Below are 72,089 nucleotides of genomic sequence, written 5' to 3'. Positions count from 1 at the left end.
ATGTCTGCTCAGACAGGGTGGTTATACCGTAGGAACGGCAAGCTGAACCCATGTGGGAACAGCGGTAACAAGAACCACCTTTTCACGGTAAACTTAAATTTAATCAGATAGCCCTTAAAAGAGAGCGGAGGGGGAGGAGGGGGGGGGAGGGGATCTCGTTGAGCGCAAACCATAAACCCTGCGAGCACCAGCCCAGGGAATGGCACAGACGTTCTCTGATCTCGTAGCCATTTATTTCCAGCAGGAAGTTTCCGAACAACGTTTTTTCAGAGCCGAGAAGGACTACTTAAGACTTTAGGAATCCTTTCGAATTCCACCGGGAGCACGTTATATATTCGACCGTGCACAACACGTGGCTACCATCGCCTTCTTTGGCTTTTTCATTTTGTGTAGGGATATTAATGAACAGCTATCGCAATATCCAAGAATTGTTTAGAGAAAATTATACCAATTCTTGGGTCATATACGAATGAACGTTGGTTTTTGTAACACGCTCCGTCATTATGTTATCGTCTGTGGATAGACATCAGACAAACATTATTGCTCGTTCCATAATAATTTATTTTGTGGGGGTAATTTACTTTCGAAACCAGTTCGAGCATTTAATGCCCGGACTTGTAACCTGTGGAGTAGCACCTGTCGTAGTAATCCTCATGAATTTCTGTGCTGCCGGCTTCAAGCGAGAAGGTTATGGTTCCTCCTGTCGACGGTCACCTGCCAGAGGCCCAGACCTTCATTGTCTATACTGCGCGGTTTCAAACTAACAACGCCGCCGCCATTGAACAGTTTTTCACATTAGAGACATTATTTTATTATTTATTTATTACTCATCAACTACATAAGCATATATCACAGATAAGAGAACAGGAAGTAAAACGAAACAAACAAAATGAAACAGACAGCATTACTATATGCTTTCAGTCATTGTGCCGGCGAATCTGACTCTGGTATGACACGTTGAACCACGTATCATGCCATGTATATTTTCCTTCAGAGCATGAACTCTCGCCTGCGAGTCAACTCATACATCTACGATTTCTTTGAAGACAGAACTGTCAACATCAGCATCGGCACAAAACGAACCAGGAAAGTGAAGATGGGCACGAGAGGCACTCTGCAAGGGGCAGTATTATCCACACTTCTGTTATGCATTGCACTCCAAAATCTCCCACGCCTTCTAAATAAGATAGAGAGCATAGGACACATCCTGTACGGTGGCGATATAACCATCTGGACTACCACAGGAAGTATGAGAATGATTGAAGTATAACTACAAACAGCGAAAACAGCAGTTCAGAATTGCGCTCTATCTTGTGAACTAACCTGCTTTCCCGAATAATTCGAACTCCTAGTCTTCCGTCATCACATAAGTCAGGCCACCATCAGTATCCGCATTGAAAACTCACCACCAAAGAAGTTGAGACCTTCAAGATACTGGGTTTCTGCATAAATAACAAAGGGAACATCCTGCTCACGATCCAGACACTCTGCCTCGTGAGTGAGCAAGTCGCCAGGATGATCGCCTGGATAACCACGTGGAAATTAGTAATGCGAGAAGACATCCTCCGTCTAGTGCAAGCTTTCGTTGTGAGCCGCATTGTTTACGCAGCGCCCTACCTCTGCCTTCGAGCGCTTGACATCAAGAAAATAATCAGACCAGCAAACAAGATGGCCCTGGGCCTCCCTCTTACAGCATCTACGGACTGGCATTTACGACTGGGCATCCACAACACGGTATACGACCTGATAGAGGCTCACCTCACAGCGAAGGTGGTACGGCTCTCCGGGACTAGGACTGGCTGACAGTTGTTGAACGATTTGGACATAAATTTCCCTCGACAGCTAGACCCCAAAAGCGAAATCCCAGTTTCATAGAGGGCAATTCAAGGCAAACCCATTGCCGAGGAATATATACCCATTTCTCACCCGTCAAGACAAGCATGAGCGGAAGCTATAAAAAGGAACTACGACGGGTGCGAGGCTGTGTTTTATGTTGATGCTCAGGGTCCAGAGCAGGGAATGATGGCCATCGCTTTAGTGGACCAAATTAAACCCATGGACGGACTAATATTGCTTAGCCAAGACACACTGGCTGTGGAAGAAGTTGTGGTTGCCCCAGCTGCGACACAGACCTCCTCAGAATACATGCTTTCATATTCAACGACAGCATATTGCAATTACCTTAGGGGCAGGATTGCCCCGCTAGTAGCTAGAATCGTGCAAGGTAGTTACAATAATGGCGGATAATCCATACATAAAAACTTAATAATCCATACATAGACACTTAATATGGGTACCAGGTCACCAGGGCATCCCAAACAATGAGAGCGCACATGCCTCAGCGCAAGTATTTCTCTTCCGGACACCCACTATGAATCTCGTGGAACCTCCTACTCTATTACTAAATTACACTGAAATATTTCAGCACGTAAAATTATCTCGCCGGGTCTACCCTCCACTGGCCCGGACACTAGACAAAGAGGATTAGGTACACCTCCTTAAGCTACAGACAAAGTCGTTTATCAATCCATGAAGACCACACGGAATAGATCCAGAGTCATTTCACTCGCATTGCGAATTGTGCGGGGAGAAGTTGAACCTGTACCATATAGTGTTGGCCTGCCAACAAAATTATGCAGTCACTATTTATAACCAGTCAACGCAGGAGTAGTGGGTGGCAGCTCGGACCAGCTCGGACGCGAGAAGTTAATAAGAACTCGTCTAAAGAGCATGGACAGCAGCCTTCATCCAAAGGGGTTCCGTACTGAGGACTCTAACCACCGCTAAAACCTCATAAACATTTTCCTTAAAATATTTTACCATCACCAAAGGCATCGGCGTTGATGTCGGCGTTGTGCACAAAATATCAAGGCATGTCGTTAGCGGGTAGTAGCTGGCATGACCGAGCACGGAGGTTTCGATGGTTTATGCGACTTAGAAACCACGTGATATCAAAAAAGTTGGGAGGAGCTACCAACTATCCTTCCGCTGCACCTGGATGCCTGGGCTACGCAGTCACTTTCATGGGGCTTGGTTAAAGAGGGGCTTCATACGCTGGGTGGCCGCCTATACTATCGCGTGGTAGCCTTAAAAGCAGAGCTTTAGTGCCCCTAGAACTTTTAATTTCATAATTGTTGCGTTTAATATCATGGCAGGTGGTAATCGTACGCTGTTAACCTCACCAATGTTTTGAGGCAGCCCCTCTCACACACAATTTGTCCTATGTCTCAAAGGTGGTCTCCCTCCTATAAATGAATGACCTTGATCAGAACATTTGGCTGTTACTAAGGCTGAAATACTGGCTTAATTACTTTTGCACTTGCAGTTTGGGGCTGTTTTTGTATCATTTTACCTCAGGATGCCCCTCACGAAGGTTTCGCATTTGTCGGTACCAGGGCATTGTGTCCCTACAGCGAAGTGCAGGATGTGTTTCTCACTTCTGATTGTGTTAAATTTGTATTGTACTGGCTTGTATTGGTTCCTTTTGTATTTGCAGTTTATTTGCTGGTCACTCTTATCACTTTACCTCCCAAACAATTTCTTCTTGCTATCTTGTCTACATCTTAAGCTCACCTTTGATTTCCCTTATCTTATACAAGCGTTCAATGTGCAGAAGACTAAGGTAATGTTCAACAACCTCGGAAAGGAACAGCAGTTTACATTAGGTAGCGAAGTACTGGAAGTAGTAGGCGAATATGTCTACTTAGGACAGGTAGTAACCGCAGATCCGGACCATGAAAAGGAAATAACAAGAAGAATAAGATTGGGATGGAGCGCATTTGGCAAGCACTCGCAGATTATGTCTAGCATTTTACCGCTATCGCTAAAGAGGAAAGTATTTAACAGTTGCATCTTACCTGTACTCACCTATGGGGCTGAAACGTGGAGGCTAATCAAGAGAGTTCTACATTAGTTGAGGACAACCCAGAGGGCTGTGGAACGAAAAATGGTAGGGGTAACATTAAGAGGTAGGAAGTGTGCAGAGTGGGTCAGAGAAATAACTCAAGTTACCGACATTCTAGTGGAAATCAAGAAGAAGAAATGGACATGGGCAGGACATGTAGTGCGAAGAGAGGATAACCGATGGTCACTTAGAGTAACAAACTGGATTCCAAGGGAAGGAAAGCGTGGCAGGGGGTGGCAGAAAGTTAGGTGGGCGGATGAGATTAAGAAGTTCGCAGCGGTCAAGTGGATGCAGCTAGCACAGGACCGGGTTAAGTGAAGAAATATGGGAGAGGCCTTCGCCCTGCAGTGGGTATAGTCAGGCTGATGATGATGATGATGATGATGATACAAGCGTTCTCAGAAGCTGCTTCGTCAGAGCAGCGTGATATACAATAGAGAATGCAAGACGTACCTACAGTTCTTTGTGCCACGTTACCAGGCCGTAGCCACCTTTCAAAATGAACTGTGAATTAGTCTCCAGCAAACCGGCAGCTTGAATCTTCTGTGATTCACAGGTCATAAAAATCTACTACCCTTTATAGACCATCTTCGGTGAACTCATATTCGCTCATTCCGCGTATCGCTACCTACCCTCGCTATTAATCAGCCCTGCTTCTAATTACAGGTTACTAACCAACCCAAGATTAGTCCATAACCATTTTGGAGGCATATTGAGCAACCTAGGTAAACAGAATATTTTTTCCATTGCCGTTCAGGCTCCGTATTAGAAACCGAACAATAGCGTGGGTCTGCTGAACGTTGCATAAAGGCACACCCAGAACCCGCGATACTTCGTTTGTTCGGCACGTGCCGAACGAGGTTCGTGCCTATTTATAACTCGCACTAATCAAAGAAGCATGTAAAAGAAGTGATGCTAGTGAATCTTTGCTGGAACAGAGGCAGTTCGAGAAAAAAAAAAAAAACTTTGTAACAACGCCACTCTCGCTTGAAAACTACCTTTGCAAGACGGGGTTTGCATGGACTATACGTTTTAGGTAAATTCTAATACCATAAGCAAACGGAAAGCCTCAAAGTAACGTAAACAAAAGCTTTTATTCTTTGCCCTGCACTGAAAATCAATACAAGGTGTTTCACAAGACGTATTGCGCTCTTGTCTATTGGGCTGGGGAATATGAATCTGTGTCGAAAGACGCGCTTCTTTTTATAGCAGCAAGAGGAATAAGCGAATCTCCATGCGCGCGACCTGTTTCACTAGTATGGAAGTACAGGGATAGCAATGCCGGGTTGATTTTTATTCCCGCATTTTTCCCCATTGGCAGAACGTGAATCCGAGGGCGTGACCTAGTTTGTCTCACCTCTTGTGTCCCTCAGATGGCTGTAGTGCAGATGTGCGTGTTTTACCTGAACGAGCTAAAAGAAAGATCAAATATCCTTGCATCCATCGAAGCACTTTGGCTGGGTCTGGTTTGGTTTGATTTTGTCTCAAGGAGGTGAGAATAAATTGAATAGCAGCCTAGTATAGTTAGGATATAATAAATAAGAAAAGAGTTCGTCAGAAAGCAAGAAGCAGACACTTACAATTGAAATATATTTTTCATTACATTCACACAAACGTACACACATGAATGAACGAAGAGTATTCGACTAGCATATGTATGCTTGGGACGTTGTCCCGTACTGTGTCGTGCGGGGCACGTAGCTAAGTGACGATGTTTCGGTGCCTGAAAACCCCTTGAAATGTTTTTAACAATGCGTTCTCCATCCTACCGGCCTTTTTCTACCCTATTTATTGTCAAACTGGCGGCGTGAAACGTCTGGCTACTTCATCCGGGGCCTTATGTACTGGATTGTGGTAGGTGGCAACAAGAGGGGGTAAGTTGTAACAACAGCGCCGATTTGTGTGTGCTTCTATATTTCGCATACGTTCAGTGTGGACTCATTCTGAATTCTGCATTCTGCAAACATTTTGGGAAAGTACTATCAAATCGTTTACAATATGCGATGACGGTTCTCATTTGCCGTCATCAGGAGTGTGGCTTGAGGGAACGCTCTCATACATAATAACGTACATATTGCATGTACAATTCTGGAATCTTGTTCTGGCTCTTACGAGAAGCTTGTTCTACTCCAGATTGGCCTTGTGAAGGCATTTGATGGCGCCCGGCATTAGTTTCTGTTTTCTCTTCTCGAACGTTAAAATTTTGGATCAACTGTACTTAAAGGGGTAAACTATGTTATGACAACTGTTCCACTCATTTGATTGTTAATGGTCACCTCTCAAAACCTGTGTCAAATTGATCATCCGTGAAGCAAGGATGTCCTATGTCACCGCTACTATTTGCCCTCTACCTAGAGCCACTTTGTTTGAGTGTAATGCGAAACAACAATAACCGTTGTTATGTAGCCTTTGGTAATAAAGTCAAAGTGCCAGCGTACGCCAATGATTTGGCATTTTTCTGCACTGACGGTCACAGCATTGACAAAATATAATCACCATTGAGCAGTTTGGCATGGTATCTGGCGCTCAAATGAATAGGTCTAAACGTTCGGGTTTCTGGTTTGGCTATGAGGAGCCATGCCGACTCACTATGCTGGAATTGAATGGTCTCGTGTTCCCCCAAATACCTTAGAGTTCCCCTTCATGCATTCACGTCGAGCGGGCGATACTAGAAAGAGCGGGTCTCGGTACTACAAAGCAATGCTCAGACTTTTGTTCTGCACCGCCTATGAATTTTTGGCCAAGCACAGGCATATGTAAGATGTTTCTGGCTACAAAATTTTATTATATTTTACAGATACTCCATTGCGTGAGGTATTACATCCAAAGCTTTCACCGAACGACGCGATAACCTATTCAGGTCTGTTTCTGTTGGCGGACTAGGTTTGACACATCTTTATGTCAGATAGTTAGTTGTTCGTTTGTTTTTTCCGTAATAGCTCTCATCTAATTACCAAAGCATCCCTGCAAACTATCCTTGTGAACCTTCTTCAAAACTTAGTGGTCTCTTTCAATTTTACCGTTTGGCCCTTATTATTCTGTTATGAAATAATTTGATTCAGTGCGTTTACTGGCAGTTCGCTTTTCTTAGACAACTTTTGTTTTTGTTTCACGGAAAATGTTATACGAAGAATTGATATCTATGTTGTTCCCGCCTTCCTTATATCGATCACTCTTTTCTAATTGTATGGGACATATTGTGTTAAAAAGGGTGCGCAAAAGGCCCAGTTCACCTTCTAATAAAACGTTTTTCTTTAAACTTCATGCTGAAGTTTTGCCTGTTAAAATTTGGCTTCACAAAATAAGATATTTTATTTTCTTGTGTTAATTGTCGGCTATGTAATACAACTGAATCCATCGAAGACTGTGGTATTGCCTGCAAAGATGCAATAATATTTTGGGACGTTCAGCAAAGAACCCCAAAGAAAGACTTTATTTTGAATAGCCACAGTATGCGTTACTTAATGGCCACCGAACATGACCATGAACCCTTTGACATGATTTTCCTTCTTGGACTGCACAGCCTGTGGAAAACGCGTATGTTGGATCGGAATGCTGAGCCTCTCGTCTCCCCCGCTACTCATTTCGGCCAGATGGTCGACCAGCTTAGAGACACTTAGGTATATAGTGACTAGTTGGAGAAGCGCGAAACACCCGGCGTGGCTACGAGCCACGCTGCGCTGAAGAGCCGACTTGGTAGCCCATCTTCGCCTCGCTTATGACGTCACACCACCTGTTAGACTACAGCGCACCTAGTGAGAGAAGAGCGAAACGTCTGGCGTGGCTACCAGCCACGCTACGCTGAACAGCCGACTTGGTAGTCCTGCTCTCGCTCTGGTATGACGCCAGTAGTCACGTGGTGTAAAGCCTAACTACCGGACCACGCTACGCTGAAGGCTCGAAACCTGACGTAGTATTGCTTTCGCAATAAAATATGAGGGCAGGCTAGCCCCCGCTGCAAGCGGCAGTGATCTACCAGTCCCAGCCCTGTAGGGCCAGGAGCAACCAGTAACCCAACCACCCAAGCGTAGGATTGCAGATGACAGAAACGCTATACAAGAGAGAGAGAGAGATAAAGAGAAGACTTTATTTACACCGACATGGGCCTCGGGGCAGGGGCTCCGCCAGAGGGAGGGTCTCCTTGCCGGCTCTTCTGCGACGTAGCCGCAGAGAAGGTCTTGGAGTAAGCCTCCTCCGTCAGGCGTAGGAAAATCTTTTGTTCATCCGCATTTGGGCTGCGGATGCAGGACTACCAGGTAATTTCACCAAGGGGATCAGTTTCTTTAGCTCCCGGAAAATCGGGGCATTGCCAGATTGGATGATTTTGACTCAGAGGCACGTTATGAGAATTCTGGTTGTCGTTTCAAATTTGGCGGCTGGTGACGTCACTGCTCTGTCGACCAATCAGGTGCTTCACTCATGCGGCCAGATTTTGTCGACGACAGTAGGCTGCTACTGTCGTGCCTCTCTCCCCCCCCCCCCCCCCCGCACCAGGGCACTGGGTGCGTTTAGGAGAGGAGGGGGTGGGCTAGGAGAGGAATATTGATGATAACAGCGGAAAAAGTTTTGATATGCATGATTTTAGTAGTTGCTGCCTATCAATAAAATGCGGCATCGAAAGCCGTTTCAATTGTCATACACGCTGGGAAAATAAAAAGAAACACACATTAAAATAAACGCCTAATAAAGTGTAAGTCCATTTAACCGCCACTGAAGCAATACTGTTTGCTGTGCTCAAATGGATACTTTTAGCAACATTCTTTGAACAGAAAAAAAGTCTTGATTTTTCGCACCACTGAACGTCACACAATCTACTTTTTTTTTTTTTTAGCTGCGCTGTTAGGGAAAAGAAGTCCTGTCTCTCAATTCTTTTATTGCGACATTAAGTTTATTTTACTCTCAGCGGAATACCTCTCCCTGCACTTAACGTAACAGTCACGGAGGTATTAGCGAACACTGCGAGAACAATGAAGTTAATAAATAAAAATGACTGTGTTTTATCAACATACGAGAAGTTTAACGGGCGAAACCTACAAGCTTTCTCCCACTAGTCGACTGTTATGCCTTTTTGGCTTATTTAAGGATAAAAAAGCTTAAGTAGTCTTTACAAGATGTAATTACGACGGATACTGGTGCATCCAAGAACGTGCTACTGCAATGTAACCTTGCAAACGTTTATGCCTTATAAGAATACTAAGTTTAACAAAACTGAAGGCATAATTACGCCAGGGTCTATTCAGGCATGTTAAGAATACATTTCGTACTATGTGCCTAGTTAGGTCCTATAGGCCTAATTAGCTCTCATCTCGACCTTGACAAGGGTCATGGTATTGATGGTAGTCATAAGGACACCTAACACGTCGAAGCATACTATTTATAGTAAAACTAGGTCTTGTTGTTGCCATAAGAAAGCTCGGTTTGGGACAAAGAAACTGGGATCCGAATATTGGAGGATTCCCTTGTGCTAGGCGATAACTGTATTCGTATTAATATTTAAAAAATAAAAGTGAGCTTGAAAATGACGGTTCTGTATATAATATTGCATATGTCAATGGAGTGCAGCTTGGTATCATTGATGTTAGGCATAAAGCTCATTGCGCGCTAGTAGGAGCTACTTGAAACAATACAAACGCTAGAAGATACTGTAGTGTAATACTGAAGAGTTTTCTGGTAAATCCGGAAATTATTCAGAGTGATACTCTGGTGCCAGGACCATATCGAAATCTATCGATAGGCTGCTGTACACCGAAGATTATATCCGAATGGCGCATAAATTTGCCTAGTCCAGCAATCTTCAAGAGATTACGCGGTCATAAAATAGGCTGGTATATATTCTATGGCGCAGTTACTTAAAAAAGCCTGTTATATAGCAGCGCTTAAAGGATACTTTTAAGGAGCAAGCCTTTAATGGCTCATACTCTCGGAGTTCATTCGTTCGGTTACACTATAGCTGTAAACCAAATGACGTCATTACCTGAAACCGAAACTAACATAAACTGCAAAACAAAGATACTATCTCTATTGTGTGTCGATCCTCCATCCCTCGGTTCGCCAGCCGTGCACATTAACCAACAAAGCGACGACAGGGATTTTTTTTTTCAACATGGTATTTATTATATTCCTTTAAATGCAAGAGCTATATACAATATTTACAAAGCAATCAGCCTGTAGTCAAAAAGCCCAATTAAAACAACATATCACACAATTCTAATACATGTTAGCACAACTTCACTAAAACGGTAGCAAGTAAAGACAGCACATCAATCATGGCAGTCAGTCCGGTTGATATTCACTATTTTCGTGTTTCTCAGCTAGTGCACCACCTGGCAGTAATGAGTAATGGGGGAAACGAGAGGCTAAGCATTCCGTTCCAAAATACGCGGTTTCCAAAGGCTGTCCAGTCTAAGCAGAAAAATCATATCAAAGGGTTCACGGTCATATTGGGTGGCCGTTAGGTAACGCACACTGTGAGAATTCCAAAATAAAGTCTTTCTTCAGTGTTCTTTGCGAAACATTCCAACATAATATCGCATCTTTGAAGGCAATAAACCAGTATTCGGGAGTTTCAGGCGTATCACATAACTGACAAATAAAACAAGAAATCAAAATATATTTTTGTGAACCCACAATTTAACGGGTAGAACTTCGGCATGAAGTGTAACAAAAAAGTTTTAGTAGAAGACGAGATCAGAATTTTGCCTGCTCTTTTTGACACATTATGTCCCATACAATCAGAATCGAGAAGATTATATAATAGAGGCGAGAACAACATAGATATCAATTCTCTGTATAAATGTTTCCGTGAAACAGAGATTAAGAACTCATCAGAAAACCTAAATGCCAGAAAACGCACTGAATCGTAAACTTCTTTCATAAAACCAAATATTAAGGGTCGATTGATAGAATTGGAGAAGACCACTAAGTTGCGAAGAAGGCTCACAAATTTAGTTTACAGGGATGCTCTGATAATTGCATGGGATAAATTACGGAAAAAGAAGAAAGGAGCAACTGACTGTCTTACATACATATGAGTAAAACCTAGTCCGCCAGCAGAAATAGGCCTGAATAGGTTATCATGCCGCATTAGCTCAAAATTGGAGGACCATATGAATTACAATTCTCTTTGTCTACCATGAGGATAATAGTTAATAAATAAATACATCCTGTCTCCACCGGGAATCAAACCTCAATCCCTCGGATCCCCAACCGAGCGCTATAACCAACTAAGCGACGCCCGGGATCGTGAAGCACACATTGTAATTCTCCTTGTCTGCAGTGAGGATGACAGTAGCGATGACAGTGATACTGCAGTCAGTGATAATGATAATGATGTAATTAGCAATAAGGACAGAGTGCTTAGTTGATAATGATAATGATAGCAAACGAGATTCACCGTGTGCACCGGCAACGCTCAGGCTTTCGCATTTCTTCACTGCAGATTCCACAGTGCTCTCGGAATTTGTTTCAATTATTGTTTTTAAATGAAGGCCATGGGAGTCATGTCCCCCGAAGCGTTCGTAAAGAGGGGTTATATTAGTATATTGATTTACGCCTGGTTTTCATTTCAATATTCATGCGTTTCATTCCCTTTATGTCTGATGTCTACATTGCGCCTGCTCCAGTGTCTTAGACTTGATCTTTGGTTTTGGCCGCCAAGGTAGAATGCTATCGAAAACGTCGCATGAGCGGATCAGGACGTAGGACTTAGATGCACGCTTATTCTGTTTTTAGACTCAGTAGCTAGCGTTGGCCATCCTCTGTACAAAACTTTTATTTGAAGCCTGTGCAGGCATTCAGAGCCTAAAAAAATTGAGGAGGGCCAGCTACTGAGCGTTCGAATTCGGTTTCAATATAGCCAGCGTCTTCCACTGCAACAACATGATGGGTAAGCGCAAGAAAACCAAATTGAAATTATTTCGAATGGCAGGTCTTCTGTTTGAACATGTTGGGCGAGCCGCCTGAAAAACCGTTAGCATTTCTTAGCTCTCAGACATTTTTTCCGACTTTTTGTCTTGATCTTTACACAGACAGACTTTAAGATTAATGATTGGTTTCTGCTTGCGCTCATAAAGCCTGGCAACCTCGAGGCTTTCTTTGTCAGTAAAAAGTAAAGCAATCATTCGTCTTTATTAAAAACAGTCTCCTCGACTTTTCCCGAACACTACATGGAATTCTTGCGACTCAGCGCAGGGCTCGAGCGGCCCCGAGGATCAGGATTTCAGCTCGCTTCCATCAGTCAAGGCTTAGGAAGTGTGACAGTGACAAAGCCATGACTAATGCAGGTTTTATCTCGGCCCTCTCCAGATTTGCAGTTTTCGAAGCGTCGTAAATAATACATATATAGCATGTCATCGGAGTAATCCTTGGGAAAACTTAAGCATGTGCTAGCACATCAACATCTGAACTCGCCATTATAAGGATCTTATTGGCCGCTGGGCTAAAATATATATTTTGTTCACTTTACACAAAATAATGTTCACATTAATTCATAGAAGACTCCTTGAGCTTGCACAGAGCTTTAAATAGGAATAGTGTAAAATGTCCCTAAAAGCATGGTCGTTCAGCTGTTTCACCTTGCCATCATCAAAAGTTGGTGCTTTCCGCAGTAGAATGGAAACCCAGAAATTGTTATACAAGCTCTCGTGATAGGGCCCGAATTCGCATTGCAAATATCCTAAGGGGAGCAGCTTAGAAAAAGGGCAATTAGTGGTTTATTTTGAATACATTGAAACGGGCAAGACACAAACAGATGCACTTAAATATAAGGTTGCAAGGCGCTGACTATATTTGAGAGGTTTGTAAAACTTTTAACCACAACACGGAGGCAAGGAAAGAACTGCAGGACTAAAAAATTTCGCCGGCCGAACCACCTCAGAACGTATTGATGGCGATCGGAGGAACCACGTAAAGTGTATTTCAAGCAGCATAATGTTTTCTCCAAAACGTGTTACGGAAAGCACTAAGTCGCCACCGATGCAGCCGCTCCGGGAGGCGCAGCTTCGCAAGCCTAATCAAACCTAATTACTGCGTGATATTCGGTACGTATAGCCTGCTGCTTCCCGTACCTAAATCTAGAAGGCACATAGTCTATTCACTCCACTCACATCCTTCGTAAGAATAGTATCCGTGTGTAAGCCCACCAGGCCGCCTTTTAAGGCATGGAGACGTAAGTGTGATAAGGAATATCTAATTAAGGGTGCATGTGCGCATGAGCTTGTTTTCTGGCCCCTCCACACTTGCGGTGTTCCTTTTCTTTTCTGCATTAATTTTCCAGTGCACTTCAAACTTTTGCTAAATCCACCTTGTATCGAAGCGGAGATCGAGATATGTGTCGCTGTGCGTTTATAACCCAATAAAGTGTTTTTCTCCTAAATTCTTGAAAATTACGCAGTTTTTCTTCAGCTCTAATGGAAGCAGATCTTACTGGGTAAATTTCCACGAAGCCAGAGTACTACTGTAATAAGGAATGCTATTGCCAAAATGAACGACTATTTGTACTTAACTCATCCCGCAGGTGCGGCGCAGTAGCTACGGCGCTCGGCTATTGTTCCCAAGGATGCGGGGTCGAATCCTGGCCTCGGCGGTCGCTTTTCAATGGAGGCGAAAAGCAAGGCGCCGGTGTGCCGTGAGATGGCAGTGCACGTTAAATAACCCCAGGTGGTCGCAATTTCCGGAGTCCTCCACTATCATAGCCTGGTGGTGGGAACCGAACCCATAGATGGTGGGAACCGAACCTACGACCTCCGAATATCGCGATATTCGGAGAAAATAAATCATTTTCACCTTAAATAAAGCTACTTTCTTTACCTGGAAAGGTAGTATCGATCTGTAAGTTCCTGTGTCGGGAAGCTAAAGTGCTGCCTTTAAAGCAGGGAGGCACGTTCCCGCAGTAGCACAAAGGCAGCCTGTGAAGCTGGGAGCGCACCGGAAAAAAAACAACAACTCAAAACTCGACGAGGGATGTCACGATGGACCACTAGGGGCTTGATGTTTTCTTTCTTTTTTTTTTTTACAAAGGAGTTTCAAGCAAGCTCAACCCCGCACGCTATCGCGTTCACATCTCAACGAGGTCTGTAAACACATTCTCAAAGTTCCTCCACACTTCAGCGCTAGACCTGAATGTCGACGCCACTGAGTCTGAGCCTAACTCGAAACTTGCGTGACAGATTGATCCCGCGAACACTTCTAAGAGGCGAGTGAAAACGTGCGCTCGACATTGAAGCCGAGACATTGAATTCAGTTTTATTCGTTCTCTGCAGTCAACTGGGCCCATTAGGAACTTGCGATTGCTTTCAGGCTATAGGCGGCTCGACTAGCAAGATATCAAGAATATCCGAGCGCCAAGGAGGGGGATGTATGGGCACGAAGTTACGAGTGCAGCTACGCGTGTACGGTCGATGAACCATGCATTGTGGCAAAAAATAAAGCGAAGGAGAACACTGTCTGGTATGCGCAAGCTTTATTTTAATTTTTTTTTCGCTTTTGTTTTTCCTGCTTGTAAAAACCGAGCTTATCTTTATTCAAACAATCCCTTGGGTTCTTAAGCTTAGAGGGGTTACTCAGAATCCTCAAAGCCGATGCTCCGCATTAGGCATGTGATGATAAAGCACGCGTTCTGCCACACGCTGATGCGTAAGGTCACTCTGTGTAGCAAGAATTGTGCGCGTGCTGAGACGCCAAAGTAACACCGAACGTTGACATGCATTTTCACATATATGGGTACAATTTGATGTTTATTTAACAGGTGGAAAAACTGTAACGTCCCTAATCGCCAGCTACAAGTTCGGCACGCGATTAGGTAATCGTTGAGCGGCGACAACGATTTCGATGCTTGAGAAAAGTACATGTAAATGAGCGGAGTTGCGCAATGCAAGAAATATGCCAATCCTTTCAACGCTTCCACCTGTCCAACAGCTAGCGTAGTTTGTAGGGCTCTGAAAAACGAAGCTTCATTTCCTGTTCAGTGCTGTTCCTTTAGTGTGTTTCTCTAATAGGCACCTGTGGTATTTTAAAACATTATTTTTTAGCCTTTTCGTCATCTCCCAGGCATGAGGGCCGATTATTAATAGAGGGTCAGCCTGTACAACAGCTCCAGTAAATTTTGTGCAGTTTGATAAAATGTTCTTAAATGCCATGATAAATCCTGTATAAATTTCATGTCAGATTTTTTAAATAGGAGTGCACTCGTCAAAGCATGAAGGTCTTCCAAAGAGAGCTTTTGCGTGCATCTCATTGTGCGCCACAAAAGTGGGCAGGACTACCCTGGCTAAAAAAGAAATCAATCCCGACAGGGGCGCAACCTTTAAGACAGAAATATAGGTGGGAATCAGGAGGTGGTTATACCATCCCCCCTTTACCTAAGCGTATGTGGACGGCAAGAGTAGCCACAAGGAGGGGTAGCTGTGTTGGTAGGTGGCCGCGGTAATGCCGTTACGGCTTCTTGTTCAAGGGTGCACTCCGCTGAAGTGGCGGAAAAGGTTGCGGTAGTATTGCTTTGCGACTGCATTGAAGTATATTTCATCATAAGCAAGAGTACAACTGCCATCCAAAATTTTAGTGCCGGCAGAGACAAATTGCGAAGAAAATTACGTTGATCTGGATACCGGCGCATGCCACCGTCTCAGGCAACGAGGCGGCTCACGAGCTAGCTCGATGTTAATACCGCGGAGCTAGTAATGACCCCCTTTGGCAAGCGAACGTTGAACGCATGGCGAAATAGGGGGAAATCATTCAACATTACATATTGAAACGTATTCTGGTACCATCACCAGACCCGGCCCTAAACAAAACAGAGGTAGTCTTTCGGACACGACTTCAAACACACACGTGCTCACACCCGATTCTGGCGGACGTATAAATTAGATCAGACGAGTGCATACACTGCGAGTTGAGAGGGTCCCTAAGCCATATAATCAGGGAATGCCCAGAATCTCCTGGGAGGGCTCTAATTATCTATTCTAAAGAATCCTGGAAGGCCATGTTGCGTAGTTCGGACCCTGAGATCCAGCTCCAACTAGTACGACCCTCCGAAGAGGCCGCCGGTACACGAGAGCGTCCGGCCAGTATCTGGAGCAGCGCCATGCTGCCTCCTCGAGATAGTAACTAAGGAAGAGAAGGGGGGGGGGGGGGGGGGCTACATGACATATATGAATAAAATTAACGTTCTTTTCTCATCCTCCTTTGTCCCCCTGCGTTTGTGTATTCAGGCACGCGAGAAACAAAACCCCATGTGCATGCATAAAGAATATTTTCGAAGCGCCAAATTCGACACTTGCGGTCTGTGACATCGCCACTGTAAGGTAATTTTTCTTTCGCTAGAGATAATTAGGTTGTCGTTTTGTTGTCGTCTTTGCGGAGTAAATGCACGTCAGCTGTTTTGAAAGAAAATAATTTAATGATTCGGACACACTACCGTTATGAACATTTGTTGGCCTCCGAGATCCCTTCTGCGCTTTGGCGCTCGCACTTGCGTTAATGGGATGTTGGGGTGGTGCCTAAGTTTTTGTGTTTTCGCTTTTCTAACATAAATTCTACTGCTGGGGGTAAAACTTCGCAGTTCACCTCGGTGGGTCCTAGTTATCTTGACCTAGTTAAGTGTAGGCATCCCGTGAAACGTAAGAAAGATGCTGTGCTTTTCTTTTCCAAAAAACAACTTACAAAACTAAAAAGAAGTTGCGCGCTGAAAATGCGGTGTAACATTCACGTAATTAATTAGGTTTCCATCGATACTTGAGACAGATACCTCGCTTCCGTTGCTCCAAAACAGAGAAAAAAAGAAACGTGGAATGAGCAGGTGGTGTTACACGCTTAATCGCGTCTACTCTTAATGCGATCATTGAATATCCCCCCAAATTCAAACAATTCACCGTGTACAGTCTTGCTGAACCATGCAAATCGGGCTTAACATAGCTTTTGCACGTACAAGTATGAGTTCAACCCTTGCTTCAAACCGCACAATTTTTTTTTCTATTCCGCAAAAGTTTTTCTTTTTTTACTAAGGGAGGCATTTTTTTTATTAAAAACACGTATTCGATCGAAATAAGGCAACTTTATTTTCTATGCAATGCTGCTCTCAATTACCATCAGTATATTTGGAAGAGCGGCGCTAAGGACTTTAGGTGAGCGCGAGTGTACGTGAGCAATGATCCGTCAGAGAACCTGCAGTCGGGATTATATATGCTGTCGCGTCATGCCCTTAAAATGACCAGCTTAAGAAAGATTTAAAGTGTAAGCTCTACTGCAAGCATTACTCAAGGTCGCGATGTGTCGCAATTTGACCTTGCGGCGTCGTTCTTCCGTGCGGCGGGAGATTCGAGTAAGCCGACTCCACACACGATGACCACTCGTAGGGCGCCAGCGACCCACGACGCTACGAACGCGTCCACCCGGACTGCTCCACGTTAGTGTTAGTGGATGTCTGTCGGTGCCTACAGGGACGCGATGGATCCCTTTGCTGCTGAGCGCCTCATCTAGCCACGCACACCCATTACATGACCAGTAATAAGTGGTCTTTTGTTTCGAAAATTATTTCAGTGGCATCTTAGTATCAGTACGGAGCCATAATATATTAATTTATTGTACTTTCACAATGTACGCATATATCTTTGAATAGAACATGGTCGCCAAACTACGAGAACTAGTTTTTTTTTTCTTTTTTCTTATTTTCAGACCCACTCCAGCAAAGCTGCTATCGCGCGAGAGAAAATGATGAGAAGAAAGGAGAGGAGAAACTCCCTAAACTCAAAGACTGATCAAGTTCATGCGCACTATAGCAGAAAGAGGCGCAGACGGCAATCAAATTTGCGCGGTAGAAGGCGGGCCCATCATGCTGCTTGTGAAGACTATCTCGTGCGCGAAGGAGCGGCTCCCGGCGTTTCCTGCGTCTGCTATCAATTACCATTTTTTTTGTAAAATGATCCTTCCATAGATGTAGCTGCTACTTGTAGTAATTGCACTGAGCAATTCCATCTGGGAGTTCTCTCTTTTTAGCTGGAAACGAGAGATGGCCTCTATCGGGCACACGCCCACTATTCTTCCATAATATGTAGCTGCCCACGCAGCCAGAGAAACAAGCTTCCCTCTGAGATCATTCAATCTCGGAAGCAGGACTGAAGCAACTTGCCTGACGATTGCCAGGCCGATTGATGCGCTCAATCAAAGACAACGATGGATACGCACTGAATGAAGAACAGCGAATTGAATAAAAAGTTTTCGTCGATTCGATCTAGGCCTGAACAGCAACCACAGAGTCTGTTATTCGCAAGAGGCTGCGATAGGGATTCAGAACACTAAAATGGGTAGATGAGGTTTTGAAAAGAGCATTTAAAATATTCGACTTGTGGGTGTACCAAAGGACATGATGAAAAAACAGCGCTACAGGCGTGGACGGAGGTCAAGAACAAACAAGACGGGCGCTGACTCGCAACTGAAGTTTATTGAAAAAACACAGTATAAATAACCCGGCCAAGCAGCACCAAACCACACATTAAACAAAAAACCAAATCATCATGACCCCACACACACACCCCACACAGTTGCGAGTCAGCGCCCGTCATGTTTGTTCTTGACCTCCGTCCACGTCTGTAGCGCTGTTTTTTCATCATTTCGCCGTAACAATTCGCCCAGATGTCTCTTCTAGTACCAGGGGACTCTATATTAACAGTACATATAGGCACAGTCTTGGTCAAATGTTTTAAGGTCCAAGGATTTCCGTCTAAGCCACAAAATGGAGTCGTCATGCCATCATTTATAGGTAAAAGGGCATTTCTAACGATTAAAATGATTTTATACCAGAACAAGAAACTGTCTCAAAGAATTTCATGGCGTTTTAGCCTTTAATGGCACCCTAAGGGCTTCGTTGTATGGCCAAGACAAAATTCCTTTTGGTTTCAGGACTTTCGACGAAGGCTGTACATCTAAAAAAAAATTGTGAACACAAGTATTAATGTTAAGAGTAACAAGTGACCATGTGCCATAAATTGCTGATGACGGGTCGTATACTCAGCAAAACTCCTCAATTGTAGATTCGAAAACGTAAGGTCTATTTTTCTGAACATTGAAAGAAAATTTAGCTTGATTCGGGTCTTTTCTTTTTTTTTTTTTTTTGCTCGATTTTTTGTCTTTAAAGAAATTGCTCAAATTGTATTGCCACCACAAGAAGCTAAGTATAGAGGAGAGGCAGTGTAATGAGAATGTTATTCTTGACAACACATAATGAACTACAGGATGAAGAGAAACGCCTGTACGCTGCCCACGCAGAAAAAAAAATAGTAATATACTTTAAACCGTGAAAAAGGGCAGGTAGCTTGACGCCACTCAACGGCACCAAGTTAGATACTTTGCCGTGCTGCTTTGTACCTACCAAAATGTATACGTATGCGCGGTTTATTTTCCCACTACAATCTTCAAAAATGGCAGAAGAGGAGCCCTATAACATTGTCGATCGCGTATAAATTTAAATCAGCACATATAACGCAGAGTTGAAGAAAAGAACGTAACTCTTGTCTTCTGTAAAATGTGAAAATACCATACACCGTCTAATAGCAGTGCCTGGGAGGCCTTCACCACAGATGATCGCCGTGGCCAGGGACTTGAAATTTTAATTTCAGTCAATGGGCATCCATTTAGATGCTCCAGCGTCCGGCGCAGACACTGTCTTTCCTCACTGTATATGGGGCACTCACAAAAAATGTGGCCTATAGACTCGTCGCCTCCACAGTTTGTGCATGCAGGGCTGTTTAACATGCCTATCATAAAAAAAAAATACGAGTTTGTGAATGCTACACCAACCCACATGCGGCACAGCAAAGTTTATTCGCGTCGGGATAGGCCAGGTGGAATCTGGAGCTTCAGGTCAGGGTCCAGGGATTTTAAGCGGCAGTTCGCAAACTAGCCAGAATTCCACAAGGAGAGTGTGTGTTCCCGCGCAAGTGCGCGAAGCCTGCCCGCTGCGTCTGCACTGGAAAAGGGAATCAACACACAATCGCCGTCTTGGTGGGCTGTTCGTGAGACCTCGTCCGCCCGAAGATTGCCCGCTATGCCGCTGTGTCCCAGAAGCCATTGGAAGATGATGGCATGTCCTCCATTAATTGCACAGTGATGAATGTGTCGTATTTCCGCAAAGATGTTTCATGGACTCCACGGCGAAGAGCCGCTTTTAAAGCTTGCAGGGCTGCTTTTGAATCTGTGAAAATAGACCACCGTTGAGGGCGCTGCTGACTGATATGCCTAATTGCGACACGAAGAGGGGTTAGCTCTGCAGCTGTTGAAGAAGGCTGGTGAATTGTCCTAACTTTTATTTCTGTATTAATTTAGGGTATGACCATGGAGCCTGAAGAACTCAGGGCATTCAGTAAACCATCGGTGTAGATGTGTAGTGTAGTGTCTGCAGTAACGGTACTGATAAATGATCTGGGGCTGATTTAAAGGGCGACGTAGTGGCAATAATTTGAATTAAGCCGGTAAATGCTTCAACACGTTTGTTTTTTCAAACTCCGCAATGCTTTAGAATCAGGAGATTGTACATGGCATATAATGCACGGTGCTAGCGTTTAACTCACATGACTAGGTATTCTGACTGCCTGTCCAGCTTACCAGGCAGAAAAAAAAAAAGTTCGTTTGTTTTAGTTTGCAAATTCAACAACCATTTTGGGGCTATATTTATTCCGAAATTGGATCTGGGGTTTTTGAGGTTTTGTGGTGATCGTCAAGTTGTCATGCTTAGCGTTTTGCCGGTAATCAAGCCAAAGTTTTTCTAGAAAATAAATCAGTTCAAATATATGCGAATTTTAAATTTAGATATGACCAATAAGCAAATTTCGCGAACTCCGGACTGGAAGTCAAAGCAGTCTCTTGAAGTTTACTTTTTTTTTCCATTTCACACATTCACGTCACTACTATTGGCACCATTTTCAAAAGGCTCTCCAGTAATAGCAAGATTACTCAGTACTCTCGATACACAGGGTGACGCTAGCCTTTGTGCGGCCCCTGACATGTCCGAATGGGCACGCAGCGTATACAATGAGAACGGACATTTCATTTCCGGTACTGCCAAACTAGCACTTCCTGGTGGTCCTGCATCATTTGACGCTGCCACTGGAGGCCGCTTCCGCTCGAGTTTCCTCTGAGATTTTCACTTGTTTTCTTTCTTTGCTGGTTTTTCCTTGCGCTTTCGGGTGCGCTCCTGTGGAACGTGGTCGAAATTCAAAGAGTTTCTGCACACCCGTCGCACTAAACTCGAAAAGAACTCAAGACGTTTCCATTGCGTTTACAATTTTAAGGCTGACGGTCTATTCGGTCTGAACATATATTCCTGAAAAAAAGAAAGAAAATTTGACAAAAACAAGAAAGTAATCTGCGGTCTGGCTGTATAAAAGTTCAGAGTAGCACAGGATGGATGACATCCGAAACTATCGGCTATTCAAAGCAAGTTTAAATACTTTCTTCTCTTTGAATGTCAAGCTAATTGACTACTGGTTTTCATTTCAGGAAAGAATCTAGACTTTAAATCAATTCTTCGCGAAAATCCTGCCGGCTACAACTTTACGTCCAAAAAAAAAAAAATGGCACTTCTTTCAATTTTCTTCTAGCTGTTGCAGCGTAATCGAAATCAATTCTTCACGAAAATCCTGCCGACTGCAAATTTGCCCCTTGAAGAAAACTGTACTTTTTAGTACAGTTTTCTTTTAGGTGTTGCAGCGTAATCGAACCCGTTTTTCATAATATAATAAATTATTCGGCTTGCGTTTGCAAATCCCTATTTCTGCATAAACGTCACAAACTCTAGCGCTGTCATTTTTTTCAGTATCAAGACTTTTGCCTTGGCTAGTTAGGTCTTCGCTAAATGATAAAAGAACAGCGCAAAACAAATGAGGACGAAGAAACACGTGAACACAGCGCACGTCCTGCGTTCACGTGTTCACGTGTTCCTTTGCTCTCGTTTGTTTAGCGCTGTTCTTTCCCCATTTTTCCCTATGCTAGTAAAATTAGTAAAATGTACTTCTTATTGCAAATTTTTGGCACGGTCGCCTAATTAGCATAAATTGGAATCGCCAAAAAAACGTCCTTTCGTGTTTTTTAAATTTTCACTAAACGTGTAATGAACATTTCTCGTGTAACTTACACAATAGCAGTATGAAAAAGAACTGAACAAGGGTAAATGGAGTACGCCTCAGTTCGCAGATGAGCCAGCGTTTCGACAAGTGGACTTGTCTTCGTCTGGGCATGTCTGGGCGTACACAATAGCGTGGCTCTTGTGCATGTTATAATTATGTTGCAGTGGCGCGCGATTACGATAAATAACGCATCAAAATGGGCATTACCAGGCATGCCCTTAGTCAATCGTCTTACTTCTCTCTTATTATTTTTGATCATCTCCATATGCTCGGACCTATATAGCTTAGATCATATGCTTATCGAGTACTAAAGAGAAGAAATTCGCCGCATAGCCATTTCTTGTGCCATTTCTCTTTCACTGTGTCCATCCCATCATGCTGCACCAAGTCATAACGATTTCCTATCTGCGTATTTTGGTGAGTAGCTTGTTCTAGGTGGCAATGTCACGACATGCTCGTAGAAAACTGCGGCTTTGTTACAGGTCGTCACACTCCGCAAAGAGCGCTACCTAATGACAACGCGGCCAAAATGCAGATGTGCACGCCTAGGAAAATTATACACAAAAACATAATATGCATCGAACCTTTACAGGCAGGTTTTCATTTTAAAACGCCAGTGAAATTGGATATCACTTAATAAGTTACCGCATGCCACGGTTACTGCGTAATAGGTTACCGCATGCGCAACAGTTCACCTGTAGGCATATAGATAAGCTGTGGAGATGCAGATTGAGGCAACATTTGATGAAAGGAAAGACAGCAGAAAATACCTGAAGGACGCAAATTGCGCTTTATTTAACTGGTGTCATTAATACGTCCTGACTAATTACAGAAGTAGCACGTAGCGAAAATTGGCAATTTTCAAAAATTAAAACTGAATATCGAAACTTATCGTTTCAGATATATCTTGTGCTATATGTTGTGCTCTATGATTTTTTCATGAAATGGCAAGACACGCTTGGTTGTAGGCGCCATTGCAGAAAGACAAACATTGCCATTGCCTAGACAAACAACAATGGCTTAAAAAAGTGCTTAACTGAATTTTATTACTTTTATGTAAATAAGTAAGGTATCCGATACTGTAGATGTATGCTTTCATCATTGATGATTGTTTTGCGCCGTATAGAAACGAATGGTGCATAGTGCTAAAAACACAAGGACACAGCGAGACACACAGGATGGGCGCTAACTTACAACTGAATTTTTATTGCAAGACCAGGCAATATAAGCACTTTCTTGACAAAGAAGAGGGGGAGACATAAAAGCGTTAAAATATAGGAAGCAATCAAACAGCGTTATCGTCAAACACGTTCACAGATTAGCAGACAGGTATTGCATTTCTTTGTCAGATAAAAACACTGAGGCAGCACTGATGCACATATCTTTTTGCAATGAAATATTGAACGCCTCTATGATTTCCCTTGTAAGCTGATCTTTGTGGCAATCGAACCATCACCAACTCGCCCACGCTTCCACTCTAGCAAATTGTATAGAAACGATATTGACAAAAAACTACTTCAGAAAAATGTGCTCCTTGAACAGGCGGCTGCACTTCATTCTTCCCATCTTATCGCTAAGTTGCCTGCCGTATATTTTGCCACATTAAATGAAAGAGCGAGCTGAAATTTGTAAGATGCAAATATCACATATCGTTTGCAGACATTTTCTGGAGAATATATAGTGTAATGGTCTTGAATATCTATGTTGTAAAAGTAATATGCATGCTTTGATGAAACGATCAGTTTTTTGTTTTTTGTTTTCGGGGGTGCTCGCTGCTGAGCACTTAATGGTGTGTTTATTTCTGGCCCGTGATCGTGGATATCGTTTTCTTAACAAGGTATTGAATTCAGTTATAATAATTTATGTTTGCGCGCAGCCGTTGACGTGTCTCAGTGTTTTACATCTCCGAATATCTGCAGAATGTTTTTCTTTTTTTGCTCTGAGCGGCTCTAGAAAACATCTATGAAAGTAACAGGTTGAATCTTTTTTTAACGCCAACCAGCACGCCACATCCTAACGTAACTGAAATAATGAAGTGCTCTGTAAATATTCATCGCTGGGAAGGCTGATTCTACTATTTCCTATGCCGTGAAATTTGAGACTTAACCACAGGACACCAAAGTCGGCACAATCAATGTTGAGAACATTAAGTAGACGTTCTTGCTGCATGCATATTTGACGTCGTATTCATTCAGACGACGTTTTTTACGGAGCTTAGTTGCACTTTTCAAAGAAAAGGATATCTCTGCAGAACTGAGAAAAGTTAGGTTTTTCCAGTATAATTAGCGAGAGTGTGCTAAAACAAAAGCTGTTACGAGCAATATCGATAACGCGCATACTAACTAATGGTACGAAAGGCAGTGATTGAAGAATACACTGCCCAAATCCTCCCCTTCCCCCCCCCCCCCCTCTGTATATAGGCAGCAGAAGATAATTATTATGATGGTGCATGGTATGGTTTCAGCCTTTTCGCGTTAGCCTTAAAACATATCAGCAGAGTGCCCATACACCGTTCCGCTTAGTATTGGCAGTATCTTCTCCAAGTTCATTTAAAGAGCACACATTGCCGAGCCAATTATCCTTTGCGTAACTACAGAATGTGACCCAAGGTTTTCCCGTCTTCTTGTTAGTGTTGTACAGAACGCGCGACATAGTGTTCGCCTGGGTGCAAGAGGTGCCCCTCGGGATGAATGAATCCACCGAGCTGCCGCAGCACAACCTCGCTTCCTCCATCATGGGTGACTAAACAAGGGACATTCAACAGGTAGGTATGTATATCTCCACCTCAGCCTGTTTTCCTTCTGGCAAACTACATCTCCAGACAGTGATCTTTTTTTTTCTCGCGCATGCCGTGGGTTTTGCTAACATCTTTTACTTGATGCGAACGAACGCCGAACAGTCGTAAGCTAAACTCTTGCGGGCCACGCTGCTTCGAGGATTCATTTGTTGTTTTTCCTTCTACCAAAGAGCCGTCATAACCACTGAGGAGCTGTTCACATCTGCACAATAAATTCATTAGTTTTAAGACAGTCACATATATTATTGGTTCTTTTAAAGCGCGGTTTTATAAGTGAAAGTTATATCACATCAAAAGTAGCTGAAACGTTTTACAGGCCACAGGTATTTTAGGAAGTGCGACCGCTTTCTGCCGCCCTTTGTTTTGTAGAAAGTGGCGACCATAACGCTCAAAATTTCAATGTACCGCAAAAAAAATGTAAAATGTGCAATGAGCCGATGGCTGGGCAAAGGAGAAACGTTTTTATCAAAATCGCGCTTGTGTTATGAGAATGGGAGGCCTTGAAGTGAAAGCAAGTATGGCGAAATTTCGAGAAGGCGCCCCATCCATTGCAAGAGCATCACCGCCCCCCCCCCCCCCCCACACCCCTCACCCTTAAACTTCACTGCTATTTGCCCAATTTCGCGCTGTTCTGTTGAAGACGCCGCTCTCGCTGACGTCGCACCTCTCCGCTCTCTAACTTTGGCATGCAACTCACCCAGGCAACACTGCCAGCCTCATCCAATTCAAGTTTGCAAATAAATAGCAACCCTCAGAACTATCACAAAGAAAACCGGCACATCTTAGGTGATTTTGTGCGGAAAGCACAGCTGATGCCTGGTGTCTGATGACCACAGCGAACGAGACATCCGATGCGAGCGATCCAGAACAGATGGCCGCAATCTAGGCAGGAGCCGGGGAAGAAATGAAAAAAGACAATCTCTAACATGTTTAAACAGCACGCTTAGTGAAAACGTCGACTGTGGGCGCCGATTAGTTTGCATAGGCAGCGGCACAGCGTGAACATAATGCGCAGCTGCTCGCCGACGTCTCGACGCACACCTCTCAGCTTGATTGCCCCGAACAGAGATGAAAAACGTTTTAAGCCTTGAGCAGTGCGTTTATTGGTTTTCCGGCGGGACATTTTGTCGTCATCTTAAATTGCTGTCCCTTTCTGAAATCCCCCCTCCACTTTTCCTCTAATTTCAACATCTAAGAGAGCGGGCTGTTGTTTGGAGCTTTACGGCAAATTCTGGTTAAAAAATACACTCTCAAAACGATGAGTGTAAAACCATTTTCCTTTTTTTGTATATCTAGACTAGCAGACAGCAAAATACTTGTCATCTCATTTACATTTCAGGCCGACATCAGCGCTCAAACTATCTAAACGCTAGAAATCATAGACATCTAGGTCGAGGAATCCCTATAAGCCAATGTAGATGCGCGATATTCAGACTTCGAACCGTAAATGTGGGCCCAAAGGATCGGCTCACAAGCGTGATATTATGGCCCCTTTGAATTGCCATTTTTAGATTCAGTGGGCTTTGCGCCTGCTTTGCTTCCTATATTTTAGCAGGTGTCATGCGAGTAGTGGAACAAAATTCATATGCTTTAAGAATTGACGTAGTACACATAAGAATGCCGGGCGCGGTTGAGATGAGCTTCTTCATAGCCTCTTTGGTGACGATGAGGCAAGCGCAAGTTCCCAACGAGCCGGCGATAAATTGCCAGACGGGCTGTGCTGAAAGAGCTATATTGGAGCTCCATGCAGACCGTTGTGAGATTGACGCTCTGAAGAAAGAAACCATGGAGGACAAGAAGCCTTGAAATCAGATAAAAGTGACGAAGCACAAAGAACTTCATTGCCCACTTCAAAGCCTTCAGAACGCGCGGTCATGCGTGGCATGTATTTTCTTTTGGTACCCAATGCCTTTTGAGGGGAATAGGCTAGTGTATTGCATATAGTTGCTTCGCCTATGTTCGGTCATTTATACCGCTGCCCTCTGATTGCGTCAGCATGAACTACATGGGTAGACGGTGTGGCTCCTCATGACAAAAGTGCAAATCAATTTCTTTCGGATCATTCGGCCTGAGCCCCACAAATAAAGTCATGTCATGGCCAGGCATTCATCTTGCTTTAGCCTAAGGGAGGTTTTCGATAAAGCATTCCATGCATACTGCCAATACAGAAAGAGCGAAGTAAGCAGATATGTTTTCGCTCTATGGGTTAACGAGGATATGGATGGATGGAACGCAATGCGAGAGCGAAGATGCTCACTCTCCATACGATAGAAAAGGATGAATTGTATGCAGAATGCACTACTTCTGTTTTGAAAGCATTTCCTCTGAAAAGCGTCCATCGGGTGTTAGGATTAGCCCAATAAGGGAAGCGTCGTCCACTAAAGAGAAGGTTCTCATTTTAAACATATGGGAAGGAAGACTTAAGCATGCTGCACGTGCCTTTTTAAAGCCGACGGCACCACCAGGGGGCGGGCATCGAAATTCTGATGTCGGACACCAGCGTTGACCGCTGTGTGGGGCGGATGTGTGTTCCATCGCTCCTCTGATTGCACGTGGCTACCGGAAACGGACGGACTGGTGACAGCGGGAGCTTCCGAATGCGTTAAATAGATGAGTTCTTTCTTTTATTACTTTTATTTTGTTTTCAGCTAGTTAAGTTAGGTGCAGCCTAAAGAATAAATTTTAGCTCTTAGTCCTAGCGGCCTGGTTTTTCGTGCCGGCAGCTAGGCTTTCTAGGCGTTCATTTGTTAACTATTTTGTTTAGATAAATATTATTTTTTCTAGACTATTGGCATTCGCAGAATTTATTTTAACGCGTCTTTGCTAGTCCCTTTTGTGTCTTTCTTTTGCAGTTTGTATATTCTGAAAATTTGTAGCAGAAATAGTTCAGTTAATACATGCTTAAGAAGTGCAATCAAAAGAAGGTAAAGTGCACTAAGTGTGAGGCGCAGGTTAATCTCAAGGAAACGCGTTTTGACTCTGTAGATGAAGCGGAAGGCAGTGAATTTTTGTGTCGGTGTTGCGTGCTGAGTGCTGAGTGCGCGCCTAGATAGATTTGAAAGAGAAAGGGGCAGTTTAGTGTCTCGTGTGGATGATTTAGAAATTGAAAAATGTTTTTTACGGGCAAAAAATCAGAAACTGCTAGGAGAGCTTCTTTAAATGGAAAAAAACGGCCAACTTTGTCCTTAGAACCAACGACGACGGACATTCCAGTGCGGGCCATGTGGCTGGGACCAGCACTGTCATGGAAGACATAAGCAAATTAGGTCAGGCGGATCCTAACCGACAGAGTTATTTAAAAGCAGCTACTAAGAAGCCGGAAAAAATGAAGAAGGAAGGAAGAATGAAAATCCCAGAGAGAAGGACACAGATAACCGAAAACAGGTGCCAACAGTTGGGAGAGGGAGAGAGAAGGCCTAGGAGCTTATCGCCGGAGATACTAAAATGAGCAGGAACAAGCGAGATATCTTGAAACGTGTAAAGGGTGAAAAGCGAGTGTTAGTTAGAGCCTTCCCAGGGATGACAATGAGGGCAGTGCTGAAAGAGAGTAACAATTGGCTGTTGAAAAATTCCACAAAGCGCAATATGGTAATAATAGCCGCGAGGCTAAACGACATCCTAAATAGTGACGCTGCAGGAGTGGTGGAAAGTTTAGCTAAGGGAGTTGACGATATCAGGGAGATAACACAGCAAGCGCAGATAGTTGTATGCACAGAACCGGAGGTGCTAAGATCGAACGGAAAGCTGGAAAAGGAAGTGGTGGCAGTTAATCAGGACATCAGAAAGTTAAGCCTGGAGAAGCGTTTCAAAGTGGTTGAGGTAAACAGGGAGGTGCATAAAGCAGGTTTTAGCAGGGCTTTTCAGCAAGATGGCATTCATTTTAACAGAGGGGTAGGAGCGGAGATCGGCTGGCGCCTGGCAGGCAGGGCTGTAGCTTTTTTTAGGGGGTCTGCGAGGGCTCCGGGCACAGAGGTACTTAGAAGTGAAGCAGAAGAAAGCGTAATAACAGTGGCTGAGCCCCAAAAAATGGCAAGAAGGAGGTCGAGACAGAAAAGTGCAAAAAGAGATTTAACACTAGGATCAGCTACGTAAACATGCAAGGAGATAGAAAAGGAGCGAAATGGCCAGAGATAGAACAGCAGTTGAAGGATGACAAAATAGGTGTGTACGCTCTATGCGAGACCCATCGCAGAGATCTAGAAGATCGGCCGTTTATAGAAGGCTGCGTCTAGTAAGGGTGCAGCAGAACGAGAACGAAAAAAAAGGGTGGAGTGGAAAGTATGTTGATGCACCAGGGAACAAATTGATAAAGAATAAAATCATCGTGTACCAGGAACCATTGCCGGCATAAGGACATGGCTAGGGGTAGTTTATTTAGGAACAGGACACCAATGCAGGCCAGAAAACAAGGATCTTGTTGAATGTCTCAGTGACGATATAAGCCAGTTTGGAGACGGGGCCAATATTATTCTGCTGCGGGACATGAACGGCCACATCGACGATCTGGATGGATACACGGATTGCAACGGGAAGCTAATGCTAGATTTTTGTGAGCGACACGACCTAGTTATAGTAAAAAGAGGAACAAAATGCGAGAGGACAAATCACATGAGAATTCCGCAACAGGCATACGTACACTGACTACTGTCTAATGTCGCACGGAACTTATAGCAAGGTCACAAAAATGGAAATAGACGAAGAAGGAGAGTGTAGTCTGGGAAGTGATCATAAGCGTAGTAGTCTGCAGATGGGGCCCTTGATGAAAAGAGAAATGGAACTTAGACAAAAGGTAAACGCAAAATTAAACGACGATCAAATAGCGCAAATAGCAGCAGACAAAGAGGAATCAATGGAGAAAAGCCCCATGGAAGACTGGGATTATTAGCAGGTAGAACTACTCATAAGGAGGAAAATTAAGGAGGTTAAAGTAGCAAATCGTTGGAATAGAAAGAGAAAGCCACGGAGCTGGTGAAATAAGAAAATCAGGGAAGCCACTGAACAACGCAGGGGTGCTTCAAGGGAACACCGAGAGGCAAAGAAAGCACAGGTATCTCAGGAGGAAGTCGACCCAAAATGGGAATCATATCGACAAAGAAACTTGATGTACAGGTCATCGTCCAAAGTAAAATAAAGAAATCCACCGATCGCTGTAATTCTGACATACACGATGCCTCTATATGCGTACCAAGAAATTCTGGAACCATATAAACTGGCTAGGTAAAAAGAATCAAAGAAAGCTGGACAAGGGTCAAGATAAGGAGGGAAATTGTTTAAAGGGAGACAACGCAGTAACTACATTACATCAGTTATAGCCGAGTCAATTAAGAGCGATGATAGGGTAATCTCCGCCAATCAGTAAGCAACAGAAGAAAGCCGAATACAAAGCAGCTTAGAACTGACCAATCTAAACTGGCAAAAGGCAGAAAAAATATTCCTAAAAACACATCTACAGGAATAGAGTGAATTCCGATCAAGCTGATTAATGAACTTGGCCCAAGAAGTACGAAAACGTTGTTAAAAGCTTTGGAAACAGCCATAACGAATAAGCAAATTACGGACAGCTGGCGGCAAAGTAAAATGATTTGGATTTATAAAGGGAAAGAAGAAAGGATGTGCATAAAATCACGCAGGGCGATTACCATAACACCTATTATATACAGGTTGGCTATGCAAGCGGTGAAATTAAAGGCGCGAGCATGGGTAGAAAATAACAAGATATTCGGAGAACTTCAGAACGGCTTTAGAAACGGTAGACGCTTATATGATAGCCTTTTCGTGCTTAGCCAATGCATCGAAATATCTAGAGTGGAAAATAGACCTTTGTATTTGGCCTTCCTGGACGTAAACGGGGCGTACGACGACGTAAACAGGGAACTCCAGTGGAACATATTAAAGGAAGAAGGTATCGGTTATGAGATAATAGAGTTACTACAGGAAATACCGGTATAACAAAGTAGAAATTACATGGGAAGGGATAAGAAGTACGGAAGCTGTCAAGGTATGTAAAGGATTAAGACAAGGTTGTCCTCTATCACCGCTGCTGTTCACGCTTTATATGATAAACCTGAAATGAAGGATACAAGAAAGTAACCTAGGCTTTAACCTTTCATATAGATTAGGTGGAAGGCGGTAGAGCAGCGCCTCCCCGGTTTGATGTATGCAGACGATATTGTGCTGCTCGCTGATAGCCTGGAAGAATTGCAAACTCTAATTAGGTATATGGGACGCTCTAGGCTTCAGGTTTAGCGCAGTTAAGTCGGGTCTGGTGATTTTCAACGGCTCAGCTGGTCTGGGTCTTAAATTACAAGGCCATGAAATACCCCCAAATAGGAAAATATAAATATCTCGGGGTATAGGTAAACAAAGTATTGGCATACATTGGAAAGCATGAGCAATCACTTAAAGCCGAAGGCTGAATAAATGCGGGATAATGAAGCATAGGGCATTTTGGGAATACAACAGGTTTTGAGGGGTATTTGGAAAGGAATTATGGTGCTCGAGCTTACTTTCGGAATACTGTTTTCTGCCTAAATGCCTAAAATTAGAGGTACCGTCGACATTTGAAATTAATCAGAGAGCCGTCGGACGATTAGCACTGGGTGCCCACGGAGAACCACAAATGAGGTGGTACAGGCAGATATGGGCTGGGCTTCGTTCGAAGTACGGGAAGCTCAGAGTAAAATATTATGTGAGGAACGCCTGAGGAAATTGGACAGTAACAGATGGGCAGCTAAAATATTTAAATACCTATACCTAAAACGCGTTGACTCACAATGGAGGAAAAGAACTAGGAAACTAATCAGTAAGCATGCTGCACAGGGACGAATAAATAAGAGCGTTAAGCAACAGGTGAAGAGCACAGAAGGCAAAAATTGGATAAATTCGATGGAAAAGAAACAGAGTGTGGAATTTACCGAAAGTAGAAAAGACAGATCAGGAAGGAAGCTTTCTTTGATAACTCAAGAGGCAGTTCCCTACTTTTTGAATCTAGATCAGGGTGCCTTAGAACACGCAGCTACAAAAAGAAATTTATTGATGAAGATGATGCATGTGCTGTATGTGGTAACTCCAGTGAAATAATTGACTATATTATACTAGAATGTAATGGTATCCATCCGGAAGTCGATGCAGGTGCAGACACTCTTCCTCAAGCTCTGGAGTTTAGAGATACCAGTGGCCGGGTGAATAAACTGGCGGTGGAAGCTAGCAAAAAATGACTGGAAAATTGGTGACTTAAGAGCAGAAACGTGACATAAAGTTAGTAATGTAGAAAAAAAATATCAATAATAAGAAGGATAGTATATTTAAACAATCTAAAACAATAATTAGGTATAGGGAGAAAAATGAGCATGATACCTACTGCTGCCACCCCGCATCAAAGAGGACGTTCCTATATTCCATCTATCCAACCCATGTTAGTATTTGGTGATAAGAATGGAGCATCATTGAGAATTGGCGCTATACTCTCTTGCAAGGCAAATAGAAGGATATTAGCCCGATACGAATATTTCGATCACAAATTCCGATTAAGGTCTAAGGGATAATCCACGCACATACCTCATAATCAGGAGGCAGCAAGCGTTAATACATTGCCTACATAAGAGAAAAAGGTAAATGATGGTCCCCGCAAGATGTAAGTATTGAAGTCTAGTGAAAGTAGCACAGGGTTCGAGAATTGAACTTAGCGCTGCACTTCGCGAGCGGGTGTGCCACCTAAAGCAAAAGCAGCCAAATGTGCCCAGAACAACATGGTAAAATCTGGAAACTGATGTGTGTGGCTGCAATCCTTCCAGATATATCTCAACGCATCGGCAACGAGCAAAAAAGACGAGATTCTTCTGCATGTTAAAACCGAAGTGAACGAAGTGGAAAGCTCGAATGCAACCATTAAAGATTAGAATGTCTCACGGTAATACTTTACAAGAGCTGTGCTCCTAAAAAAATCTCCCTCAATATAATGAAACTTGGATGAGGCCCTCATGTTGCGAGAGCAGAGACAATTGTCGGGTTACGTAGATTGTCATCCGTATTTCAATAGAAGGTTTATAAAGGGGCGGGTTTAGGAGACTACTGACGAACTAAACACATTATGCAACCTAGTCGGCCTTATTACAGAACCACATTCCAAGTCCTCTTCTTATAGATTGCTCGCCTTTTGAATTAGGTACATTGGACAGTGCCTCTTAAAAAAGAGAGATGGGTAGAGGCTGTCTCGTCTCGGCCATTACGTGGTTATGAATCGACATAAGCCGGATAAGAAAAATCCATATAAGAGGCCTACAAAATCGATGTTCGAGCAGCTCTGTAGCACAAGAGAAGACCGTACACAGGCTTGTGAGTAATGTCACTGAAGGTAGGCGCAGATCATTACAAGGATTTTAATATAGCGCCCATATTTTATGTATGCACTATACGTTGTGAAAGTATTTTCTCCAGCAGCTAACTAGATCCCAGAAACATTCGATCCTTTGCTTATCTCCTATCATTTCCTACATCTTCACTCATTTACCACTGGAACCGCCGGCCATGATGTTCAAGAGCACGCTGTCGAGTGGGTAAGGCTACCTACCGGCGAACTCACTTGGGGGCACCAGCTCACTTCATCCTCCTCTTCAGAATTACCACGCATACTGCAAAGCTTTTTGTTTTTTACAGTTAAACTCAAAACGACTTTTGCTAACTTGATGATTGTTTGGAAATCGACAATCTCCAGAGGAAATCAAATGCGCACGCGGCTTAGACCAAGCAAAAGTCCCGTACGCGTAAGAGTGCGCCTAACTACATAATCAGAGTTTTTGTTTATCCTAGGCTGAGTGGCCTAGATTACGTTTTGCTCGCGCACATTCCTGTTGTTGCTACGAATCCCCAAAACTATGCTGAATGACAGTGACAGAATGGCAGTGCCGGAATGGCGCATACAAGCATGGCAAAGAAGTCGCCAAACTTACGGCGCACATCCTTGCAACAGTTTCAATTGAGGGTCTATATGCTGTCTCTTGATTTTCGTTGGACGTTGTCAAACCACTTCTGCGAGCAACCTGAATAGATCCCATTTGCTTTGTTTTCAACTTAGCAAGCCACTTATATATTTTCTCTCAGCGCCTACTGGAACCATGTGCTCTTAGGTAGAAGAGTGCACCGTCAAATGGGTTAGACTGTCCGCCGGCGAATTCAATTACAGGCACCAGTTGGTCGTCTCATCTGTCTCTCCTTGATTAGCATATATACCGGGGAACTGCTTTTTTCGCAGTTGGACTCAAAACAAATTTCATTCGCTTATACATGCTAGCAAGCGGTCAGTATTCAGTGAGAAATGTAATAAGCGCGTGTTTTAGTCGAACGTGAAAGTGATGAAATTATCCTGCGGCACTGTTTAGTAGTACTACTTGTAGTAGCGCGCCTTAATGCTCAAGTAAAGGCGTTATTCTTCACTGCCTGAGAACCCAGGTGACGTCACGCAAGCATATGAGTCAGCTGTTACTGCAAAACACACTGAATGCAGTGCGCTGACACACCAGCCCTTTGTTCAAAAGAAACAACTTGAGTTAAAATTCTTCCAGACAAAATTGATATCCATTGTTCTCAGTTGCCTCTCTATATAAATTTTTCTTGTCATTTCTCCTTCAGGACAGGTTTTCTTCATGAGGGTTTCTTCTTGTTTATATAAGGCAATTGACAATGTGGTCAAGTCAGCTTGCGTTAGCGGTTCTGTACTCGTGGAAGCAAATAACAACTTAATATGTACATTCGTTACGGCACTAGGGGTGATAAGAGATTTCGTATACCTTGACGAAGTGACAGTCAAAGACCGAAGCAGTGCACGAAAACTAACCAGGACAATTAGTGAAAGAGGTGAGGGGTGGGGTGTGGAGGGGGGTGTCAACGTCTTGGTAGTAGGCTTTCGATGTTTTTCAGGAGAGTCATGTATGACAGTTGTAGCCCTTTGCAAACAAGCTGTGATGAAAAAGGTTAGCTTAAACACATTAAGTCAAGTTGAAGACAGTGCAGTGAGCTATATGAAAGCGAAAATATCTGGAACAACTTTCCGCTATTAACCAAAGCTCTCAGGCTGCATACTATACTTCTCAGTAATATAGTTGTGTCATTACGGCTCTCCTAAGTATAGGTAAAAGGGAGGACAAGAGTCCCCTCTGCCTCATAAATATTTTCAGCTTTAGGATTGAGATAAGCGCCTCACTATTCAGCACAGTAATAAACTACTTTGCATTGTTGCTTTTGGCAAAGATGGTACGCTGAGCGAAAAAAGGCATCGTGCGTCGAATAAATAGAGTTCCTTAAAAAATGATGCCAGAGAAGCGAACGTATTTGCCAAAAAAGGTCTTTGATGGCCTTTAGAACCTCCTTTTGCGATTACAATGCCGAACCTCCCTGAATCAAGCCAATATCTCACTGTTTGGCTTCGCCTTGTGAATTGAATTTTCTCCCCTATAAACTGCCTTTTCGGGTCCCAAAAGTGTAGCGTGAAGAATAATATTGACATCTGACAGGAAATGTTTCCTGGAGCTTTCCTTGCCTTCGCCTCCCATTTCGGCTATTTATCTTTCTCTAGTCTTCCTCTTTTCTTTCTTTAATATCATCTTCGTCTTCCTTCGCATCTTTTCTCCTGTTCTTTGTCTTCATTTTCGCATTCATTTTGGCTTTTCTTCCTCATTATCTTGTTCTCACTTCTTATTCTATTTTTGGCCCTGTTTTTCCCTCTTGGTTTTCTTTGTCTCGCTTTCTTTTCCTTCTCTGTAATGACCTCGCTTGTCTGTGGGCGCTCTTAGTATTTACTTCCAGATTTCTACAGTGAGTGCCCTATTAAGATGCGCTTATATTTTGTGAGAGCAATCATGCTGCAGGTAGCTTACCTCATGCCGGAAAAACGCTGTTGATCAGAAAGGTAGACAATCGGATAAATGTTTTTAAGACAGCAATAAGGAATGAATGCTGGTGCAGGTACCACCCTCAGAAAAATGAAGCTAAATGCTGTATAAACATTCGTACCTGTAGCTGAAATGAAATGGGCTATAATGACGATAATGAAAACTGCGAAATACGTTTCCAATTGACAAAAAAAGTGTTCGATAGGTAAGTGTGCGAAGAGAGTTTGCTTCTTCAGTAATGCGCTGATTTGGAGTACTACGAATGATGGGTGGAAAGAGTGCAACGTGTACATGCTTCTCGCGAGAGCTGTTCTTATTTTCTGGAATTATAAACGTCAGCGCGTTTGAAAGCAACACATCACATCTATGCACTAACTGCATTTTCGAAAGCATAATAAACGTGAGGCGCTTCTGGTGGCCTCTAAACAAATCCGATGCAATGTAATCTACAGAGAGTGAAGCCGAGAAAAGTTGCAAATTCACGGTCTTGTTAATAAATACTTATGAAGGAAATAAAACAAACAAACAGTGGAAGCATTAAGAGAGTGATTTCTGAAGTTCTAATCGAAGAGAACCCACTGCCAAGAATGCAGTTCAGCAGAAGGGGCACGAAAAAATGGCACCAACAATGAATGCGATTGCTGCCGCAGAGTGGATAAAGAGCCCGTCATCAAATACTGTTGGGAAGCGCGCAATCAAAATGATTGCAAGAGAGCAAAGCCGCAAAGAATGTTATCAGATCGAATTGAACAAGCATGAGAAAAAAACCAGATCATCCAAGCAAAACTCAAACGGCCACAATTTATCTCTCCTCTACGATAACCGTCTTCTCTACCTGCATTGCGAAAGACCAGAGAGGATACCAGATCACCTTTCAGCTTTTTTCTCTGCAGAGAGGCGGCGGAGCTCTGGCGGTTATCTAATCAATGGCCGAATAGAGACAGATTTCCTATTATCCAAAAAGGTGATAAGATTGAAGATATTTTGTATTTTGGTCATCAAAACAGCATCTGTGTTATTCCTTTTCGGACCTACGAGAGAAGCGCTATCTTCTTTTGAAGCGTTCTTATAAACTCTATTAACACCTTATCAGCCTTCTTTTTAGGCGAGATTTAAGGGCCCCGTCGACACCCGCGTCGTCCGGCGTTGGCCGTGAGCGAAAAATCCCAGAAGCCTTAATAAAGAAAACCGAGTAGGAAAAATTGCCGACCTGAGGAATCGAATGTGGGCCTCCGGGGTACGAGACGAGCACGCTGACAACTCCACCGTGCCAGCTAGATGGTTTGAAATGGACAAAGGCGCGTCTATTGATTGCGGTGTTGTCTGAGAAATGTCCCTAAGAGACGTGTATTGTGGCCTATAATAATATTTATGAGCATGTAAATTACAGAAATACAGAACACGCAGTTAAGCGAGTGGCAAATTACTTTTCCGCTGTACTTCCTCTTCGCTTGGTGTGCACGTAGCGCCATCATGCGTGTGGCGCATGGAATAAGATAGACAGGGCATTGCCTCCGAGATCTTCATCGTGCCGGCTCGGATCTGCAACGATGTTGCCGACGAGCTACGACTGCAACTTGAGGCCCGCGCGTTTCGGCAAGGTGGCTGGCATCGCGTATAGCAAGTTGCTCGATAACGCTATCACGTTCCATTCTTAAAGGCGAAGCTTAAGCATCCTACAAAATTTTTACTACACCAGGCTCGCGAACAGTATTTCCTAATCACTAAAATACCTCTGACCAAGGAGAACTCTGCGAGCCTAATGCAAACAGGATGCTTGTTCTTCGAAAAATCACATTTCTATTTGTGACGAAACAACGAAAAAAAAAAAACGTTCTCCCGAATTAGATACCTAATTTTCTGGCTAAGGCTGAGGTTTAAACTGGCTGAGGTTTAAACTTGCTAAACCAAGTTGGGCGAAGCGAAAGCGGGAGTTAGATTTAGTTAAGCTTAGGTTTAGACATTGGCAGACATGGTTTTCAGCGATTAAATTGTCGAGACTCTGGAGAGGATGACGCCCTTAACTACAATTTGGAACACGTGAAGCTGTACTTGCCTTAAAAGATTAAGGTTAAAGGTCAGGTGCGTGGTGGAACGTAGTGCGTGGTGGAACGCCAGCAAGAGAAACACTGCAGATTCTCTTGCATAGATTCAAAATAGATGGTTGACGTGCTCTTGCAATTGTAATCAGTTATAAAACTTTTTGTGTGTGGAAAATGCTATGCGATAGAAGAATCTGAAGATGGCATCATTTACAGAGGGGGTGATATGCCAGGCACGAGCGCTACCTGCAGTGAAAGAGTTGGACACAGCTCTAGATAGAAGCCGCAAACTCTACTTAAAGTATTCCTCTAGAGTCCAGACGGTCGATGCTTGCGCTGAATTTGAATCACGATCGAGAAAAAAGAAATCTAAAATTTTCCGCGAGAAAGCGATCTCACCGCTCAGCACAAGTGTAGTAGGTGAGCTGGAAAAAGCTTACCTATTTCAAATACTGCTATATTTATCACTAGTTTGCCGATCAAAGTGGAGAGCATACCGCATGTTGAGTGGTTATCTTTTCCTCTCGTAAAAAGGCCGCTGAATGAGTCTTTTTCGCAACGTTGAATAACGAAATAGCTTACTGTACCAAAGATGTGAGAAAAGCGTCTACGTACAAATTGCTAAAAAATTTCGCACCATTATAAAATTTTGTAACCGTGAAATCACAAGTGACAAATGAAGTGCTGAAGCTTTTGTCAAAAAGTTTTAGAATTCTCCATGCAGTAGTTTAATGGCCAATTTGTTTTTCAAAGAGACGATGTCCACATTCCGCCTAGCACTGAGCGACAAAGTAGCAGTGGCGAGGCACGTTTTTCAATGCAAAAGAAGTTCCACCGAGACTTTTAAGGGAAATTTTTTGTCTCAGCCGGCAGAGCTCTAGAAGTCTGCGAAAAACAGAAAAAATAACGAGAGAGACGACCAGCTAAACCGCGCCTGCTTATTCTGAGCACTCACGTGGAAGCTGTAGCATAATATTCAACACACGGAGAATTCGGCGAATCAGACAGAAGCCAGAAGTAAAGCTTTGAGATGTTCTGTTAGGCACGCGCTTTTATTCGGGTGCATCCCAGTGCACACATACTTCATTGTATTACTCTGTGCGCATTACCCAGTAAGTCCTTAGTCAGAGAATGTAGTCGTTTATAACATTTTAATGCCCACTAGATGAAACTCTGTTATCCTCATCGTGAGAATAACGTTTTGCTTTCTGCGGTTAAAATGCCTAAACAGCATAATTAAAAAGCAAAAATTAAAACAGCTTCAGTGAGCATAGACATACATGCAAAAGTATTATTTAGTATTTGTTCAGCTACGTTACGCTTCGTTTGGCTTTTTTTTCCCACTTCTTGAAATTTTTATCGAATTCTTTAACGAGAGCTCCATGATTTTATTAGCGTGAAGTATACCGAACTAAGATATTTAGGCTAATTTTGCCACAAGCGATTGAAGAGACAGCTTGCCAGTTGTAGCGTGAAAGACTGGCAGCTTAGTGCGTAAAGCTGTCGGCTGCCGAGCTGGCACAATGGTCTAACGCAGTGGCCAAAGAGGCTTACCTTATCGCCTCAGCCTGGGAACGAATCCCCCTGCCAAAGAGTATTTTTCGAGCTTTTGTCGTACGAGGCTTCAAAGCCCCTTAAAAAGAAAGTCGAGTCTTCCGGCAGAAGTGTTTCTCCATTACAAAAAAAAAAGGGTTATTGTTTTTAAAGCCAGAACTGCAATTCATTAGCCCTTCATTGGCTATTTCGTGCAGTATAGTTTGTGTACTTAGAACATGTCAGAGCTGAATTTGAGTTTTGGCGTCTAGTCTTGTGAAAATGCTGGGAAACGCAGTAGATAGGAAGCTTCGGCATCAAATGCGTTCAACCTTTCCGGACGTTTTTCTCCCATAGGTATCCTTGTCCCACTGTAAAGTGCTCCTAGATGTCTCCTATGTGCACGAAACGTTCCCACGACCGGCGGTCATAATCTGACATCACTGACATAAGTGTTCAAGTAGACTTTCAGCAACAAGCGGGGGGTCAACGCATTTTACTCTTTTCGCGAGATTCCAGAACTATACAATACTTCTGGACATGCGATTTTATCAGCGGCTGAGAATGGTTGCTTGAACGTTGACACACACAATGCCGGGCGATCTCATATAAACAGGAAGACGTGACTAGTCCTTATTTGTCGACATATGGAAGAACTTTTTTTCTAGAATATTATTTATTTAGACGCGAAAGATTACCGCAATCATATATTTTACCTAACTTCTGGTGCATAGTCAAATAAGGACTGATACGTGCCCCTTAACGTTTTATTTGCCAGGTTAATGCGCACTATTCTGTGCACAAAGAGGACACTTGAGTCACTGCTACTTCGCCTATGCACAGTGCTGCAGGCATTAGCGATGCTTCCAGCAAGCACCTTTTCTTATCTTCCTTGATATGCTGGCTACATTATTGGTCCTGGGTGTGTAAATGTAGCTTGAAAAACATTGTGCACGTGGTATTGCTTTTTTGCAAGCGTGACGTTAAATGTTCATTTTTCATTAAGTGCGTGCATCGCTCCGAACGACATTAGTGCAGGGGGCTGCACACGGTAAATGTAATCTCGTATACAAATTACTGAAACTTGTTCGACAATAAAAGCGAAGCAATTTCCAGCCCAGCGCTAGGTAGTAAAGGAATAGAAAAGTTGAAATTTCCTGCTGGCGTTTAGATCTCATTGTTTTCTAGCAATAACCCTGAAGTGCTTGCTCTTTTCTTTCAAGCAAAACAGGTCCGGAAACAATTGAAATGCCAGAATGCGCTTACTGCACGCGAATCACGTAGCTAAGAGTCCAAAGTTGAGCACGCCTGGGTAGAGCTTTCGCGATGGCATGGCCTGTCGTCATGGTAACGCTCTAAGAACACGCAAGTTTCGAAGGCGAACGAAAATTAGCACGGCACTGCGGAGTATTGTTATTCTCGCTTCCTTTCGTCTATTCTGCCGTGTACTCCAAGAAACATACGCTTGCGTGACTCACACGCCTACTTCTGACAAAACGCTGAACCCTTTGTGACACCCAGCACTGCAGGCTCTGCTCTGTTATTTTTGTTACCCGCCCACACTATCACCTGTCAAAACGGTAGGAGACGGAGTAGGTTTTGAGAAGTAGGTCGTCGCAACTTGTTAGCGTGAGTACTCCTCGTTTAACAGTGTTCTAAAAAGGGGATTACATAGGAAGCGACACAGATTGTAATGCGTGGAAGTTAGCGTTCTCAACTACACTTGGGCAACTAGGGACGGTGGTCTCGAGTATTTGGAATTATTTATTTCCCAGAGAATGTTTCATGTCCGATGAAGTAAAGTGGCAAAGTTTGTGCTATTTGGCCTCTATTAAAATCCGGCTAGAGGGACCGGGAAGGAAGTAATATTCCTTAAAATAGCGGTCGAACGCATAAGGCAAACAGCCACTACTAGCCACGTGAATGACATGCGTAGAAAGAACCGGTACGAAGGTCTTTCATTTTACAGGCGCAACCATAGCTTCGAGACAAGAGATAAAAGTGTGCTATCTAAATTAGCAGTCCCCAGTGTTCTTGCATGAAAGGCATTGTAAGTGAAATGAATACAAAGCGCTTATTGTCTGCAGGTGTCCACAGAGAGTAGTTAAACGAGAACGCCACAGAGGCGCTACTTTCGCTTACTATTGATTCCTTCTCCTCCACTTTAAGACATAACAAATGAATCAGAACATTTGCTTTCCACACAAATTCAATGTTTATAACTTCGCTTATATGAAAAAAAGGCAGCTGCAGAAATTACAAATATCTTTCATACGCGTAAATGGTTTTGCTACAGCAAAAGGAAATTATTTTGTACGATATACACTTTGGCGATCAAGCTGTGCATTGAATGCTTAGCAAAATTCGAGCGCGCATATTTTCAAATTTCTACCTTTATAGTTCCTTTCAACCAAATCAGGAACCTGGCTGCTATTAATAACAGCAATACCGGTAGAAAAAGAAAGGAACGATACTCTAAACTGCCCAACAAGTTTTGAGGGTATTCATACATTACATTGTGCTGCCTTAGCTCGGAGATGTGAAAACGCATTTATTTCCTGTGCGCATAGCGTTGGAAATGTGTCAGGTCTCAGGTATATTCCGCGATAGTGGGACCTGTTAAAATTGTACTGCAACTAATGCGTAGCAGTTGCCGGAAGAATCCGTAATGGTTATCCCATCTGAAGAGGACAAGCTGTCGGGCTAGTTGGTTTTCGATCAGGTTTCGCAGCGTTTAACAGGACGATGACAGAGCATGCGTTGCAAAAACCGATAACCCCACCTGTAACCGGCAGCCACCTTAACCTTAGCAGCGAGTTATCAGGTGTAAATGTTAAGTTTTTCTGAAGAATTATTGTTGCTCAAATACACTTGTAACAACGGTTGCATTCCCAAAAGCAATCACTTTATTGCAATGACACGGAGCGCGCCGTCTTTATATTGGCGCCTTCTTCACGATCTTCATATTGGGTTTGCGTCGACGACAAACCGATTTGCGTATTTTTTTAACGCATCTTTGTGATATAATGATATAAGAACTGTTTTCTGAAAAGAACAGTTATGTTGTAGGTGTTGACGATTTTTTTATGCTTTCCTGCATAAAATTGTTTGTTTACGTGTTTGCCAATACCAAGCTTTTCTTTGTGGCTGTTAGCGCAGACCTTAAGATATGAACGACTGCTGAATAGCAGTCACTGCTCTTCTGGTAATAACTAAGGCCCCTATTTATGTGTATTAAGCACTGTGTGCAAGCGAGTTGATTTTATAAAATATCCAAAAGAGAGCCTTACATGCAAAGGCACATCAGAGGAAACAGTCCTGTACTATCGTTTAACATTTGCAGTTTTCTAGCATTCAGGCTTTTCCCGATATAATGATAGATGTATTGTTTAGTGAAGGCATGAATGCCAGGCACCATTGATCAGTTCGGCTTGTGGCATGCATAAAATGTTTCTAGCGGTATTTTTATAAGGTTCCCATTGCCAAGAAGAAAAGTAAAATGATAAATAATTGGACCAGTCTGTGTGAGATCTGAATTCCAATTCATGATCATATTACACACATCATGGGAAGTGCAAGATTCAGAGTTTTTTAGCATTAGGGGGCCATGAATTTTTTGCGATATCGGCTTGAAGCACTAGGTGTTTTAAAATGTCGTGCGTGTTCCAAATGTGAAAAACGGTGTAGTACTCTCCATCACCTTCCCAGTCAAACACCTTATGAACGATAATAAAGAAGTGAGTGATAATTTTATTTCAGACGCGGTATTTCTATATGTTCATATAACTACTCTAGTAGGGTGATGGATTTGTAAAATCAATAAGGCGTTCCTGGAAAGTACTGAGGAAATGCATTTCTAATTTGCATAAATGTTTATGGTAAACGCTAGACTGAATGCAAAAAAAACCTGAACACGTCCGAATTTATTATCCTATCCACTCCGTTAATAGCTTCTTCCGCGTAAGATGCGGTTTCTTCACAAATGTGCAGAATTGTTACATCCTTGCATTGTTAATTAAACGTCGGAAATAAGTCATTCGGAGAACGTCTGTTGATAAAAAGGAGCGTAGCCGTGAAACAATCGAGAAACTTTGTTATGTGCTAGGGAGCAGGAGGAAGAGGAAGATGAGGAGAAAAAACAGAGGGGTTAACCCTGCGTTGGTGGAAAGGGGCCAGTGGATATAAAAGCTGTGGGAGAGGGATGGGTGAAGTTAGTACAGTTACATCAGTTATGTGCATAGATCCTTGAAATCAAATTGGACCTAGAAGTATCTAAAAATACGCAGCCAGATACTAAAGCATTAGGCGCCGTTACACCGAACACTTTAAAGAATGCTTACATGTTTGACGGAGGTGTGAAGCACAATTTCATCAATACATGTTCAACGTTAATGCGAGAATATCAAGGTCGTAAGCGCAATAACCGCTTAAACTGGGGCAGGCTCTCATCACTGTTTAGTTCCCTTCTTACTCCGATGGCTGCTTCCCTGTCGCTCACGGGCGTGCTTACGTGCTTGTAAATGCTCCCGAACGTCATCATTTTGAGCTGCTTTCGTTGCATAGCAGTGTGGAGTGGAGCGGAATTTCTTTTAAAGTGTCCAACGTAAAGCCAGAGATTTCCGCTATGGTAATCACTCGACCGTACTAGAGAAGTGTTCAAGGGGAGTTAAGAAAGAAGCCAGCCGCTCTGCGCAGGATTCTCACAATTCCGAGCTCAACAGTTTTTTGTACGAGTAAGGGCGAAACCTCTCAAACCTGCAGATGTAAGCGAGGCATTAATACTCGATCGAAATTCCTGCAAAATATAATTTATTTCTGTATGTATGCTCTGTGCTGCACTTCAAAGTCTGCGTAAAAAAATTTTTCTTCTTTAATTTTGTTTTACTGCTGTGAAAACAACAGGCTTACAATTTTACACGCATGACAGTGTAGGAGCAAGATGTTTTTAACGTCTTTCTTCGCCCGTCGATGCCGTCGATACCTATGCATCGAGGAACGTCAGCGCGTGCCACGTTTCGTACGTTATGTTTTAATCTGCGCGAGCGCAAGAGCATGACGAGATACTTCCATTTGCGCAATGGAACATCTTTGAGGATCTCCAATATTCCTCCGCTCTTGAACTGCAATAGCCTCTATCCGAAGAGTGTATGGCTGAGCTGATAGAGTGCAATGACGATTGATTTATGTTGCAATAAAAGCGCAACAACATTTCTAAACACTGCTATGCAGTCGGTTGTGAGCAGCTCTGCCCACTGCTCTTTTTCCCGGCCTAATACACTACAAGAGCGGCACGTCCTTCAGTGCAATCCCACATTTAGCAGGCCTGATGTTTAGACATTTCTTAATAAAAATGTGCTATCAGCCAATAAATGGTACTCTCTCCGGCACCTGTACTTTTGAATTACTGCCTGGAAGACTTCAAATCACCGGTTTATGTGCTACTTTGGCACTGGGCCTATTTCTCAGTACCTCAGCAAGCATAAAACAGCGTCCTATAGCGAAGCAATCACAGATAATCCACTTTCATTTATTGAGATCATATCTGGCGGGGATTAAATAGCGATGCTGCATGGCACTCCGTATCTACTGTAGTAATGCGAAAGCATTTCTTGACTCATGCGTAGCGTGAATTCAATGTGTGACCACGAGTTGTACGTACAACTACCCTCTTAATCTGGTTCCACATAGTGGAACCTATGTGGAACGAGATTAAGAGTGTAGAGGAGGTAACGAGAACACGAACGACGAAAACTAACAATAAACAAGTAATTTGGATACCATCGGTGCCCAGTCTAGTCCCATTATAGCGAAATTGACAAACTTCTGAAATTTGCTGCAATTCACCTCCAAAATATTACTTCATCAGGATTTGATCAGAATTGTATTTTACATAATTTGATCTTAGCCAACTGAGTGGCGGCTTTCACATTTTGGTAACAACAAAAACTTGGCTCCTGGACCACCCCCAAATTTGAATTAGTCCGCGTTTGACCAATGCAAGCAGCACCGAAGCAACGGTACTAAGCAAAGAAACGCAGAACTCATAACAAAAGTAGGCGCAGAATTTGCAATTGTGTCGCATTTCGGCGTGCAACGAGACTTTAAAGCAACGCTGTAATTTTAGTTTGACGTTAAAACAGCTGGAGCCAACGACATGTTAAAGAGATAATGAATTACCGAAAACAGCGCCGTAACGTTGTTTTCAACTCATTTCACATATGTTGGCTGGACGCCTTTCTATTTTTGGCAAGATTTCCAAAGTGCACGCATCGATACAAACTGTAATTATTAATATCTGATCGGAAGAGAACTTAAAATGCTACGCAATAGCGCCAACGGTGACTAAGTGCGAATTTTTCAAATCAGTTTAGCGTCTTGAATATGCATGGATTCATGGGGGGGGGGGGGGGGGGGGAGTCTGGGGGAAAGTCTTCTCTTTTGGGACGTGACTCCATTTGCCCTGTAGGCACTGTTGTAATAATTTTTAAACTTAGTCGCTTAAATGTCCTATTCCAAAGTTTATTTTTCATTGTTACCTGTTTTAATTTCCTTTTAGCCTATTTTTAGGCAATCTAGAATGCAGCATACCGGATTCTTTACGAAGGCCTAAATTTGTGCTCTGTGGAATCTTTCAGCGCTGTTTGCATTTACTGGCCCGCTCTTACACCTAACTTGAATGTCGTAAGATTGGTATCTATAGGCCTTTCAGTTTAGCGTTGCCGTAGTCGCGTTTTCACAAAATCGTACAAAAAAGTGTTCTTTATATACGCTTACAATCTACCTATTGCAAACGCTGAAAAGCCTACCGGCACACAGTGATGCCATTGAGCTCAATTACTTTCTGCGGCGATCTGGTCTGCCTAATGCTCCCCCTCGGTAATTAGCGAATGAGGCGCAACCAGTTCCATTGGCTGAGTGCCACAAAAACGCGCCGCATTGATCCACTTAGGTTTTCTCTCAGATCCAGGGGTGTTTCTAAATCAGCAAACCTCTGCATATTCTCGTGTTTGTGTGCAGTTCATGCATGATCATTAGCCTTACATAGGGCTTGCACAACTGCGAAAAAATTACCTTTTCCGCCAATAATTGATTAAACACGATGCTAAGGAAGGAGAATAAGCAGCCCCAGAAACTTTGCTTTCTGAGCAACACGCAGCCTCTTTAATTAAAGACAACATATATTGTTTCGAAACACTGGAATGTGTTCATTATATTCGCCACAGTAATAAATAGACAAAAATATATTTATTAATGTATTGAAAACCTTCCCTTATTTTCCTCTCATATAGGACAGCTAAGATGTTTCACAAGGTCGATTGCTAGTTTCAATAACAGGAACTGCACAGAATACATTCTTTCTTAGCGTTTATGTCAGCCAGCCACAGGCGCTTGGAAGAGTGTTTTGCTCACAAAGCTAAATTTACTTTTTTTCTTTGGCCTAACTTTGCGCATACTAGTAGAGAGAATTTCACTGCATGCAATCATTTTGAGCTAGCAGTCTGCCGTTGAAACTTTTAATTAGTGTAACTGCAGCGAAAATACAGGCAGCTGATAGTACAAGCTATGCATGAAGCAAAATTTGAGATCCATTGAATCAACTCGGTTCTTGATGCATAAACTGTTCCTCAGAAGTTCAAGTTCATGTTTTCAAATTCCGTGTTGGAGAACAACAACAATTTCTAACATTCCTAGGGTAATAAAAGGAATATTAAACGCATTAGGAATTGAAAACTATCGGTAAAATGACTATCGATATTATCGATAGGTTTTTTTACTATCGTTGGAATAAAAGCTACCGAAAGTACTATTATCGATAAGCTATCAACAGTACAATGGAGAGTGCAATTGATAGTACAGTTTGAAGTGAAATTGATAGTACTATTGATAGGGTTACTATCGATATTATAATTCATAATATAATTACTGGTAATGGGTCGTACAATTATGCAGTTTTTGTCCAGTGATATCGCAAAACCATTTGCGGTAGCCTACATTGTGTAAATTCGTTTAATTTATGAACCTTTTTGCGAAAGATTAAAATTATTTGTTACCGCAATGAAACTTTTCTTCTCGTGAAGGACGATTATGGTGTGGCATTGAAATATGTATATTCTTCGCATGACGTTTCTTACACAAGGGCAACGCATAATCAGTAAGAGAGGTCCCTACTGCACGACCTATTTATCGGTGGACATACAGTGTACTGAGGATCGAAAAAGAAATAATGAGATATAATAGCCTGTCACTCACCACTACTGTGTCGTACCAAATGTTGCTATAAATATATTTAGTATTATGTTGTAACTTCTCTAGAATCTAAATAACATGCGTTAGCTTGCCGCTTGCCTAAGCAAGCGAACAATATTACTCGAAATCTCATTCGACATATCAACTACATCTTTTTGCAGAATCTCGTAGGTTTAAACGCCTCAACACAAAGACTAAAACGTCAGCTAAGAAACTAGAACCTGTTTTGAAGAATGCTGCTGTTAATAGTTCAGAAGAGTTGACAATTATTAGACTACGTAATCTACATCGTCCGCGGCAAAACGCTTAATATTATGTACCAGCCTGCCTGGCATAACCGGCCGTTGTTACGTTTTTGAAAGCAGGTGTTTTACTACAGAGAGCTTGGATCTTGTCAGTCATACACACTGAAGTGTTATTTCGTCTCGGGTCGGTGTTGCCAGCATAAATAGGACATTTTGGACACTTAACATTTTATCCGACAACTACCAAGGGCCCAGCTGTGATGGAAAAAGATTAAAACAATATCCCCACCAAAGCGGCGAAAATTGCACCCCGCGGCTTGCGTGGCGCTTTACTTTGCGAGCAGTATTGACATTTTTGTTATCGGCGCATTAGTACCCGCTTCACCGAGGGTTGTCAGTTGCTCCTGAAACATGTCACTAGTGCTATTTTTTTTTCAACACTAGTATGCATCTACAGGTCTCGGTGACATTTAGAATGTGATAACGGAACACTGTCATAGTTTCTACCACCGCTATACCGCGCATTCAGGATACCACGTTTATTATTCAATGAGTTCGAGCGAGTCACTCTATACTATCATAGCCCTGTTATTATTATTACTAATAGTGCTTGCGATCGCGCTATCAATAAACTGTAGAAATTACTATCAATAGTCTCGATAGCGTAACCGATAGGCTATAGAAATTACTATCGATAGTATTATTGATAGCTTTTTTAACCATCGATTGGTCAATAGTGACCCAACAATTGATAGTCTGGATGATGCTATTGATAGTTTCGCATCACTGAAGTTCATGGTTGTGCCATCGATTCCAAAACCCAGTTTATCTTGCTGAAAAACATCCTGTACATCCGACGAACAAACGTACTGATATAGGTAGTTTGTTTAGATCTCGGGATAGTGTGCTTACTTAAGCTCATACATTGCTAGGTTAAAATCAGCTTATTTCAAAAGAGAAGGCTGCAGATCTTTCGTGAGTGTTTTGGGGTTATGACGTAATTGCATATTATAAACACAAGACTCGTACTTGGCTGTCCATGAGGAGGTGATCTCGGTATCTGCGCACTCCGATAATCCTAGCAAAGAAGCTGCCAATGACTACGCCCCAGGCATTCTAACAGGGTCGGCGGTGGGTTCCGAGCCGGGCTGTTCTGGCGAAAGCGTGTGAGCTGACGCAGGCCTCCAAGTCAGCGCTCAAACTCGCATCTCTTCCCAGCCTTAATGATTACCTTCAGATCCTTTGGAGATGGCTTACGACACACATCTCATATCCTTACATCTCCTTCTAAATACTTCCCGCCACATATAGCCTCATCTGCACTCCCTGCCCCCACCGTCTCGCCGACCTCTCCCACTTCATTATGAATGCCCCACAGATCAATCCTTATATCAGCCTGGAGAATTTTACCTCTTGTGAGGTTTGGGAGACCCTACTGGTCTTAGCAGACCTCAACACGAAAAGATCGCGAGACTGGCCTGCCTACATCACCGAGCGTCACTGACTCATGTACGCTTGAGTGCAGCAGGGTTGTGCAAACGATTAAAGGCCTGCGGATGACAAGCGCCCCTGAGCTAATAATGTTTTTATAACGTTCTTTATTGTCGCAGGGCATAAATTAACTTGTAAAAAAGCAAAAAGTTATTAAATGAATAACCCTATTGCACTTACGACCCCTTAAGAGCGATAAGACGAAAGCCTTTGAGGTTGATTCTACTGTACTGTTTATATTTAAAAGAACCCCACGGATAACGCAGTGCAGGACAGCGGCTTCTTACGTGCCGAATTTGAGATGAGTAGCTCCACTCGGCGGAGATATCGCGCGCTCGTTGCGGTGCTTGGTCTTAGCTGGCGGCAGAAGTCATGCGCGACGCTCCCACCTGGATACCGGGTTGAAAGCACCGTCGTTGCGTCCCTACGTTGCCTTGGAGACGGCAGGAACGCTAGACAAGAAGAACTAAGATCTGTTTCTCACGTGCCCGGCGCGGCGTAGTCGGTTAATATACTCGGCTTGTGATCGGAGGTATAAAGTGTTCAATTTCGGTTAACGGTGATTTTATTTTTTAGAGCTTAGAAAGGAACCCCATCGATATTTGGGGGAATCTCGCGGTCACGTCTTGCGGACAGAACTAACCCACGAGAGATTCTAACCGTAAGCCAAGTAAGGCTTTCACTTTAAAAAAAGTTCCGAGAGCATTGCAAAATTCGCAGCCGAGAAATGCGAAAGGCTGAACATTGCTGCAGCACATGGTACATCGCGTGCTCTTTGTCGAACACAACCATTGTTCCGTTGAAGGCATCACAGTTTATTGGCGTTCTATGATTTGCTTACAGGAAAGGAAAAGCGAAGTATCCTTCACTCGCGGAATTTCGCTCACACATGTCGCGGATAGATCTCGCCGACGCGAGATTTTCACCATTATCCTAGAGAGGCTTTCACCTTGAAAGGTTGGCCGGTCTAACAAAGTCGAAGAGGAAACTCTGATGTGGTCACTGCTTTCAAGCATGAGAAGACGGGTTGTTCGACTAGCGACCCACTTCTGAAGGGCCGCATTCTCGTCGGCTTCAGTGCTGGTGAACACAAACGATGTGATGAATGTCTGGCTGAGGTTTCTGAGAGTTGAGAGTGGAAGTAAGTAATGAAGTGAAATTTCTATTTATTTCGATGTAACTTGCTTCTAACAAAGCAAACTGGCCTTGATTTATTTTTAGATTGTTCTACAGGCGTCAATAAAGTCATATCCTTAATGGATATTACGAGCGTAACCTTATTTTTTGTGTCTGAACGGCCCCAGAACGGTCCGGCAAGCTTTTTTGGTGCTTATATTAGAAAAGTATCCTAAAATTTCCAAGCCTATCTGTTCCCTTTCGACCAATTTTGTCATGCCCTTTTTTAGCCATTCGTGCAAAAATGCACGGTCATATTTGGTTCACTGTTCCAAACATTTTGAATATTAGGGCATCTCTGGAAAACGAACATACCACGCGGCTCTGGATAAAGCAGGAAATCCCATTAAAGAGGATTCAAGCTACATGCTTCCTTGGCCTTGCCTTCTTCGCGTTACAACTTTTTTCTTTTTTGCCGCCCCGGTAACTCTGAGTAGCTTCAAGGCATTGGTCCTGGGCTCTCTCACCGCAGATGAGCTAAAATTCGTTTCTGGTAAAAAAAAAACACATTTTAATGCTGTAGCAATGGTGTGAACTGATACTTTTGGCGCACCGTATACAGGAAACAATAGAGTATCTTGCTCCTATTATTGTGCATTTATCGAATGCTCTTTTGTCTTCACTGACCTCGCACAATTTTTTCCGTTTCATTCTAATGTGATCTGTTAAAGGTGAGTACCATATAGGAAACAACTCAGGAAATGTGGAATATTAGTAGCTGCACGCCGGAACTCCTTTCCGTTCGTAGCTTTTGGATCCCATTTCCATCAAAATAATGCTGTTTCTTTTTAAAATCAGTTTCCATATCTGAAATGATGCAAAGGTCGATTACCATTCATTTCATTTGCTATCATCTTGATATTCTTTATTGAACTTGGCCACACTACGCCCCCGATATTGGTGTAAAATAGTGAGGTCAGGGCAGAAATAATATAGGAGTATCGGTTTATGTTTATCGATGTTCTGTTACTCTCTTCTGCCTCTCTAGCAAAAATGATGTTTTCAGCAAGAACGAAGTACGGTTACTGGGTTGCGATCGAGAAAAAAAAAGGCAGCATCTCGCTTTGATCCTCAGGTCCCGACAGTGCAAGCTGCCATACTTTAGCTCACGACCACTGCCAGGCCGCAGTTCAAGCTAGAGTGGTAAAAACATAACTGAGCCGTAGACATTTTTCTGGCTTTCATTGCTCTGTAGGCTGTATCGAGGGCTTAGGAAAAGCCTACAATCCAAATTTTCTTTGAAGTGTGGGTACTTTTGGCAAAGGCAACTATTTTCCTAGAGTACGCCTCTTATCGTGTATTTCTGCTACCGCCCTTCTATTGCAGCTGCATTTTATTTTATAACGCTATTATGAGGAATATACTTTTGAAAGCTTTCTTCCGTACGGGTCCTCACGCCTGGCGCCTTTCTCCGAGCTTTCTATTATTGATCCATCCACCTAAGTTACATCCGAGCCCTCTATCGAAGTTAATGGCCTGGGAGGAAGGCTCAGTAAAGGGCTGAAGAATGTTTCGTTGGCACACTGGCGCGTTTGAATTTCGAGATATATCTCTGTCAAAGAGAGAAAACAGCAACTTTTCGAAGTCTAAACTTCTGAAAGTATAGTGGGCCTCCACGAGCCACGCTAGCCTACGCCTAATTCGCTTCTTAATTTTGATATCCTAGTTTAATTTTATTCATGGTAATGATGCCATTATATTTCGCACCGGCTTTCCGATTTCTTGAACGCGAAAACAAAAAAGCGAAATTAATCCACTCGCTTGAACAGACTCTTGCTTGTGCTATTGCTTTAATTGTAGCGTTACTTGACGTTTTTGTTATCTTCTCGTCATTCAACGCCGTAGTCAGTATCGCTAGGTCGCTACGCTGAACACACTCTTTGCGATGAACAACGCGAAACAAAAAAAAAAATTAAATGTAACAGGAATGTAAATTGTTTCAAAACCTCTACCCAACTCCATCCACGACCATCCTTGCCTTGGGATAGCAGCGATGCTAGAGCCATCTTTAAAATGATTTTTGTTTTACAACTAACATGAACGCAGTTTAGCTATGAGTTATTACATTAGTGATCAAAAGTTGGTTTTGTAGTTAGGTGAGCACTAAACATTAGCAACTGTATATGCATTGCCATAATTTTTAATACGAAATGCACATCGCGAAACGCATATGTTTTGTTCCGTAAGCAACTAGAGCAGTACCCAGTAATTTATAGCTTCAACAGCGTTTACACTTGGCTTCAGGGGTGCATACTTTGGCGGGTCTTTATTTTGTTGGGGATGGCATCCGCATATTTTGCTTAGCGCGTGCAGCGCTGGACTGACACTTTGCAGGTTTCAAAGCCTTGTTCAATAATACCACACTACTTTAGTGCGGCGCACCATCAGCTAAGTTGGCTTTGCAACTAATTTCGATTGCTGTCATCTCTGCTCGTTCCAAGAGCTGTGTTATACTCTGCTTAGCCTCGTCAGCACCACTTTATTTTGATTCGAAGACGAGGGGCTGCATGCCAGCGCTCATGTACACCGGAAGCAGATTCGGAAGTTGTGAACTTTCCCCTTGCGCTTCCCTGCACTTATTTATCGGATTGGCCTACGTGGATTAAGCACACTTGCCTAGCACGAACAGCTTGGCGGGCATCTAAGGACTTTCAAAGGCTGAAGTTGCGTGCATTGCCAGTGTCGCTCAAGATTTAAGGCGATTTCATTAAACCTCTTTCGTTTTGTATTCGAAAGAGAGGAATGTTTTTGTACTCGGAGAGGTATTGAGAAGAGCATTATTTTAATGAGGCCGCAATAATTATAACTGCCGTAATCTTAAGCTTGCAGATAGCACATTGCATGATTAAACGCGTGCGATTGCACGCTGCAAGAATTTGAAATATAGTGTTGTGGTCGCATGCTTTATTCTTACGAGCACTTAAATTTGGCTTTCGGGTTCTTAGGGTTTGGGCACAATTTAGAAGTAACAGTTTTGTACATTTTTTTTTTCTAGTTCTTGGTTATTGCTACCGAGAAAAATGCAACGAAGCTTCTTGAAAGAAACCACATACCTTCTGCGAAGCTTGTATTTATCTGGTATATTTTTATGTATATAAAGCAAGAAAAAAAAAAGAAATATTTTATGACAATACTGCTCCACTATACGCCATTGAGAAGCAATGACAAAGGTGGCGCAGGTGACTTTGGATTACAGGAGTGAATGTGTCGAGTTTGACGGAGATGGTTTAATTATGGGATAAAATACCAGGACTAAGCGTATAGCGGTTTCGAGGCCAACAACGTCATGCCAACTCCGATGAAATTGAACACGATGTTAGTGTTTCTTGCGTCGCTTTCAATTATAGCTAAAATTTAAAATGCGCTAACGTGTATATTTGTAGAAAAAACGTTAGAAACGAGTATAATATATATTTGCATACAAAACGGTAAACACAATATTAAAAGCACTAAAGATTGAATGCTTGCGCTGACATAAACAAAACCAGGCAGCACATTGTTTTACTTAAGTCCGGTTGGAACAAGAACCCATTGAAAACGAATCTAACTCATGTTTATGAGCTCATGTCGGCTGACAATGCTGTAAATCATAAGCCGGACATTCTCTTAGGGATAAAAAGTGAGCGATAGGGAATAGGCAGGCCAATGTCGTACACTGAGCCATCGTCTTCAAATATTGTAGCAATATGACCGGGCATTTTCCAACGCAAAAATGAACGCCGCAAAGGGCAGTCTTTTTGCCATTTCTTTACCGTCGCAAGGTTGAGGCACGACAAAGACTAGAGCGGCGGCGGCGCCCCCTTTTGTATGCGGCCTGCCCACTCGCCGAGAACACAATACATGGGACCTCTTCTCAGTGAGTCGCACCCACTGCCGCCGCGAGGGACGCAGTCGACGCACCACACTCTGGCCGTTTGCTTCTGTGGCGAAGGCCGGTACTCGCGTGGTCTTGCTCCTTCAATCGCTCGTTCGCGAGGTTCAGAAGACCGCAATAAAATTTTGCGGAGGGTTCACTTGCTTCTTGAACTTCAAAAGAGATTTATGTTTTCTTTTTAGATAGCTCCGTGCTACAAAATACAAAGTGGGAAAAATCGGCCTCCAGCTTCACAGAACAAGACCAAGTATTGAGCCCGTAAATGGGGAAGCTGTACTTTTATTTATTTCGTATGCTTAACCCTCTTAGCGAGTACTAAGTGAACGTGAAACCTGGGTCAAACAAATGAATGCGTGCCTCTGAGAATACCGACTCAATGTGGGAATCCTTTATGACTTCCTCTCCATACATATCAAATGTGCGAACTTTCTAAAACCTCACTTTCAATATATTATCTGTGAATACTGCAAGAATATATATAAGTTAGGCATCTGGCACAGCAATACTGGTAGAAAAAATTGTTCTAACACCAATAATATTATGAGACGCCAATCATTCAAATAAACATTACTTCTATTCGACCTCCGCATATTTTTTTCTTTACGAAGTGAGCGAAATACTCAGGGGACTTATGTAGTTTGAGTTTTATAAGCGTAAACATGGTTCAACAGGTTCAACAGCAACATATACTACGGGCTCTTTTTATTTCTTTGTGTGCTTGACATATCCTAAATGCCATTTCAAAACCCAGTTCCCTGTTGTAAATATTGTGCTACGTAAACACAGCTAAGCAGCAGTGTACTATTTCAAGGCTGACAGAAGCCCTTTTTGCTGTGCAAAAGCAAATTTTTTTCTTCCTCTGGCAAACCTTGTTTCATGCATGATACGATATTAAGAGGTGTTCAACAAAATTGCAATGACAAGGGAGCAGAAGTACAGAACTTATATCATGCGAATATTTTGTCTTCCAGGCCTGTTCGCTATTGAAAATAGAACGTCTGTATATACTAATTTGAACCGAAGAGAGAATTGGCGAGTATATCATGTGGTAAGCTCTGGGCAGATGTGAGGGATACAGGGTCTGTTCACATCAGTCTTTATTCTGGTATCAAATTTAGATCTCCCGTGCATATGAACCCCTTAGCCAATCTTTGGTCATCATCTACACACCTTTAGTCTTTTCACCTTTGATGCGGAAATCCTGTGCAAGCTTTGAAATAGGGCAATTATTCTAACTATACATTGTATGCAACAAAGCTATTTTCTTCATACAGGGTCTGTTCACATCAGTCTTTATTCTGGTATCAAATTTAGATCTCCCGTGCATATGAACCCCTTAGCCAATCTTTGGTCATCATCTACACACCTTTAGTCTTTTCACCTTTGATGCGGAAATCCTGTGCAAGCTTTGAAATAGGGCAATTATTCTAACTATACATTGTATGCAACAAAGCTATTTTCTTCACTTTTGGTGAACTATTCTGGTAATTTATTTTGTTCCTTTACGCGACCTAGCACAGTTACTTAAATAAGTACCTCCTTGAACACTGATGTAAACCTTTATTAAATTCATGCGCAATAATTCTAATTTTTACCTAGCACTTAAACTAGGTCCTTATGTCATCGGCGAATTGCTAAACAAAACTACGAAAATAGTCCAATATATTTATTATCCCGAATTAATAAAAAAAAGTTCACAATTGAAAGTGTCTGTCATGAGAACCGCACACGAATCATGTATATACGTAGTTTTATCACTCGCAATAGAAGAGGAGAGGCTGTAAAATGCCACCCTGTTCATTTTCGAAATTAGGGAGTAAAAACTTGCACTGCAAACAAAAGTGTCGATGAGGCTTCACCAGCATCTGACGTACTGGTTCATTGCCGAAGCGTTACCAAAGCGCGAAAAATGAAGGAGAATGTCCAAAAAATGTTATGGATATCTGCGCGTTTACAGCGGTAATGTATTTAACGCATTCGCCCAGCTGTACAGGAACGAACCATAATCAGCATGTACATTTCCTAGAGTCAGCAGTCATCCCATTCTGTCATCTGTTCTCACTTTTTGACTGTAAGGGCTGGCTTTCTTAGAATTCTCTTCAGCCATCCTACTTAATCTCCTTTGTTACTCTCTGCTTCAGAGAAGCATTACCATGAAGGACGCTGACGTGTTTCCGGCCCCAGTCAAAGCGATTACTCCGCTCTGGTGCTCGCGATGGCGGCGGCCACTGCAAAGAAAGCTTGGCGAGTTCATTGCATTGATGCCGTTAAAGACGTTTTCTTGAAGCCCAGTCACTTCGAGCGCAGAGAACAGGCCTTGATCAAAGGGAGCGCTTCGCCGTAATGGGGAAGCGCTACATGGGAGAGGATCTCAAAGCCCTGAGTGCGGACGAACGCTCAGGATTTGTCGAAAAGAGTCCTTTGACAAAGCGGAGCGATGGCCCGGAGTTTGCCCTCAGTTTTCAGGGGAACAAAATTATTTTAGCAGATATTGCTCCCGAGTTTTATGTCTAACCGGAGAAGCAGGTCAGTGGGGAATGAACACGGCCAGTGAGTAACCACCGGAGAGCCGCGTTATGAAATCTTGAAAGTCAGATTTTATTCGAAGAAATCTTAGAGCACCCCTCGCGCTTTCTCGTCGGTGAATCCCAGAAGCTTGTCTGTCCTCGGCTTGAAGCCCATAAATGAAAGAGGCGGAGGGGGAGGGGCAAAATTATATATTTTTCGTAAACCTTCAACTGTGCAACTCAATAAAAATGTCTAACTCCGACTTACTCGCGCATGTAACAGTTCGTGTACTCCTCTAATGTCGCTAAGCGTGCTCTCTTATCAACGTATGCTTGTTTGGGCCTTCTCCTTAGTTCTCGAAGCAAAAAACCGACAGGCGAAAGGTCAGAAATCAGCAACACAACGCTAACCCGTCCATCTTCCGCAATGCACACGCAGAAGAAAACGTTAGACATGTACCTTTTTATATGCGGGAGCGCTCGTTGCTAAAACGATCTCTCATAACGTAAGAATAATATAGTTCTGATTGTCCACTTAAAAATTACAGCATGAATCCATCGATTTAGGCCTCCACGACAATGCCTAGGCGAAAGCATAAAGCAAGTCTAAGGCTTCCCAAATGAAAAAAGGAGAATATGCAAATGTATTATCGGTGCAGCGCATTTGCGACGAGGACGAAAACAGACACTGACACACCACTGTGTCTGTGTCTACTCTCGTCCTCGTCGTAAATGCGCTACATCGATAATGTCTAACCAACATGCCCAAGCATCTGCCTTGTATGCAAATGCAATTTTTTATTGCTGAAGAACCACCATCCACGCCATGCATGCAAGACTTGAGCCGACACGGCGAATAGCAGAAGACATGGAGATAGGTCGTTGTGACGTCAGCAGCCAATGGTTACCAGACCAAAAATCTGCTTTTGAATTATAAAAAAAATTAGTTTTAAAGGAGGAGAAGGAAGATGAGGAAGAAAGGCAGGGAGGTTAACCCGTAAAAGAAACCAGTTTGCTACCGTGCACTGGGGGAAAGGGGTGTGTGGATATAAAAGTTGTGAGAGAGTGATGGGTAAAGCTAGTAAAATCATATCACAGACATGCCACATCACATCATGTCACAGTCATATGACGTAACATAACAGCAAACTCATAGTCTTTCGATTAGGCCTGTGCTTTTCATAAAGCGGAGCAGTGCCTGGGAGGCCTTCACAGCAGACAATCGCCGTGGCCAGGGAGCTAAAATCCTAATTTCAGTCAATGGGCGACCACTTAGTTGCTCCAGCGTACGGCACATACACTGTCTTTCCTCACTGCATATGGGGCACTCACAAAGAATGTGGCCTATAGACGCGTCGCACCCACAGTTTGTACATGCAGGGCTGTTTGCATGCCTATCATTAAAATACGAGTTTCTGAATGCTATACCAACCCACAGGCGGCACAGCAAAGTTTCTTCGCGTCGGGGTAGGTCAGGTGGAAGCCGGAGCTTCAGGTCCGGGTTCAGGAATTTTAAGCGGAAGTTCACAAACTGGCCAGAATTTCACAGGGAGAGCGTGTGTTCCCGCGAAGCCTGCCCGCTTAGTCTCAATCGCCGTCTTGGTTGGCTGTTCGTGCGACCTCGTCCGCCCGATGATTGCCCGCTATGCCGCTGTCCTGGAAGCCATTGGAAGATGATTTAATGTCCTCCATAAATTGCACAGTGATGAATTTGTCATATTTCTGCAACGAGTTGTTCATGGGCTACACAGCGAAGAGCTGCTTTTAAGGCTTTCAGGACTGCTTTTCAATCTGTGAAAATAGACCACTGTTGAGGGCTCTGCTGACTGATATGCCTAACTGCGACACGAAGAGCAGTTAGCTCTGCAGCTGTTGAAGAAATGTTGTGAATTGTCCTAACTTTTATTTCTGTATTAATTGAGGGTTCCTAACTTTTAATTCGGTATTAATTGAGGGTAGGACCATGGCGCCTGAAGAACTCATGGTATTCGCTGAAGCATCGGTGTAGACGTGCAAAGATTTGCATGGTGCTCATGGAAGTATTCAAGAGTGATTTGTTTTAGTTCTGTTGGAAGCCGATGGCAAAGCCAAGAAGTGCTTTTTGTATTTGATGTGAAAGCACGCGCCTTCCCTTTGCGTGCAAAGAAACTAAGTTTGTCGAATTAATGGGCATTTTAGGTACCCATATTGCAACTACGAAAATATACACTGGTTCATATCCTCGTTTCGAATGGTACATTTTATTCCTGACTTCGCAAAGATGAACAAAACAAATATTAAAATGGTATAGCCGCCTCAATAGCTTCTGTCGTTGCCGGTTATAAGGTAAGACACAAGGCAAATTTCCCAAGGGAAAACAACGCACGGAGTGTTACAGAAGTTTGCTCAGTATAGAGATTATTCTTCCCCTACTCGCCTTTGATTCATGCAATCTTAAAACAGCGTCTTCTTTGTCATATTTCAAATAAATGTTCTCGTTATACTCACACCTCCTCCACCTTACCCCTTTCCTCGTGGGTGTAAACGCTCACTTCGCTTCTCTTCGTTAACTTTCTTTCCAAAGGAATAACGAGAGGGACTTTTTACAATTCGATTGTAAACATAGAGGATTATGAAGAAAAAAGAGGCATTTTTATACCTTGCGAGGTAATTGGGCCGCCGTTCATTAAACCTATTTGCTGAAGTCATTCTAAATGTCGCAGCCACTTGCAGTATAACTTCAAATATCGCTTTAGCCGCCAAATATGAAAATATTCTTTACGTGTTGTTGAAAAACATTTATATATGCTGGTGATGGCAAGTTTCACTGAAGTGTCGCAAGTAGCTGTGCACAATACTTACGGAGAGAGGATTAGTTTCGAGTTTCAGAAGAAAAATTGTACATGTTCAACTATTCTTGAACCAACTGTTTCACGAGTGTTAGCCATCGGCAGCAGTCTCTGCTGCCGATTCAATTTTTTCCTTGCTTCTGGCTTTGGTAAGCTCCTCGGCAGCGGGCTAGTCTGGCTTCTCGTTGCTAGATGGTCTTGGCATCCTACCTTGCATGGCTGCAGTTTATGTCTTTAGTGAGACAGCCCATGTGTATGGCGCGTTCACCAATTGGTGGCACGAAGGAGGGGCTCAGGTGAAGCTTCATGAGGATGACGATGATCAGTGAAGATCTCTAGGGTGTTTTGCAGTTGGAAATTTATGAAGATGGCGATATTTCCTGCAGAGTGTGAGACTGTGTGGCAGTTGTGCACGAAGCATGATCGGCCGCGGCGACAGCATAGTGCTGTCGGGCCTGAGCAAAGCGATCAAAACGATGATGTTCGACGCACAGAGCGAGGCAAAGACTAGGATCATTGCTGCACAGAGCGAGATGAAACAACATGCCATTTTTAAAAGGCCAACAACCACAACATGCGGCGAACAAGTAAGTACGTGGAGCCATCTGTTGAACGCATGAGATAGTAGGCCCAGGATAAGTGCGAACTTTCAAATGAACGAAGTAGACATTGTGCTCGAAAAGCAACGTTCCCTTTCATGGCATTACTGAGCCTGCTTAACATGGATTGTTTAGGATCGCCGAAAATGTGCCTGTGATACCGCGCCCCTATTATCAGTGATGAATACTGTGATCAGTGATCGCACTGTTATTGATTACTCAAAAAAAAAAAGGAAAAAGCCAAGATCATACCTTCCCAAACCGAATGCGTTTACCAGGTAGCCGAACGTAAGGTGTTTTGCACGAGGCCGCCCAACCGACTTTCTCTCTGTTTATTTTAACATTTAGGGAGTTCCATCCTTTATGGGCTTCAGCGCAAACGTTGAAGGCATCCAATTGACCACATATTGCAATTCCGGTGAGAGTCTGTTTTGCCAGGATTCGCTGTTGGGAAAGTCTTTTCCATAAAAACATCGAAGCCTTCCTTTCGCCGGAAGCGCGTAATAACCCCTCATGGTGTCGCTTGCAACTCTGTGCTCTACATAAACATATTACGAAGCTGCAAAATTAGGTTAGAGCCACTGGAGTGGCCGCCGATAATTAGATCACCGTGTGGTGCAACGCTTTGGCAAATAGTGACTGAGCCGACACAGACTGAACGTGAGGAATACGGAATCTCCACGTGGAACGTTAATTTGCGGAACACAACTGGGGGCAGACATGTTTTTAGGAGTATGTGGTCCAAACTGTGGACGACCTGCTTGTGAAAACGTGTTTTCCAGTTGGCGTGTAATGAAAAAAAAAAAAAAGAAAGCGATCCTTTACCTGAGCACAAAGATATGGCGAATTGGCAGCAGGGCGGCTTGCGATGTTGACCGCTCTAAATACATAGAAGTACTCCCCCCCCCTCCCCCCCGCCAATAATTTATCATAGTCTACAAACAATGCTTAAGAAGTAGTGGTTTTTGAAAAGAAAGTTGAAAAATGCTTCCGTGAATGTAAAGTGTTTATCGTATAATGCATGTACATGGTCTAAGTTGGAGTATGCGTCAGACTATGATTAGCAGATTACCGGCAACGCTCAAGAGGAAAGTGTATAACAGTTGCATCATGCCAGTACTCACCTATGTGGCTGAAACGTGGATTCTAACGAAAGGGATTCTGATTAAGCTGAGGACAATACAGAGAGCTATAGAACGGGAAATGGTAGCTGTAGCGTTAAGGGATAAAAAACTTGCTGAGTGGGCCAGAGAAATAACTCAACTTATTAACATTCTAGTGGAAATCAGGAGAAGAAATGGACATGGGCATGACATGTAGTTAGAAGAAAGGATAACCGATGGTAGCGAAGGGTAACAGATTGGATTCCAAGTTAGCCGGGCGGATGAGGTTAAGAATTTCGGAGGGATCAATTGAATGCTGCTAGCACAGGAGGATCGGGTTAGTTGGAGGAATGTGGGAGAGGCCTTTGTCCTTCAATGGTGTAATCCGGCTGATGTTGATGGTGACGATGAGTCAGTTATGTGCGATCACTAGATAAAGAAGGAAATTGAAAAAAGACCGCAAGGTAATTAGAGAAAGGCAATAACAAATATTTATGGCAATTACAGGAGACTAGATTGTCCTTCTTTACTAGTGAAAGAACGTCAGACTCTAAAGTATAACAACGGCGGAAACAAGCTGACTTCTGTTTCTTCATAAATTTTTGTCAAGGCTAGTTTTCCTAAATCTCTGATTGCATTGAGCTAATACTACTAGACGAACAAGGCATGCTACACAACACACTCTAGTTCTAGTGTTTGCGAATAGAAGCTCGTTTCAGAAGTTTTTTTAAATGTGCAGAAATGAAACAAACTGCCAACAGTTCTCTGTGTACCGAATGGTTTCCGAAAAGCACTGAATGTCTTTTTATTCAGTCAAAATCACCTTGAGTTGTACTCTATCGTTAAATTTTGTTCTTTTTGTTAAGACGACCAGAGTTGAAATTGTGTCCTCAATTTTTGCCTTTTTGTTGTATAGCATTTTTGCCCAGTTTAACCTCTTTGTTTTTATGCCCCTCCTACTACTACCCTGCTACTACACTATCCGGCTGCAGTATGGGTAAATAAATAAATATAACACAACCGCCTGTCTTTGGCTAGCTGAATACACTGTGGCCTCCAAGGATAGCTAAATAAATCATCTAGTGCTTCCGTGTAAAATTACCGTCACCGAAATTGACGCATGGCTGCTTAGTGGAAGACACAGCAATTTTTTTTATCCCTTGTGATTCTGCGGAGCGCGAGGTAATTAGAGCGCACAGTCAAGGCCTCGCATTTCTGCTGTACTCTATCCAACTCAGTAAAGATGATTATAATTTTCACGTCTGGTACCACGTTCCGAATGACACTTGGTATCCATAAATGTAGTACGGAACTTTGATCATTTGATATAGAACAATGCTATGCATACAACTTCCTCTCGATTGTGTAGCGACTCAGTACACTGGCCACCCCAAACCCGTAACTTTTATCTCAGGGATCAGGCAGTCGGAAAGTGGAACGATAAACAAAGAGCATACAAGAAGAAAAATAATAAATTTCTACATGGCTAAACATGCTAAGTGTGGCGAAAGGAACGAGAAAAGGAGGAGCTATTGGACACTGCTAGAAATCATGGGAATTTGCCACTGGTATGAAAATCCAATTTGTTTACCGTCCCGAACATCCACGGTAATGAATGACGACAAGGATTGTTTCATGCCCAGCTTTCCGGGGTCACCTCGCAAAGGCGAGTGCTGGCTGCCGGGTGCACCGTGTTTCAAAGCGGTCCGGATAGCCACGCGTTGTCGCTGTCTCGTTGTTTCGTGTACAGTTTTGCAGTGTGCAAAATCAGGCTTCTACTTTTCTCTGCCTTCGGCTGCTGCAGTAATACAGCATTGCACCAACTGGTAAGTGCCAGCTTTGCTTTACCCTTCCGGCGATCGCTGCATAGTGTTCAGCGTCTTTGAGGCTTGTGAACTACAGTGACAGCACTAAAACTGTGTTTATTAAGGGTCAATACTGCAACATTAATGTTAGATGTGCACATGTGCTTTCTGGACTGAAAGGCTAATTGCCCCCCCCCCCCCCCCCCCCCCCCTAGCTCGTCTGCGTAGTGTGTTCGATATGCTCCTGCGAAGTTTTTTCTTTTTTTTTTTTCACAGTATTCGCTTTACAAAATTCTGTGATAAAATAGAAACATAAGCTTTACCTATTGTGAAGATGATTACTTTAAAGTAAGTTAAGCCGAATCGCGCAAATATATTAGTTTCTTTGTCAACTAAATCACTGTGTCCTTTTCTATAGCATCGGAAACCGCAAAACTCGTACTGGACCGCAATGCGGATGCGAAAAATAATGACAGCTCCAGAAAATGTGTTTATTAAGCGTCAGTAAGGTAATAATATTCTTAAATGTGCACGTGTATTTTCTGGACTGCAGTGCTAACTTCCTCCCTGGTTAGCTCGTATGTGTGGTATGTTACATGTGCTTCAGAGCAGTATTTTTGTTTCGCTAACTGCGCAACTCTGTGATAAAAAAAATACAAGCTTTGCCTATCGTGACGATTACTTTGGAGCGCGCGAAGAACAAAGATGTAAAGCGTATATTTGTCTTCCTTGTTTTTTTAGTTAGAAAAAAATAAACGTTTGTACGACACGCTGAATCATTGAAAGTAACAGCTGATACCGAAATTGTTCTTCTTACAGATCTCAATGGCATACTGCGATGCAGTTGTTCCAATCACCTGTAAATCCGAATGGCTTTTGAAGTGCCCTATCAGTGACAGCAGTGACCATGAAAATTTTTTTCTTCTTGTGGTTACTATTCATCCCACCACTTCTGATATTCTTGTAGCAAAACTGCTGTTGTTAAATGTGTAAAAAAAATGCTGGCGCCTTTCGTCTCAAATTTTATTTTACCGCAGCGTACACTAGCATTGTAATTTTTCTATTACTATTTGCAGTAGCCGAGCAGTCATGCAGTTTTTCGAGCCATATTCCTCAACAACACGCTACCGTCACTTCTATCCAGCAAGCCGGCAACGTTTTGGAATGTTATGAAACCCATCAGAAAAGACATCATATCTCTTAAAGATGGAATGGTGAAGCCATGAACCGCGAGGAATGCTGCACCCTGCTAAATAACGCGTTTGCGTCATCTTTTTTGCATCCACCTTCAGGTGCGATGCCATTTGTACCTAAATGGGATTTCTTTCCAAGATAACCTGTCATAATTTATTCAGTGGGAGTTATGCATTTAATTAGAAAATTGAAATTGCCTGCTTGCTGCAGCGTTGATGAAATCAACTCCAAGTTTCTGAAAAACACAGAAGTGTATTCATCTGTCATTCTGTCGCAAATTTTCACCCAATCCATTAGGTCTTCCTCATTGCCATTTGAATGGAAAGTGGGCAAGGTGGTTCCGATTTTCAAATCAGGTAACCCCCAATCTCCTTGACTAAAGCTAAAGCGCACAGAAAACACACACAAGAGAAGCAGACACAGGACACGCGCTAACTTTCATCTGATTTATTTCAGCAATAGGCGCAAATATATGCTGAAAAGAAGACATGCGCAGTACATACCAATAGCAGAAAGGTAGAATTCAAAACGAGGAATATTGCAAAACATGATCAAGAGAACTGATCTCTGCCTTCCAGAGCCGCGCCGCCGTATCGCTAACACACATATCTCGTCTTTTCCCGATATGAAACGCCTCCAAAAGTTCACGCGCTTTCTTATCCCGGCTTCTGCCCAGAATCTTAATATCACCCAGTCGCGGCTCGCACGCAGTGCAGTTCGCGCAATGTGCTGCCAAACTTTGCGGGCTTTAAAGGGTGGAGGGACAAGCTTGGCAGCACATTGCGTGAACTGCACTGCGTGCGACCCGCGACTGCGTGATATTAAGATTCTGGGCAGAGGCCGGGATGAGACAGCGCGTGAACTTTTGGGGGCGTTTCATATCGGGAAAAGACGAGATATGTGTGTTAGCGATACGGTGGTGCGGCTCTGGAAGGCAGAGATCAGTTCTCTTGATCGGGGTTTGCAATATTCCTTGTTTTGAATTCTGTCTTTTTGCTATTGGTATGTACTGCGCATGTCTTCTTTTCAGCATATATTCGCGGCCATTGCTGAAATAAATCAGATGAAAGTTAGCGCGTGTCCTGCGTCTGCTTCTCTTGTGCGTGTTTCCTTTGCGCTTTATCTTTAGTCAAGCAATGCACCATCTAGCCCAATTTCAAGTGTTGTTAAACCCCAATCTCCTCTTAACTACAGGCCAATATCTTTAACATTTGTTCCCTGCAAACTCCTTGAACATGTTATTTACTCAAGCCTCGTGTCATTTCTCTAAAGCAACTCTTTTTTTTAGTCCGTTTCAACATGATTTCCGTAAATGCTTCTGCGAAACGCAACTTCTGTCTTTCACCCACAGCATTGCCTCTGCATTAGACAACGGATCTTTTATTGAATGCATATTTTTGGACTTTGCCAAGGCATTTGATAAGGTTCCACATCAACTGCTTCTCTTTAAAATTAGCTCTTTAAATATAGATCTGAACATCCTTAGATGGATAAAATGCTTCCTGAATAAGCACTCTCAGTTTGTCTTAGCCAATGATTGTACTTCATCTTTTTGCACCGTAGCATCCGGCGTCCCCCAAGGCTCTGTTTTAGGTCATTTATTATTTCTTATTTATATTAATAAACTACCTAACGGTTTACCGCTTTTATTAAATTATTTGTAGATGATTGCGTTCTTTATCGCGAAATAAAAAGTCCACATGATTGTCATATCCTTCAATCCGACCTAAACAGCATCTCCAATTGGTGTGATAAATGGTTAATGAGTTTAAACACTAATAAATGTGAGAGCATGGGAATCTCGCGCCATTCAAATAGCCCTGATTGTTCCATCTACTATATTAACAGCGATAAATTGGAGCAAGTATCTTCTTATAAGTATCTTGGAGTTCACATAACCAATAACTTCTCTTGGAACATATATATCGATTTCATTATTGCCAATGCTAACCGTACTCTTGGCTCTTTGCGCCGTAACTTCGCTCAAGCGCCTTTAAATCTCAAGCTGATTACGCATCAAACTCTGGTAAGGCCCAAACTTGAATATGCATCGGTAATATGGGATCCTGCTCAACATACGTTAATTAACCTCACTGAATATGTACAGAACCGTGCTGCTCGTTTCACCACCGCCAACTAGCATCGTACAGCTAGCGTCTCCTTAATGAAATCAAATCTTGGACTTCCAGATCTACTTTCCCTCAGAAAAATTTCTCGCCTATCTCTGTTTCATACAATTTTTTTTTCATTGTCCGCCACTTAAAAGCGAACTTCTGTTGCAGCCTTCAGATGTATCATCTCGCATTAATCGCCAGCTTAAGGTCGCCGTAACCCGCTGCCGCAGCAACGTTCTTTTCAACTCATTTTTACCAAAAACCCGCACAGAATGGAACCGTCTTCCCAACTCCATTGCCTCAGTTGTGGACGCACCATCCTGATTTCACGCGTCCGTTTGGGCCTGCTTTTCACGACCATGGTTCACTTGTGCATGGCAGATAGCTGAACACTTCTATTTAGAACTTAGGTTATCACTTGAAATTCCTTTATGTTCCACATTTTGACAAGGTTTTGCTTTAAATTTTCTACAGCGCGCATCTAGGACCCTTCCCTACACATCACACACGTTCCTGCGGTGTTCAGGGAGGCGATCATTAAGGCACATTCTAATTTGCACTACATACTTTTTTTCCACAATATATCGGCATACTGTATGCCTCTGATTCGAAACACATTGTTGCGAGTTAGCGCTCGTGTGTATCCTGTCCTTCCTGGTCCTCACCTGGATGTGAGCTTATAATTAATTCCATGTCATGTATTACCAGCAAGCCCAAACTGATAGTTTCAAGAAGGCAACGAGCCCATCACGGAGCCCCTAACCATTTCATGCTTTCATTTACTGTCGATTATGGGAGAGGCATATAATTGTTGACGTCATCGTTCACATAATGTTAATGTTATAAAGTCGAACCACGTTATAAAAGGCATGAATGTAACAGGCAGTCGGATATAAGAAACACCGTTCACCCAAATGGATGGCCGACATATGAAATTTATAAGTTGGACTTTTTTTTTAAGACATTGGATGTAGAAGACAGTCCGCTATAAAGGGCAAGTTAGCCTTGAATTTTGGTATTCTCAGTTTTGCTTGTAATAGACATTTTAACTTTAGGTACGTGACCATCGATCGCCAGGTTCAGTTAAAGCTATAGTGAAAACAAAAAAGAGAGACACGCTTGTGTCATCATGAATAATTTTAACTTCAGTAAAGAAAAAAACAAATCAGTCACCTATCAAATGACTAAATAAAGCACCTGCAGTGGGAATGCAATGTAGATGAGCTCCTCAGGCTTGCCGCGAGGAGCACAAGCGCTACTGCACATGCGAGCATCTACGCGAGCCTACTGGGGATGCGCGTTGGGTTCTCCAATTATTGGAGCTTCCTACCAGAGATATACCATAGGTGTTGTGTCCTCTAGTTAGAAGAATACAGTGGGAATTGTCAATTACGTTGAATTTTAGTATAAACTACAATCTATCCGAAAAACGCTACACAATTGGATAAGTTTGTATTGGTTCATATTGGAAAGGTACAGCGCAAAAAGACACAAGGCGAAAAGAAGACGGATAGAAGTGCGCTGGCTCTCAACTACATTTTACTGGAAAGAGACGCATTATTATACAAGTCTTTCAAGCGATAAAAAGAAGCCTATCGCACTTGCAAGAAGCACATTGGAGGGGGTCAAAGCATATTATAAGTCACCATCACTAGATGATATATTTTGGGGGGATGTTTTCCTCCCATCTCCTGTGAAAACAAAGGACAATATTATGATTGTTTGGTTTTGTTTATGGGATTTAATGTCCCAAAGCGACTCAGGTTGTGAGAGACGCCGTAGTGGAGGACTCCGAAAATTTAGACCACGTGGGGCTCTTTACCGTGCACTGACATTGCACAGCACACGGGCGCCTTGCTTTTCGCCTTCACCGAAAAGCGTCCGCATTATCCAGGAACGACACCTCCTTACCTACTAATATAACCGAAGGCTGGCTTAAACATTGCGACTGTTTTTTTCGGATCAAGCAGGCCTTCATCAGCTCTCTTGTTTTATCCCGGTGTCGTAGATAAAATCTTAATGTTTGCAGCCTAAGGGCGGCAGTTCTTTTTTTCTTCTTCTTTTCATCTCTTACACAGTTGCGACATAAGGTAAGATGGAGTCCAAAGCCAGACTCCGCCCGCACCACTAAGTGCGTCTTGCGTCTTTTTGCGCTGTACCTTTCCAATATGAACAATATACCTTATAAATGCGAAGAAAGCGATCAGCTGGTGCTGCTGACGTAAACAAACCATTGTGACTAGAAAGCAAGACATAGCCAAGCCAATACCAAAACAAACAACATGACAGAAATGGTTATGCTCTAGCCAGGACAAATAAACTGCTCGGGATGCTTTTCAACCATAGTTTCAACTCGAAAATTAAGTTCAACAACTTATTTTTCATCTCAGTAGCGACATTCACATGTTTGTTACTCACAGCCCACGTTATCCTTTGACAAACATGCGAAACTTTCCGTGTGATGTTTCTGCTAGTGATGTTTTATAGTTCTGGCTGCTACTAGCACCCTGGTGGTAAGTGGGCTACATTCACGATATCGTGGCGCTTTTTATTTTACATGAGTTCATGTAGTGTTACCAGACACAAAGCTTTTTCCGGAATTGGGAGCTTCCTTCATGGCGGTTGAAGCAGGCGGACACGCGTCACTTCGGCTCCGCAAATTTTGACCGATTTCACCGGACCAACGCTTTTTCGCCACCGGATTTCATTCGGAACTGGAAGACATCAAGTGCTGGATCCACTGGATGCCATATTTCAACTGGTAGGACCATTGTTTCGGATCTTTATCGGACTTGAAAGTTCCAAAGCGGGCGCCAGCCCGCTAACCCTGACGGGACGCCCAGCACGACATCGGGAGAGCATGGGACGCTAGGCTTATTGACGACGGCGGCACCTAGCACCAACGCTTCTTCAAAGAGAGACCATATGGCAGGGCCAAGCCAAGCCCCAAGTGCGTCGCCACAACCACCAAATGCCCTCCTTGACGAATTCCAAGGGATGGATGAAGACGACTTTGGAGACGCCGAGTCAGGAAGAAGTGAAGACGGAATCCCGTCAGATTCCTCATCGGAGCGCGTCGGTTACAACAACGATGCCATTTGGGAGCTTGTTCAATCCAAGCGCCAGAAAAAAAACTTCAGAGACAAGGACAACGGAAAGGCACGGGAACCGGCCCGGACGCCCAGCCTCATGATCGAAAATCACTGGGTAATGCGACCAGCTGCAACAAGACCGGAGAGGTGGAGCAGAGGAGGCCTAGGCGAAGACTGCCGCCACTCCCCAAAAATGACATCAAATAATTTTTCGACCCAAGAAAGGACTCATGGTGAAATCACTCACCACACACCAAGTAGCGCGCGCCGTTATCATGGCGTGCGGCCAACAATGCAAGGACGAGGACATACTTGTAAGGCTTCGCACAGGATCAAATATCATTATCGTTAGCACCCCACATGAAGAAACGGCTCACCTGGTGCGGCGCATTACCCGCCTTAAATTCGCCGGAAAGTCGTACGAGGTCAACGCTTATGTGGCAGCTCCGGAGGACGTCTTTCGCGGCGTAATTCACGGTGTTGACCCAGGTACGTCTCCCGAAGAGCTGAAAGCCCACCTACGAGTCAGAACTCAAGGAGTAACCATTCTCCAGGCAAGGATGCTTGGAAAATCCAAGACCGCCGTGATCACGTTCGACGGCCCGATCTTGCCGAAATTCGTAATATACTACGGAGGTGAACTACCGCGCTACCAGTACCGCCCCACGAGGCAAGTGTGCTACGTCTGTTTCCAGCAAGGACACCGCTCCGACGTGTGCCCCACACCGGACATTATTGTGTGCGGACTGTGCGGAGATAAAAATCCGACGAAAGAACATGTGTGCGAGCTCAAGTGCCTAATATGCGGTGAGGCATATCGCACCGGATCCAAAGAGTGCCCCGAGAGACTGAAAAAAGCAAGACCAAAGCCCAGCGGGGAAAGAGGGCGCAGTGGCCAACGCAGGCGACCACGCAAGCGATGGTTCAGCTCAGAAGGAAAGACCTCGAGGAGCCGATCAAGGTCCAATTCCTTCACACCTCATTCGCCGGCCGGTTCACAGGAGGGGAACAAACAAGAAAAGCAGAAAAAGAAGCTTTCCCAGAAAGGCGGCAGCAAGGTAAGCTGGGCATCTACCATTGATCCGCACTCGGTAGAAAATAGTAACACAAACAATACAAACAACACAAATATTCCTGTCAAAGAAGCTAAAGACGCGAGCAGTGATGCACTCAGACGCGAGCTTGAACTCGCTCGACTCAAACAAAATGAGCTCGAACGCAAGGTCGAGGAACTAACAAAAAAACTCTAAAGGCACAACAGCGGGAGCTTGAAATCACTAGAGCATTTCCAAAACAGCCACAAGCATCCAACAATGGAGAACTTGAAACACGAATGCAACAGATGATGCAGCAGATGATGCAGGATATGATGCGGCAAATCCAATCTCAAATGCTACAGATGCAAGCACAATTTCAGGGGCAGATCTCAGAAATCAAAAGTGCTTTTCGAAAACAAAGACATAACGAAAACATTAGGGAAAGAGCGTACAACCGTCCAGCGTTAACGGCGTTCGCTGTCGAACAAGGCAACAGCACGAACACGTAAACATGACCAAGACGCGTCAGCAAGACCAAGAAAACTTAGAAATTTGGCAATGGAACTGCAGAGGCTATCGCAAAGAACAGGCCCTACTAAAACAATACATAAACACACAGCTTACACCCCCCGATGTGATTGCGCTCCAAGAGACTGGAACCAGGCCCTCTTTACAGGGGTACGATGCTTACGAGAGCCAAAACGGAGGTAAAGCAGCCGTTCTAGTCATCAAAGCCATCACCGCAATCAGGCACCATACCATCGCCGACACGGACATCGAGCACGCGCTTGTCGAAATCATTTCGAAAAAGCGAAAGGGAAGGAGCACATTCGTACTAGACGTGTACAGCCCACCAAGACAAAGAAAAGCCAAATTCTTCGAACTCTTCCACGGAGCGCACAAGCTGGCCAAAGAAAATGCACCCATTATCGTGGGAGATTTCAACGCCATGGACACGAGTTGGGGATACCGGAAACAAGATATCAAGGGAAGAACATTAGCGGACGTAGCCGAATATTTTGGCTGTAAGCTAATCACAGATCCCGCGACCCCCACGAGAATCGGTAATAGTGTGAGCACGGACACTTGCCCGGACCTCACGTTCGTAAGGAAGAGCAAGGAGTCACAGTGGGAAAACATGATGGAAAACCTAGGTAGCGATCACTTTATCTTCCGGACGCGAATAGCATCGGAAAGGGTAAGATGCCGGATCGGACAAGCAAAACTCACGGACTGGAACGCGTTCCGCGGGGCTTGCAAAAAATCTGAAGGCGGCATTCAATCACTAGAAGACTGGAGCGGCATGTTGACAGAAACGCGAGACAAATTCACAGAAAGTAAGACGAACAACAACAACGCCCGAAGTAGACGGGCACCTTCTGCGACTATGGGAAGCCAGACGCTGTCTCACCAAAAGATGGCGGAAGCAAAAACACAACAGGAAACTAAAACTAAAGATAGCAGAAGTTACAGCAAAAGCTGAAGAATACGCAGCGCAACTC

The sequence above is a fragment of the Amblyomma maculatum genome, chromosome 9 (genome assembly GCF_055883805.1).
Source record: "Amblyomma maculatum isolate TAMU_Amacu chromosome 9, ASM5588380v1, whole genome shotgun sequence".
In the NCBI taxonomy this organism is placed as follows: domain Eukaryota; kingdom Metazoa; phylum Arthropoda; class Arachnida; order Ixodida; family Ixodidae; genus Amblyomma; species Amblyomma maculatum.
The sequence above is the reverse complement of the archived record's forward strand: the minus strand, read 5'-3'. Positions refer to the sequence as shown.